The 69,303-nt window shown below is 56.4% G+C and overlaps 1 protein-coding gene and 2 long non-coding RNA genes across 3 annotated transcripts; 1 reads left to right on the top strand and 2 right to left on the bottom strand.

The window, feature by feature from the left end:
• Positions 1–4,013: 4,013 nt before the first annotated feature.
• On the bottom strand, positions 4,014–9,087 carry LOC139029939 (uncharacterized). The gene is made up of 2 exons (XR_011482270.1): positions 8,842–9,087; positions 4,014–4,251 (listed from the first exon to the last, which is right to left on the bottom strand). It is a non-coding gene; the product is annotated as an uncharacterized lncRNA (long non-coding RNA).
• A 54-nt stretch (positions 9,088–9,141) lies between these two features.
• Positions 9,142–38,103, top strand: SLC7A5 (solute carrier family 7 member 5). The gene is made up of 10 exons (XM_020905843.2): positions 9,142–9,784; positions 21,795–21,920; positions 30,155–30,260; positions 30,641–30,685; positions 31,034–31,157; positions 31,582–31,685; positions 32,093–32,189; positions 32,728–32,877; positions 34,399–34,576; positions 35,624–38,103. Exons 1-10 carry the CDS (start codon positions 9,253–9,255, stop codon positions 35,677–35,679), a joined length of 1,518 nt encoding a protein of 505 aa, XP_020761502.1. The 5' UTR covers positions 9,142–9,252; the 3' UTR covers positions 35,680–38,103.
• Positions 18,993–19,446, bottom strand: LOC139029938 (uncharacterized). Its single transcript, XR_011482269.1, has 2 exons — positions 19,363–19,446; positions 18,993–19,073 (listed from the first exon to the last, which is right to left on the bottom strand). It is a non-coding gene; the product is annotated as an uncharacterized lncRNA (long non-coding RNA).
• Positions 38,104–69,303: the final 31,200 nt, after the last annotated feature.

A 69,303-nucleotide genomic window follows, 5' to 3' on the forward strand; every position in this document is an offset into this window, starting at 1 on the left:
GGACAGCTACGGGGCACATGCATGTCTCACCCAGGTTCTCAAAGAGGGGAGACGCGGGGTGACGGACAGACCCCAGCTGGAAAGCCCCCTGAAGGTGGAGTGAGAAGTGTCAGGTGCGGGACACACTTGTGTCGTGATCTCCAGCCCTACCAGCTGGGGGTGCGAGAGAGCGGGGCATCAAAGATAAGGGGACTTCCCTGGTAGTTCAGTGGATGAGGAGCTGTCTGCTGATGAAAGGGACATGGGTTCTATCCCTGGTCTGGGGAGATCCCACGTGCCACAGGGCAACTAGGCCCGTGCACAACTACGGACCCCGCGCGCTATGGTCCGTGCCCCCAACAAGAGAAGCCACCACAATGAGAAGCCTGTGAGCAATTAAGATCCAGCACAATCAAAAATAAAAATAAAATAAACAAATAATCTCTTGGGGAAAAAAAAAAGGATAAGGCCAAGGGCCTTGGTGCAAACAGCTCGGAGGATGGAGTTGCCCCCAGCTAAACTGGGGAGGCCGGGCTGGAGAAGCTCTCGGGAGGTGATGGAGAAAGCTGATCAAGGCTGGAAATTTCCCACTCCCTGAAGCTCTTGAATTCTTGCTTGTTTTCTCTTTCTTTTTGCCACAACCACGTGGCATGCGGTATCTTACTTCTCTAACCAGTGATCTGCAGTGGAAACATGGAGTCTTAACCACTGGACCACCAGGGAAGTCCCTTTCTGGTCATTTTAAGTTTCGAGAGCTGTGCTTTTAGACTTAGCCATCTTGTTTTTCCATTACCCACACATTTCTAGAACCTAAAAGGGGCAAAACCTAAAGCAGGGGCGTACGCTGACTGGAGGAAGAGTCTCAGGCCCTCAGCCAGCAGGGCAGCCCCACGGGCCACATAGGAGCCCAAGCTGCTTTGGGGCGACATGGGTGATGCCCCCAAAATGGACTGCTTGGCAATCAGAAGCAGGGAGCAGGGTCACGTCCTGGGGCATCTGGGATCTCCCAAGGGAGCTGTCCAGCCACACGGATGTGAGCAACAAAGCAGAGGCCTTCCCATCGCCGTGTCCACTCGGGATGGAATCATGGATAGGCCAGGACAGATCATGCCGGAGTCCTTCCTGCCTGCCTGAGCTGGCCACAGGGAGCTGGCTTAGCACTCTAAGCTACCTCATTCTTCCTGCTTCAGTCCAGATGTCCCCGAGGCGGCCAGCCCGAGGAAGGAGGGGACGCTGGGTCCCGATGACCTGTAGGCTCACATCATCGTCTACAGGACCCTAGTAGGGGTCCCAGCAGGACAGCGACTCACCTGTTCTCCTTCCTTCCAGGCAGAAGCTGGTGCTCCAGGGCACTTTCCCCAGCTGCTGCGGCTCTGGGCCCTGTCCCCTCCCTCTCTCAGGAAAGGTTGGGCTGCCCACGGAGCTGGTGTTGGTGTTGAGGGAGAGGCTGGCGGGGGACACAGTGCACCAGCCACATGGACCTTCCCTATGCCTGCACAGACTAATGAAAGAGCGAGACCCCAGGGGGCCCCATGCAGAGGAGCCCCACCTTTTATAACATCTCACAGCGGTTTGGGGCCACTGAGACCGTGTGCCACAACCCAGAGGCTTTAAACACCTGAAGTTTGTCCTCTTGGGGTCTGGAGGCCTGCAGTCCGACATCAGGGCCAAGCCCCCTGCAGCCTGAAGGGGAGGGTCCTGCCTGCCTCTTCTGACTCCCGTGTCACCGGTGGCCTTGGCTTGTGGCCACATCCACCCAGCCTCTGCCTCCACCAGCACCTGGTGTCCGTTGTCACGTGGCTGTTTCTTATGAGGATACCAGTCCTACGGGGTTAGGGGTCACCCTGCTCTGAGATGACCTCCTCCTAACTAGTTCCACCTGCAGTGGCCCTACATCCCGAGGAGGTCAGGTTCTGAGGCTCTGGGGTTGGGACTGCAGTGCCCTGTTTGGCGGGGATACTCTTCAACTGTAACAGTGGGCAGGGCAACAGCACATCCCAGAGGAGCCCCCCACCCCAGGGCAGGGCAGGAGGGGGGCAGAAGTGTAGACTGCACTTTATCCACGTGAAGAAATCGGACTAAAGTCCAGCGGCCAGTCCTTCACTGGTCAAGCCAGGCACCTGGAGCAAAGCCCGGGAGGAGGACTCTGCATCACAAACCTAGACGTGCGGGGGTAGGACCCAGACAGGTGGCCAGGCTTGACCAGGGGCCCGCGCTTGTCACGGGGTGGCTGTGGGTGGGCCACATGTCTCCTCTGACACTGGGTTCAGCTGAGCTCTGCCTGGAAGGTCAAGGGCAGAATCGGGGCACCCAGCTGGCCAGTCCCCAGGCCCCGGAAGGTCACTGTCTGTCTCACCCTCACACCATCCATCAGCCACAGCTCTGTCAGGAATGGGGGCTTCACCCCGTTGCCTCACCTACTCCTCCCCCCGGGGGCCAGAGGTGATGCCGTACCTGCGTGGATGGGGACCCTGAATCCAAAGCCAAGTTGCGTTTCCCATTCCCCCATCCCGAAGCTCCATTAGCCTCTCTATTAGACACAGAGGCAGGGTTTGAACCCAGGGCTTCTGACTGTAGGCCTGCATGCTTTTTTGTTTTTTTAGGTACAAATCCACATAATAATAATAATCCTGGCTTCCCAGGTGGCATAGTGTTAAAGAATCTGCCTGCAATGCAGGAGATGCAAGAGACATGGGTTCGATCCTTGGATTGGGAAGATCCCCTGGAGAAGGAAATGGCTACCCAGTCCAGTATTGTTGCCCAGAGGATCCCATGGACAGAGGAGCCTAGTGGGCTACAGTCCCTGGGGTCTCAAAGAGTTGGACACGACTAAGCACATACACACACACACATCCCACATAATATGAAGTTAACCATTAACCATTTTAAAGTGAACAATTTGGTGGCATTTAGGGTGTTCACACTGTTGTGCAACCTTCACTATCATCTGGTTCCAAGAAGTTTCATCACCACAAACCTGCTGCCACTCACTCCCACGCCCCTCTCCTGCCCCAGGTACCACCAACGTACTTGGTATCTCTCCAGCCTCAATGTCTTTTGTCATGTAAATGATACCAGACACACCCAGGCATCCAGCCATTGCACTGAGCAGAGGGTTTTCCCAGTTCATCCTCATCATGGTAGGTCAGTGCCTCACTTCTTTTTATGGCTGAACTGGACAGTCTCTTGCGTGCATGGACTGCCTGCATTTACCCATTCATCCATCCATTCCCTGATGGCCAGTCCTGAACTCTCAAGCCCTGTTTGCCACCACAGTATTGCTTCTCTAGACCCCTCAACGAGCAGGGCCAGCCTTCTGAGCACATCAATCAGCCCCCACAGTGGCTGCCACAAGCCTGGAGCCTGGGTGCCAGGCAAACTCTGATTTTTCTTTTTTTAACTTAGTGGAGACCACCATGGAAAACCTAGCCTTGGTGTCTCCAGCTTTGCTTCCACTGTTACTCAAAATCCCCAGGCCTTGGTTCCACTCAGAATTATAGACAATCACCATGTCCACCCTGCGAACTTCAGAAAATTGGGTGACCTTGCTGAGCAACTGGAGGGCGCTGGAAAGCCTGTGTGGGGGAAGTCACAGAGCCTGCCCTCCACAAGAATGGGGGGTTTCCAATGAGAGAAATGAAACTTTCAGGAGCCCCCAGGAGAGCTAAAATAAAGCTACCTGTGGCCAGAAGAAGTCACACTCATCAATCTGGTCCGGAGGGCAGGTGGCCTGGCTGGCTGAGTGGGAGGTCACAGCACCATAGCTATGATCGAAGGCCCACGGTGGGTCTGAACTTGGCTGACCACTCAGTGAAATCCCTGCCTGTCTTTATTCCTCTGGCCACAATCGGAGGAATGATGCAATAATTAAATGACATAAAACATCTTCAAGTCCTGGTTTGGGCTCAACAGTCAATGTGATGGTGATGCCACACATGTGCTGGGGAAACAGAACTGAAGTTCTAAGACTGCTGAGGGCCGTCCCCTGTTTACACGTGCAGACAGGAAAAAACTAACAGCGGAGCACCACCAGAGCAGGGCTTTTAAGAACGAGTTTACTGAAGAGGAAAAGACACTTGCTACATGAAAAGGACACAAACTTGAGTCCCATACGATTGCGGCAGACACAGCAGGGCAGCCACACGAGGCAGGGTGGCTTCCACATCAGTGAAGGGCTTATCGGGTACATTTTTTTCCAGGAAAAAGAGTGAGTTGAGAAAACGATTCAGGTCCTGATAGGAGTATGCATACTCAGGCCATCACCCTTGGATTCTGCGGAGGAATTACAACCACAAATCTTGAGTGGCAAGAAGGCTGAGACTGTCACAGCAAGCAAAGAGCCATCCATTTACCAGTGTCCCAGCCGTCTGCCTCTTCTCTACCATCTGCGGTTGCTTCCAGCGAGACAGAGGGATGATATAGGTCAAGCTAGCCAGAGAGGGAGGCTGCTAACTCTCGCGCTCTCTGAGAGGCTGTACACAGCGTCTCACTGAAACTTGAAACAACGTGAGAAAGAAGCACCATTACTCCCCCCACCCTGGTGCAAATGTGGAAGGCGAGGCTCAAGCTGACCCCTCACCCCCACCCCCAGAGCACCCCCTGAAGCCTGGGCCACCAGCCCATCCACACATACAAAGAAGTGCAATTCTGGACCAGCTGTCGAAGCAGGAGCGCCCTGAGTACCACCCAGGGGCACGGGCACCTCTTAGACCTTGGGGATGCCCTGCCTGTCAGAGCCCAGGGTCTGTAGGTGACGCTGAAAGTCACTCGCTCTGTCTGTTTCATGGGCTGTATGTATGCATAGACACAACAGGCTTTGCTTCCACTGAAATGCACCTCCCGACGACTTTTGCTTGGAATGCCTGTAAAGAACATTGACTCCACTTCTGCTGATTAAAGATTTTTTCAGACCATTCAATTCTCCCCAACTGTTTCTTTCCCAAGGTGAAAAATTTCAGTTTGTCCCTCTCCACAAATAGGCAGAGACCAAGCCAGACAGGCAGAAAGGCGTCTTCATAGAGACTCGTATGTTCCCTGAAGAAGATCGTAAACCAGGGCAGGAGAGAAGGGTGCAGCTGGGTTTGGAAAGGGAGGCTGAACTACAGGCTGTTTCAGTGTTTGCGACTAAATTTTCTTTCAACGTTGGGAGTTTGTGAAACTGAGCTTTTAAACAAGATTCACCATGTAAAGAGAGTATGTTTCACTGTAGATAGTTTAGGAACAATAGAGAAATAGAAAGAAGAAAAGGTCATATAGCACGTGCATGCCCCCCCCCCACACACACATACACATCTGAAGGTGGCTGCTCTTACCATTTTGGTGTAAATTCCTTTGATTTTCCAGCCACTTTATAGGCACTACTACTACTACTACTGGGGGTTGGGTTGTTCTTTTGGGATAGACTCTGATCTGAGCACTCCCCACATATTAGTTCATTTGCAGTAGGTACTATTATTCTCATTTTACAGAAAGTGAAAATGAGGCCCTGAGTGGGGTAGGTCTGCCCAAGTTCCTTTAGCAGGTATGCAGCAGGCCCAGGTGGGGACTCGGGCGGTCTGACCTTCAAGCCCATGGTCTCTGCCGCTGCTGTGAAATCGTCTTCACATATACTTTGCCCCCAGTTTTATTGACATATAGCCTGGTGTGCATTTCAGACATACAACACAGTGATTTGATATGTGCTTATTTTGCAATGTGATGACCACATAAGTTCAGTTCGCATCCACCACCTCACATAGCTCCACCCTTTTTCTTGTCATGAGAAGTCTTCAGATCTACTCTCTGAGGAGTTTCCAAGTATGCTGTGCGGCATCATTAACTATGGTCATCAGGCTGTACATTAGATCGCCCCTGCCGGGACTTATCCATCTCATAACTGGAGCTTGTGCCTTTGTTCACCTTCACCCGCTTCCCCACCACCTCCCCGTTTTCTGCAGCCCACATTTTGCCATGAGGAATCTAAAAATTCACTGAAGGTTTGGAAATAACAGGAGAGAGTTCAGAGAGCCAGCAGAAAAGCTTCAAGGCAGCTCCTACACTGGCCCAATGTCCAGCCTACCCTTCCTGTGACGGGCTTTTCTCTCCCAAGGCTGGACCCAGAGCTGCCGAGACCCCAGACAGGAGAGACTTCCCCAAAGGGGTCATAGTGTGCAACCCCTGACCCAGAAACACAGGTCCTCCCACTGAAGTGTGTCGCCACTGGGCTCAGCTTCTCCAAGGCCAACACTCCCTGTTCCAAGAGGCCCTGGGAAAGGCTCCTCCACAGAAGAGGCAGTGACCTTGGGCCCAGATTGCATCCTGCAGCTGAAAATCAAACTGCTTGTTCCTCCAAATGTGGCAGCTCTCCCAGAGCTCAGCACATACCTGGGCTCCACCAGAGCACCCCCAGGGCCCACCAGATAGGACTCTGGAACACTTCGCTCCATTGCTTCACTCATCTGTATATCAAGAGCGCATTGTGCCTAGAGGTGTACCTCCAGGTTTTTAACGGCTATGCTGGATCCCACCACACGGATGTAGCAACATTTACCAAAGCAAGTCCCCAGGAAGTTTGGATTATTTCCAGAGTTGGCGACTCCGTCCTTGAAGCTACAATAAACAATCATGTAGCCAAAACTCAGCACACTCCTTACCACCTTAGATCTATTTCTGCAAGTGGAATTACAGGTCAGGTGAGACACATGGTTTTAAAGTTTTTGACTGAAACTCCCAAGTTCTCCCTGTAGAAATGCCCGAGTTATTCTCCACCAGTCCTTGTGAGAATAAATGACATAACTTTTAAGAAACTACTGGCTAGCACTGAAAAGAGTGGGCTTCTCTGGTTGACTCCGTGGTAAGGAACCCGCTTGCTAATACAGGAGACCCGGGTTTGATCCCTGGGTCCAGGAGATCCCTTGGAGAAGGAAATCGCAACACACTGCAGTATTCTTTCCTGGGAAATCCCACGGACAGAGGAGCCTGGAGGGCTTCAGTCCATGGGATTGCAAAGAGCTGGACACTGAGGGACTAAGACAACAACTGAAGGGTACTACAGAGTGAGCAGAACTGAATCTGCCTGGGATAAAAAGTTGCCTTGTTGTCCACCAGATGGTGCTGTTAGCTAAGGTTTTTGCATCCTGCATGCCAAGTCTCCTGTCTCCTGCGTCTCCTGCATTGGCAGGTGAGTTCTTTACCACCAGCTAAGGTTCTAGATTTCCAGTAAGGGAAGTCTGAGGTACACACACACACACATATAGACAAATCAAGTTTACCTTTGGAAATCTAGTACAGTCTCATATGAAAACCAGGTAGAAACTGACAATGGTGGCACAGCTGCCATGAGATGGTGGAAACACCACTGGAGGTTGTCACCATCCAGCTATTAAGTCTTCTGCAGTTTCCCAGGAGCCCCCACGGGAGACACCGACAGTCCACGTGCATATCCCGTCCCTCCCGTCTCCCTTGTTAATTCTCACTCAAGGTAAGCTGTAGTGGAGTGGCCTGGTTTCTTCCACCTGGCTCTCTGGCCCCTTAGAGCCCTGGGCTTATCATGGTTGTTAATTTTACACTCTGATGTGCAATTACTGATTGCCTGTCTATGTCTGGAGGAGGTGCTCCAGGAGCTGTCTGCTCTGGGGGGACAGGGTGGAGGAGCTCGGGACCTCTCCTTAGAGCATTGCCAAATAACTGCCATCCCTATGAAACAAATTTAGTGATAAATAAACCACAAGAAGAGAGGTGACAGAATGAGCACCATGTAGGTTCAGGGCACTGGTCAGACAAGTCCCGTTGTTCTGCTGAGACTGCTTCCTCATCTACAGTAACATCGGTAGCTCCTCTATTAAACAAGACTTTGTACACCGAGGACTCACGCCTGATAAAGGCTTGGAAAGTTTGCTTAGCTTTGGTTGTCTGGTCTTTGCCAAGCAGCACCCTCTAAAAGGACAGTGGGAAGAACAAGAGCTGAGAGGTTATTCCTGATTCCACCAAGTCACTGACTTAGACATCTTGCAAGCTAATATTTGTGCTGTGTGATCTTCCAGCTGCCAAGGCTTGTGGAAGTGTTTGGTCGGAATACTGCAGATGAAGGGCTTGCTTGTTGTGGACAGCGGGTGAGAGGGGGCGTTAATTTGGTGGGGGGGATGTGGAAGGTCCCAATAATATGCCTTGGTTAACCACCCCCTGAGAAGGGATTCTAAATTCTCTGTGCACATGTCAATTTCATCAGCAAGCATGTCTGACTCTTTCCTGCTTGCAGGCCTGCGGTGACTGGTCATCTTGCATTTTCTTCTGACTCTGAGCACTGGTTACCTGCTGCCCCTCCAACCCAGGTGCCTCTGGAGTCCTTCAAGGCTAAGGCCCTTTCACCCTGCGGACTGGTCTCCTTCAAGAAACCCTCATTTTGTCAGTGTAACCAAGCTTTCTGCAGAGTCCGCTTTTCCCAGATTCTATGTCGCTGCTCCTCCAAGCCATGAGCCCTTGAACGCTGCTTATTGGCAAAGCGGTTCCCCGAGACAGAATGAGAATTTCCGAGCCCAGGAATGAATGAGCTCAGAAAGGGCCTCAGCGCTCCCCTCTTCTCCGAGATCGTGCTCCCTCAGCCCTGGGATTTAGGGTCCCAGACCCAGCCTGGATCTCGAGAGCTCGCCACCCTCCCCCCCCCCCCCCCCCCCCCCCCCCACTCCCTAGAGGCGGCTCTGACTTCTTAATATACTCCCCAAGTCCCCGGGATGAGCGGACCAAGCGGGGTCCTACCACCTCGGGCCTTGGGCGCCCTCCAGGGCGGCAGGTATTGCCTCCTCTGACTGAGCCCCCAAGGCACCCCAAATCCCACCCATCCTCTGCGGTGGTCCTACTGAGGTCGTCGGCCCCGTTGTAACCCACCTGCTTCCGCTCGAGCAGCCGGGGTCCCCAGTGCCCGCGGGAGGGGGGCGGGGATGACCAGGGGGCTAGTGAGCGGGGCGAGGAGCCCAGCGCTCCGCGCCCGCGCGGCGGATCCGGGATTCCTGGGACCACTAGGGGCCGCGTGCTTCGCGAGAGCTGGGTGGGGGCGTCCAATGCTTCTCAACGGCTGCCTGGAGCAACCCCCCGGGGGAAGGCGTGTTAACGACGGCAGGCGGGCCGGGGGCGGGGCGGGGCCTTCCCGATGGGCGGGGCCAACGCCCGGATATAAATGGCAGAGGTTTCTTGGCTGACGCAGCGACCACGCTGGGAGAGCCGGTCCTCTCCGGTGGGCGGCGCGCGCCCGGTGTCCGGACTTTGCCGGCCCTGCCCGGCCCGGCCCTGCGCGGCAGCATGGCGGGCTCAGGCCCCAAGCGGCGCGCAGCGGCGGCCACCCTCCCGGCGAACGAGGAGGAGGAACGGCAGGCGCGGGAGCGGATGCTGGCGGCGCGGGGCGCGGACGGCGCGGAGGGCGAGGTGACCCTGCAGCGCAACATCACGCTGCTGAACGGCGTGGCCATCATCGTGGGCACCATCATCGGCTCGGGCATCTTCGTGACGCCCACCGGAGTGCTCAAAGAGGCGGGCTCGCCCGGGCTGGCGCTGGTGGTTTGGGCCGTGTGTGGCGTGTTCTCCATCGTGGGCGCGCTCTGCTACGCCGAACTGGGGACCACCATCACCAAGTCGGGCGGCGACTACGCCTACATGCTGGAGGTGTACGGCTCGCTGCCCGCCTTCCTCAAGCTGTGGATCGAGCTGCTCATCATCCGGCCCTCCTCGCAGTACATCGTGGCGCTCGTCTTCGCCACCTACCTGCTCAAGCCGGTCTTCCCCACCTGCCCTGTCCCCGAAGAGGCCGCCAAGCTCGTGGCCTGCCTCTGCGTGCGTGAGTACTAAGTATCGGGCCCCGGGACACCGGCGGGCGCGGGGCGGGGTGGGGGATGTGTGCCGAGCCGTGGTCGCCGCATTCTGGGCCTTCCCCGCACTCCTGGACCATCCCTACTGCCCGCGCCTCCCGCCCCCCGCCCCGGTCCGACCCCGCAGTTCTAGACTGAGGGCAATGGCCCCAATACCACGTGCGTTTCATTCATTCACTTCCACACCACCTAGGGAACTCCGCAGTGAGTCACACAGCAGGGTCCCCGCCCTGAGCCTGTGGCCGGTAGCGCCTTCCCACTTGGTCCATCTGGAGCCTGTTGAGCTGACCCTTACTTACTTCCTCAGAGGCACCCACGTGGAGTTCCTGAGAAGCCTGTCTGTTTTTTGTGTCCTTTGACTTTCCCAAGCCTTACTGTTTGTGGAGAGAGAGCCTAGTTTAAAAAAAAAAAACAAACGTCATTCAGACGTGCTCAGTCAGGAAAGGCTGACTCATACAAAACCAATAATAGTAAAATCGTGGGGCAGCAGTGAATGAGTTGCTCTTTTAGACAATGGAGGGTTGCATCCTCTAGCCAGTCTTAAAAGAGGGGTGCTTACCTGCAGCTTAAGTGTGTGCAGGGTGGGCTCTGGCTTTGGGATCCCCAGCTGTGCTGAAATACAGCCCCTGAGCACAGCCCAAATGTTGGTGGAGGAGGTCCCGGGATGTTGGTGGAGGAAGTCCTGGTATGTTGGGTGGGCTGCTTTCTGGTGGTATTTCAGGAAAAAAATTTTTGTACTGAAAGCCACACGTTTGTCTGTGTCTATGGCTGCAAATGTCTCGCTAGACGTGCAGGGTGGAAGTGTCCGGCCACCTGATTGGAGGCTCTGCCTAAACCTTGAGGTGCACAGAGGTGTGGGGCCAGCAGGGCTGGTTTCCCTCCAAGCCCCGAGACTCAGGGAGCCGTGCCATCGCTTGGAGTGGCTTTTGACCAGCAGTACGCACTGGCGCTGTTGGAATTCTGGAACCTGGGCACCAGCTCAGTGTGTGTGTGTTGTGAGGGGGGCTTTCAGAGGCATACTCTGGGAAGTGGTGTCCCTGGGAAACCTGAGACCCCCCCACAGAGCGGCCGTGCCCGGGGAAGGGGACCTCTTGCCTTTGAGGGGAATCTCAGCAATGAACATCTCAGCTTATAAAAACCTTTGGCCCAAATCTAGGAACAGTCACAGTGATAGTTGATCTGCCTGAGGGAGGGGGAACCTGTGGCTTCCAGTGGGCTTCTCAGATGATGCTTTGGGCCGAGTGAGAAAAAGCCCCTCTTTGTTGACTTTCTGTCAGTAGAATTTTCATTGTCCGATTTTCATTGTTGCTAGGTCTTGTTTAATGTTTGGGCCCAGGATGTGATGGCATAACACTGCCTTAAAGCGCCCCTCTGTGATCTTGGAAAGTGGATCCCTCACTTTCTCAACCTTTTGGGTTTAAGCAGGTGAAGCCACGGAATGGATTCTGGAGCGGCTGTGGCGGGTACGCCCTCACCAGGACTCCTGTGGGTGGCAAGGAGGGTCACATAAGTTCCACCCCTTCTCGTGCGAACTGGGATGACATTCTTCATGTGTCCATCAGCCGTTCTCTGCTTTTTTCCTCTGAACCACCCTTGCAAGTGTGTGTGTGTTGTATTTTCTGGTGAAAAGGAGATTTTCAGTAACACAGGGATATGCTGTCTGAAGGAGGGAGTGCTGGTCTAGAGCCTGCCACATCTAGAGGGGGATGGGGGCTTGTCCGAGGCTGGCAGGAAGGTCACAACCACCCAAGAAAGGGTCTGCTCTTGGGTGCATCTGAGATGGCAGTGAAAAGCCACAGTTTCTAATTGTTGTTTAATTATTGCACACAGGCCGAGTTCTAGAACTTCCCCGAGGAGAAAGGGCCCTCCACCACGCGCTCCCTGAGCCCCCCTTGTGGCAGCAAGTTCGTGCACCCCAGCCCAGCAGCCCATGGCCTGAACCAATGCCTGGTGAATGGCCCAGGGGCCCACCCTTTGAATAGCATGTTGTGGAGCCATAGTTTTGCCGGTCGTCTTTCCTGCCCTTGGGCATGCCCCAGGACAGCTGCTCTCTGTGTATGGTGGCCCGCATTGGCTCTGGTGCTTAGAATGATCCTGTGGACAAAATAAATGGGAGAAGGTCCCTTTTCTTGTAGGTCTGACATAGAAATGACAGTGTGGGGCCGTTTCATGGTGCGACCTTGGGGTTTCCGTCTTTCTGAGTCATGAAGGTAAATGACACAAGCTCCGTGACTCTGCCGACAGCCCGGGAGTCTGCTGTGTGTCTAGGTTTGCAGGGGTCATCTATCACTTACTGATAGCACCTGAGATTCAGGTTACCCTGGGTTTTATCAGGGCGGCAAATGTCACTCAGGTGAGTAACTGAGGATCTCTCCAGGCCAGACTCAGAACCTGTCTGAGTTGTGGACACAGAAGGTGACCTCGAGTCGCCCAACCTCCCCCTCTCCCTCTCCCACAGTCCCCTAGTTATCACCCATCTGGTGGAACCTGGCAGGTCTGCTGGTGGCTGAGAGCAGGACTCTGCATCCCCTTCCAGCTTGGTGGCCCTTGGTGGGCCTGGAGAGCACAGCCTCCCTCCTTTGCCTAGGGGTCGGATGGGGTTGCCAAGGCTCCCCTAGGGTGAGCTGGCCTGCCCACATCACCCTCAGTGGGGCAACCCGCGTGGAGTGGGGGTGGGGTCCTCAGCTGTTGTCCTCAGGGACCCATGACCTGGGATATCTTCTACTAATGTCAGGTGAAGAGCCTGCATTCTGCATGTGGACAGACTTGGGTTCTGTTTTAGAGGAATTCACGCGATCTCCCAGCCTGTTTCTTCATCTGTGACTCAGGTTCCTCGTGTTTGTGGGAACTCTGCCATGACGTGTCTAATGCGCGTGGCACCCACACAATGGGTCACACCATGGCTGTGATTGTTCTCGCCCTCCATGTCTTGAGCTGGAAGCCATTCCCCGCACCCCCTTTTAGCGTGGGGGGTGGCGGTGTTTTAGCCCACTCCACTGGTGGCCCCTTCCAGCACTGGGGCAGCCATCGCTAGCTGGCTCCAAGGCAGGATGGTCAGTTGAGGTCATGATCCGAAGAGGGTGCGTGTGGCAGCACACCCCTCCCCCAGGATTCCCACTGTGGTCTCCCCTTCCTGGCAGTGGGAGACCCTCCTGGCGCGTCCACCACTGTGTCCTTGGGCCTCAAACCAGGCCTGTCCCAGCAAGGCCGGCACACCATCCGCGCCCACTGCAAGCTGTCTGGATGTCTGCCAGCTGCCCGGCCTAAGCCCCTCGCCTCGTGAAGCAGAGGCTTCTGGGTGTTTCCAAGGAGCTGGCGACACTGGGATTGCAGGCTGTGAGCTGAGTGCAGACGACAGCCGGGTAATTAGCCCTGAAATCCGACTTTCCCGGCCAGACATGAAAGCGCTCTGGCCCAGTCACGGGGAGCGGCGGGCACTCGACAGAGCGCGTGACCTGAGGGAGGCGGGAGACACCACATGGGCGTTTCTGACCCTTTTCCCCTGGGTCATGGGCCCCTTGATGATCCCGCAGAGCATGCAGACTCTGCCCAGAGATGTCCACCCCAAACCCTCAATCGCAGGTTCCCAGCCCCCCAGGACTGCTGCCCCCATCTTGGCAGAAACACCCAGCCTTTGAGGTCTGCCACCCCCCCACCTTACAGCCAGGGACACAGGGTGTCCTTGTCCTGAGCCATCTCCGTCACCTGGCGTGTGGGGACACGGCCGTGTCTGTGGTGAGGGTGGAGGGTGCCGGGGTCTGGGACAGTGTCCGTCCACCACGTCTAAGTGCCTGGTCATCGGGGGCAAACACTAGTGGATCTGAGGTTTGTGTCCTGGACTCCCTGGGAAACACTTCCCCCATATTCCACCCCCTGCCCCGTACCTTCCCCCACTGGGGAGTCAGACTCCTTACAGGGAGCTGTCTAGGAAAACACCATATTCTTCTCAAAACCTTCCCTTTGCAAATGACCTTCCAGAGCAGGGTGGCCAACAGCTGCCCTGTGCCACGGGCCCTGTCCTGCGCCCACGCTGGCCTCCAGTTCCTGTCCTCTCCTTCTTTGAGAGGTGCCAGGGACTGGGTGTACGTGATTCCATCCCCCCAGTTGGTGTGACCTTCCTGGGTCTGCTGGGTCTGGATCATTGACCGGGGGAGCTCCCAGAGCACACCTGACCCCCCCCCCCCCGCCCCCCAGTTTTGCCCCTTCCCTTCCCCACAGTGGGACCACTGCCCCATCCAGCAGTGGTTTCTTGGCTTGTGGTTGGGGTCCTGTCTGCATCCTGGCGGGAGGCCCCCACCCCACTCTTCCCTTAGTCCTGGAGGAGTCCTGAATTCTTGCTTGGGAGGGTGGGCTGGGCGGGTGGCCTTGACAGCCTCCTATGCCGGAGGGAGTGGTGTCCATCCAGACCAGCCTCCAGGCAGAGGCAGTTCTCTGGGCCCCACCCACCCCACCCCCGGGGGATTTGCCTGCTCAGAAGCCTCCAGCATGCTGTAGGCAACCCAATCCGCCCTCTGAGTCACCCTGACCTTGGCTGCTGGCTGATGACCCAGAGGAGAGTCACCCCAAGTGTAGCCAGTACAGAACCAAGGCCTCTGCCCAAGGCAGGTACGCAATTCAGCCCTCAGCAGGGACACAGGCTACAGGGCTGGGTCTTCTTCACCTGGTCCTTGTCAAGGACACCCTGTCAGCTGAAAGGCTCGTGAGGGCTCTGGCTGTGTGACCCAGGGCTGGGTGTTGGGCCTCTCTGGTCCTGGGTTTCAGAACCTGGAGCAGAGCAGTGCGGGCAGGTTGTACCTGCGGAGGGTGTGTGAGTTCCTGACCCATCGCAGCAGGGGTCCAGTTTCAGAAGGACTGTCCAGGCAAGAAATGACAGAGCAGGTGTGCCTGGCATGGGGACCAGGAGCTCCGGCCCCGTTGGGTACAGGGAGGGGCCGTCCGCTCAGGGGGTCTGGGCAGGGAGGGAAGGTCACCAGAGTCTTTACGATCATGCATTTGTTCCCTGGGTTGTGGGGGTTGGGGGGCAGGGGGCGTCCCTCGAGAGTTGATGTGGCCCATCACAGGGGACCAAGGAGTGTCCTCGGGTCGTGTGGGCAGGGGGCTGTCTGCCTGCACTTTTGTGCGGGGTCCTTGGGCTCTGAAGTCAGCTTTGTGTAGTCCACATGAGGACTCGTGCTGGGTGTCAAGGCTGAGGCAAGGGAACAGGTTGGGGACTGGGGCAGCCCCTCTGGGAGGCAGACACACATGAATGGGGGTGCTCACAGCAGGGGGCAGGCTACTCCACCGTCACTGCTTCCGAACATCCTGCTCGGGACCCCTGCCCCAGGGCCCCACCAACATGACAGGCTGCTTCAGAGTCAGGTCAGAACCTGCTCGGGCCGTGTCCTCTCCCCTCCAGGGATGTCAGTAGTGTGTGTGTGGTGGGGCCCTAAGAACTTGGCCCGGTTGATGGGTCCCCACCCTGACTGCAGTTGGGACCACCTGGTTGGGAGGTGTGACGCCCAGGCCCCCCAGGCTGACCAGGTCTGCAGTAGCACAGTGTGGGAGCCTGTCAGAGGCACCAGGGCTGAAGACCCCAGGCCAGGGGCCACTGCACAGAAGTGGGACTCAGGAGGCCTGGATGTCCTCACCGCTCTCCCCTAACTAGCAAACTAGGTTGTGGAGTGGGGGCCGCGGGGTCCCGTCACTCTCAGGTGTAGCAGGTTTGCGGTGGGGTGGGGGTTTCCAGACCATAGCGGTGCAAGCCGGGGATAGATACTAACTGTGGAGACACCCGCACACACAGCCTTGGCTCCTTAGCACATCTTCACTCGGCCGTGACCGCTCGGTTAACTTGCAGGCGCGCCTGTCAGGGCCTGCAGCAATATTCCCAGTTAGCTGATGAGGAAATGCAGAGGCTCAGACCCGCTAAGTCACCAGCCCAAGATCACACAGCATGTGAGAAATCAGGACCAAGTTAGAAGGGACTCCTTCCTGTGGCTCCTGGGTGTTCTTGGGGTTTGGGGGGCCCCCTTTGGGAACCTCTGTTTATTCTGCAGGGCTCTGCTTTGGAAGAACGCAATAAAATGAGATGTGGCTATTTGTGGAGTTTCCTGCCAATTTCAGGGCTTGTGTGTCAGCAGATCTCAGACTGGACTGAACCTGCCTCTTTCTGGTGTGTTTGAAATGAAGTGTCAGTCCCGGTTTCAGACGCTGGCTGAGACTTCTGCCTCTGAGCAGGGGTGGGGGAGCTCTGACCGGGTGTCACCCAGCCCAGGTTAAAAATGGAAAACACGAAACACATGTTCCAGGGCTGGTCGCATTTGAAAATGTGACTCGGCCTATTAATAATGGTTTTCATAGAAAATCAGTGATCAACAAGGGCCCTGTCCTGACTGGATTGAGGTTTTGCATTTGCCTGCTCCTGTGTCCATGGCCTGTCTCTGCAGAGACTGGACATGGGAATTAGATGGAGCCTTGGGTCCCATCCGAGCAGCCCCTGCGCCTGGAATTCCCTCATTTTCGTTCAGTTCTCCAGACTCTGGACGCTCCGATCTTGAGTGGCCAGTGGCGGGGTTGTGGGTGGTCCTGGACCCGAGCTGTTGCCCTGCATAGGCTCTGCACTCCAGTGCCTCTGGAATTGAGGCTGGCCTCCTCAGATGTTTGGGGTATGGGTGGGTCCTGGGCATTCACTCTCTTGGAGCCAGGAAAGGGGAATTACACGTCATGAAGTCAGCTGCTGGTTCTCCATGTGGGCGCCCTGGACAGCACCCCTCAACTGTCAGAAATGTGGGTTCTTGGGCCTGCCCAGTCAGATGCTCTGGGAGGTGATACACTCAGTGGGACAGCAGTCTATTACTGGGTTGGGGGAGTTAGGGCAGGAAGGGAAGAAATGCTGGGTGCGGGGCACAGGCCACCATGGGGGCTGGGCCTGGGAGTGGGGGTCTCGCCCCAAGCCTAAAGGATGTTAGGGAGCCCAGGACCAGAGCCGAGGGCCTGGCTCACGGAGTACCCTCTGAGCCCCGGGTCCCTGCATGCCGAGCGGATTTGGACAGTAGGGTCAAGGCAGGACACACACCCCGGAGCGACTTGCTCTTTCAGCAGTCAGCCCCACCGCCAGCCACTTGGGCCACTCAAGCCCAGGGTCACTGGCCGCAGTCCAGGAGCCTTGGCCCACCTGCAGCCAGGGCTCCAGGTCCAGATGCCCAGTGAGTGACCCTGTTTGACGGATGGAGGCTCTGACAAGAGGCGGGCTGGCTGCCTGGGCCCGGGGCTCGTCCGGCCGCGGTTGCAGTGGTCAGCAACTGCTGCTCTCTGGCCCGGTACCAGCTGCTGCCCCAGGAGACCAGCTGGCCTGGCTTCCTGCAACCCATGCGGCCTGCCAGCCACTTCCTGTCCCATCCCAGGGCCCACCGAGGGCTGTCTTGGGGCACCGCTGGGGGCCTGCCAGCAAAGCTCTGATAAAACGGTGCTCATCTCCCTGGCATCTCAGCCCCTCCCACCTGTGTGGGGCCAGCAGTTACTCCTGGGCCTCAGACTGTCTTTTCCTCAAGCGTTGGCCCTTTTTTTATCAAGGACCCTAAAAAGAAAGCACCTCTTTCAAAGAGACTCACTGGCAGCTTCTTGATAGTGAGGTTCCAGGCTCTGGGGCTCTGGCCCGTGGGCCCTTCATCCTTTCATTCTGGGGAGAGGGGGATGGTCCCTGCAGACCTGGGGACAAGGGAGTGTCCATGGCTGCAGCCTCCTCACAGACATGGGGACAGTGGCTGATGAGTGGGGGCAGTCAGTCACCACATGCTGTGGTTCTGGATGGTTCTGTTGCCTGCCCACGACCTTGCTCTGGTGTGTTTGACCTCGATGCTCTGGTGTGTTTGACCTCGAGTCAGCAGAGGGGTTGAGAGTGAGGGACCCTGAGGACACTAAGTAGGGTGTAGACAGTGGATGCTCATACTTCACCCCAGCTGTTGAGGTTGTTATTTTGTTATTGGCATGCACAGAATCCAGGAGCAGCCCTGATAAGGCTCATCAGGGTTTTACTCTCAGTCAGAGAGGGAAATGGGTTTTGGTGTGTTTTGTTTTGGTGTTTTTGAGTGAAAACAGCCCCCACCCCACCCCCCGCTGTGTTTCAAGTCCAGCATCTGCTAGGGGATGGGAGGCTTGCCCCCAGTGGCTGACAGCTGACAGCCTGTGTGTGAAGAGTTATCAGAGGTGGACCCCAGGCCTGGAGAGGGAGATAACCGGTCAGGCCGGGGTGAGAGGTCAGGCTGGGCAAGGCTGGGCAGAGCCTTTGGGTGCTGCTCAGATAGATAAGTGCCCTGGTGCACACCTCCATCTGTATGCTCACCCCGCTCAGAGCCCCTTCTACCGGCAAGTCAGCATCGCGGGGAGTGGCTTGCATTCTGCAGACCAGACTCTGAACTCCAGCCACCTGGTTGGCCAGGTTGCAGCTGGAGTTGGCGCTCCTGGTCAGGCTCTAAGTGTGGCCAGCGGCCCAGGGGGCCGTGGATTGCGAGCTGCCCACCAGGCCTGCTGGGGGTTGTTCCTCACTGGGCATCATGTCCTGCCCTCCCAGACATAAGGATGGGTACAAGTGAGGGAACAAGAGTACAAGTGCAAGTCTGTGAGTTTCTTATGGGGGGATGGTGACTTTGCAGAAGGTGGCTGGCCCTCTAGCAAAAACCTGAGGCCCCGACCCCCTTGCAAGGTAGAACTGGGGCGCTCCTGCAGGGCAGCAAGATGCCATGTCACAGCCAGACAAGGCCAGGACGGGCCCAGCCCTGAAAGCCTGTGGGACCAGCCACCAGGCCCCGCCTGTCCTGCCATCTGCCCACAGCCGCTCCTCTCCTGAGCCCACCAGGCTCTATCTTCTGGTCCCAGCTGTTGCCTGGTGTTTATCTGGGGGGTGTCAGCACTGGGAACCCCTAGGGAGCCGGGTTCCAGCCAGTGCCTGCCTGCTGGTGCCCTGGGGCGGACTGTGCCCCCTGCCCTGAAGCACAGGTGGGGGCTGCCCCTAACCAGGGTGGTGGCCGCAGAGGTCCTGGCCCCACCCAGATGACCCCTCCACCCGGCGGTGTGGAAGCTGAGGCGCCTTGTTGGGGTGATGGCCTTAAAGCCAGGGCAGCCAGAGGCCGACCCAGCTTCCCAGACGGCCTCCTGGCCCTGCTGTCTAAGGCTGGGATGGGGCCCCATATAGAAAGGACATTATGGGGAATAGTCAAGCGTTTACTCTTGGGCCAAAGTCAATGAACATTAACGTCTCATTCTATGTTTTCATTCTTCTTTCTGTAAAAGAAAGGAATATTACAGAGTCCCCTTTGTCCTGAGATCCGGCCCATTTCCCTCTCTGTCTGAGACAGAGCTAAGCTCAGGGTCCCCTGGGGGCCCCGGGGCTGGGCTTGGCAGCCACACCCCCCTTCCTGGATCCATGGGAGCTAGGACACCTGCCGGGCAGGGCCCTAGTTCCCTGAAGGCGAGGCCCTGGGGGCCCTGGGGCTGGGCTTGGCCAGCCACACCCCCTTCCTGGATCCTCAGAGACCTCATCTGTGGGGTGGGGAGGGGAGCCCCCGCTCACCTTGGGTCGGAAACCCCAAACCCCCTGAGGCGTGCAGAGATGACAGCAACGAGGGCGGCTGGGCTGGGGCTGACTGCCGGCAGGAAGCCCCGTCTCCCCCTCCCCGCGCAGCCTCCCCCTCTCCGCTGCTCTGGCCACGCCCCTTCCCCCCACCCCTCCTCGCTTCCGGCCTGGAGCACGAATGGCGAAGTGATGCAATCCGCCAGCCTCTTGCTGCATGCGGAAACCGATGCCTCAGGGTTGTCACTTTCCAACTACGGAAATGTAGGACTGCCCGGAAAGGTTCCTCCTCCCCCCACCCACCCTTCCCCGCCCTCTAACTGTGCCCAGGCTCCTCTGCCCGCTGGTGGGAGCGCACCTGGGCTTGCTCTCCCAGGGCCCCTCATCCAGGGTCCCAGCCACGTGGTGGTTGCACCATCCTAGATGCTCAGGAGAAGGAATTCCCTGCTGCTCCACCTCTCCCCACCCACAGTGGGGGGGTGTGTCAGAAGGGCCCCAGAGTCCCGGGTCTGCCCCTGTCATGGAGGACAGGGGTCCTCTCAGCCTCCAGCTCTCCTCTTCTGTGCTGGGAGTGGCAGCGCTGATGTGCATGATGCAGGACAGCTGTCTTGGGGCTGATCTGGAAGGCCTGGACTGAGTGTGTGTCCACCCCCGAGCCACACGCTGAGGGTCACTGGTGCTGTTTGCCCCTTGCACATGTCGGCCCCTTCATCTGAGCCTCTCCCCGCCAGGGCTCAGCTCGTGCCGCTGGAGACGGCTTTGGTGCCCTGACAGGGACTCTGCCCCGACGTTTTCAAGGCCTTGCATGGGCCCCACTGCCCTGAGGCAGCTGTCCACCACCAGCCTCTGACAAGTGCAGGACCACCACCTGGGAGCCCAGGGGGCCCGGCTAGGGTCCCCACGAGTGAGGGCCACTCGGGGTCCATTTATCACAGCCCTCCACTGTCGTACCTGGCATGGGGAACGTCTGAGGGTTTCAGTTTAGGAGCAGGGGCCAAAGGCAACTGGTTTTAAGACAGATTTCGACCTCTACTTTCTGGGGCGTGGCAGTCCTGATCAGCCATTGCATCAGCCAGGCTTAGAGCAGCAAAGAGAAAAGGACAGGGAGGGTGGTATTCCGGTATCAGTTAATTTCCGAGAGAGAAGCTGTGGGCTGGGGCTGGTCCTAACCAGAGCTCGTGGGGCCATTTCCTGTTTTTCGCCCACCTGGACTGTCGTGTCTCATCTAGTTAATTAGCGTGGATTTATTTCTTTGGGGGCCTTTCCCTCACTTTGTAAAAGTACATGTAATTAATTTAGCTAGGGAGGGAGCCACGTGGCACCTGCCAGCCCGAGTTGGTTCTGTCTGGAGAAGCGCTGTGTGCGGGGCATGGTGGACAGATGTCCTTCCCTTGGGTCCAGGCTGTCCGGTTAATGTTTGACTGCCAACCCGCCCATCATAAAAGGCCCCATCTGCACCCTGGCCATTCCCCTGGGCAGCTGGTGTCAGCAGCGGCGTGAGGCAGAGCCACCCTAAGAACCGTCACGGCAGGCGTGTTTCCACGGGGGACACGGTGGAGGAGGAAGGCATGGGTGTTGGGGGCTGGTTTGTTCCTTTGTTTTCATCTCATCCACTAGGGACGCGGTGAAGGAGGGCATGGGTCGGGGCTGATTCCTTCCTTCCTTTTCATCTCATTCTTTTTGGTTGTGAGTTTCCAGAGTTGGCTGCCTTCCTCCCAGCTCGCCAGGCCCCTGAGCACTCAGCCCCTGCCCCCGCTCAGGTCTGGGGGTCTCCCCAGGTCCCAGGTGGGGCCTGCCTGTGTTGTTGAGTTTGTGGAGCCCGGCTTGCCTGCCCTGTGCCCCCACCCTGCGTCCCCACCCCGCTGTGGGGACTGCCTTGGGGTGGGGACTTCTGCAGCACTAGCAGCAGAGTTGGTGCTGGTTCTCTGGTCTAACCACTGGGACCCCCGGCTGTGCGTCTCCTTCAGCCCCCCCTGCACCCAACACCCCACCCCACCCCACCCCCGGCTTCTCAGGCTTAGGCTTCATCCGCTGTGTCCCTGGGGGAATCCTACGAGGACCCTCTGAAGAGAGTGATACCCCCTTGAGAGGTTAGGGTGTCGGGTAAATTGTGCCGAAGCGTCAAGTGGGAGCAGAAAGGTGATTGCGTGCACACACACCCCCACCGTAGCAGCTTGTGCTCCTCAAGGGCGCTCCCTGGAGGGACTCAGGTGCAGGTGGGGGTGTTTTGATTCCCCGTGGGAGGTTGAAATCTGTCCATCAGGAAACATTCCCTTATGGATGGCAGCCTGGGGGCACCTGGGTTCGCAGCCTGTGGCCTCGGGTCCGCTGCCTTCCAGAGTCCGGATAGTCAGACCCAGGGAAGGGGCTGGGGAGTGCCTGCCCCTCTGCCTGTGTTTGCACAGCACTCACCTGCTGCCCTGTCTCCACAGTGCTACTCACGGCCGTGAACTGTTACAGTGTGAAGGCCGCCACCCGCGTCCAGGACGCCTTTGCTGCTGCCAAGCTGCTGGCGCTGGCCTTGATCATCCTGCTCGGCTTCATCCAGATCGGGAAGGGTGAGTGTGCCTGGGGTGGGGGTGCTGTCTCTGGACACCAGGCCCTGGATCCACCACCTTGGCTAAGGGGATTCACTGGAGTCAGTGGGTTGGGTGGTCCCAGGGGATCGCTGATGCTGAGGTAGTCCGAGTGAATGTGGTCACCGGCAAGTTGTCAGTCCCGAAGCAGTGGGAGAAATGGGTCTACCACGCAGACCATAGTCCCTTGTCCACACAGGGTGGGCGTGGTGGTGACGGGGGATCGAGCGGCAAGCTTGGCAATGCACCTGCCGTGTCAGGAGTGTGGCCAAGAGGTGTTGTTGCCAGAACTGGTGGATCCTCCACTTGGGAACGTGCCCCCAGCCCTCTGCAAGGCCCAGGTGCTGTGTGGATGCCCGCCCGCCGTCCCCACCCCTCCCACGATGGCCACCCATGTGGCATGATGGGTGACCCGCAGAGTTTATCTGGGGGGTCACGGGCAGGTGGAGTCGACCCCGTTTCTGAAGGGGGTGTCTCGGTGAACAGAGGCACGGCTGGACAGCAGGCCAGGGTGGCCATCTGGTCAGCTGCCTCAGTTCAGTGGTCCTGCAGGGCTGAGGTCCCCATCCCAGCCCTGTGTGTAAGGAGGGACCCTGGAGCCTCACTCTGCATCTGGGTGCTGACAGAATCAGGGCCAGGAGGTGTCCCCTGGCTTCCTGGGATCTCACGCCCCAGCATTTTCCTGAAGACAGGACTGTGTCTAGAGCACGCTGGCCAGGCCAGGCTCCAGGTGTCAGGGGGGTGACAGCTCTGAGGGAGGTGGTCAGGGCGGAGGGGGACTCCCTGCCATCTGGAGCTTACGGTGGGAACCAACAGGTGGGAGAAGAAACCCCTCCTGTGCCACCAGCCTGTCCCACTGGGAGCTGGGTCGAGTCTCCCAAGGAGGAGGACTTGCTGAGGGAGGTTCGCTTGGCTGGTGTGATAAGATGCAGGGGGACTAGACTTCTGTGAAAACAGATTTCAGCAGGGATAGCAAAGAGCTTTTGTTCAGCTTGAATACATAATGTGTTTATAATTCTGTTGCTGTCGAAAACATCCTCCCCCGAAGCCATTCCTTTCTGAACCTGGGAGGCTGTGCAGCGTCTGCAGAATTCCTGTCTACGGGGTTTTCCTCCAGATGGTCCCCTCCCTTCTAGAGGACTTTGTGGAAACCACCCTTTCCCCATGACTGCCGCCTGATCTCCACTCCAGTGGCTGCCCCAGGGTCCCATGCTGAACCTCGGCAGGAGGGTCAAGACCCTTCAGGCGGGGCTTAGCACCGCAGTGCCTGAATGGCTGGAGCCACATTGCATCTGGAGGACATGACCTGTGTCTTACAGACTGGCCCACTCGTTGTCCCTGCTGTCCTTCACCCAGTGCCCGGCCCCACCGGCCTGCCTGGAGCCCAGGGGCCCTGAGGCTGCAGAAGGGCCTGGGCCGTGGGATCAGCAGGTCCAGTTCCAGGCCTCTGTGGCTTCGTCCTCGATGCCGTGAGACTCACAGGCAGTGCTGCCCTCCTTCCCGTCCTTCCCAGGACCAGACCCATGAATGGGAACCTCGGATTGGGGAGGGTCAGCCCCGACCCGGACGGCTTTTCTGAGGGCCGGAGGCGGGGCTGGTGTGACCAGGGACCCCTCTGCAGTCCTGGACTGAGACTGCAGGTGTGGGAGCGGCTCACTGGGGCTGGGAGTGGGGGAGTCGGGCGTGTGGGCCCTTGGGACCACTGCCAGCCTTTGCAGGAAGGGGGAGACTGAGATTATCTCAGATCCCAGTGGGCACGGCTCAGCCAGGGGAGGCCACAGAGAGCAGCAGGCCCAGCAGCAGGGTCAGGAGGTGGAGCCTTGAGGACCAGGGCTGAGCGAGAAGCCTGGGCAGCTTTTGTGTTTTTTGCTTTTGTCTGTCGGCCGTTTACCTATAGCACCTGCAAGGCCCTCAGCCCAAGGTCAGGCTGTTCCCGGATTGGAGGGTGGGAGAGGTACAGAGAAGGCGGGTCCCTGGAGCCCAGGCCCTGCCCAGAGGACACATGGTGGGACCTTGTGGGTGCATGGATGCAGTGGCTGGGGTCACCCAGCTGCAGATAAAGGGTGCCCCCTGCTGGAGGTCATGCGAGGGGACCAGGCAGCCCCCGCCCCCCCGCGCCCCCCCCCCCCCCAGCAGCTCACCTGGCCCTGGGCCCAGCAGGAGTCCTGGGTGTGGAGGCCACTGTGGATGGTCACCATGTGCGGGGACACGAGCTCCCTCAGGGCTCGGCCCACCCTGCATCCTGCCCCAGGGCTGTGTCAGCCGGTGGTGGGGAAGGCCCTGAGCAACTCTGCTGGTGGTCAGGGCGGTTGGGGGGGGGAGCTGTGGGGCTGGGAGGCGATCCTCATCCCAGGAGCATCTGGGGCTCGGACAGGTCTCTCCAGGCAGAGCCCTGCGCCTCCTGGAGCCTCGCGTCCTCATCTGATAAGTGCCCGCAGCAGCCCCAGGCCTGTCTTTGGGTCGTGGGCAGGTGCCTCGGGCAGCCTCTGAGCAGAGCTGCTCTCTTCAAAGTCGGGGGAAGACGTTTTGGGTGCTCCTCCTGGACCCAGCCACCCCAGTGCAGGACTCAGGGTGCCTGTGACAGAGGCCCTCTCAGAGGGATCAGGATCACACCAAGACTGCAGGACGCTGACTGGGGCCACAAGACTGGGTTTCCGTCCTCCCCCAGTCACCTGTGCCCCAGGAGACAGGGCTGGTACTTGGTGGGCCGTCTGCTCCTGGCCAGATGCCCGGAGCATTGGGTCACACGCAGATGGGGCGCCTCAGCCACGGTGGGAGGACTGATGCAGGCGACTCACCCCCTCGGGTACTCTTTGATGGTTTTTAATTGAGACCTTTCTGTCGGTCTGCGCAGCTCACATGCTTTGCTTGTGCGGCCTGCCTAGAAGAAATCAAAGGCCTGGCAGCTGGCTCTGTCTCCCTGCCGCCTCCACTCAGCCCCGCCCTGGGTAGTCAGCACACAGATAGGGCAGCAGCAGGGCAAAGCCCTGTGCTGGGCGCCATCAGTGCTCGGGAGTCTCCCAGCCTGTGCAGTGGGCACAGTTGGTGCTCACAGGTCTGCCTGCCTGTGCAGTGGGGAGAGGGTTCTTTGAATCTTCATGCTGATCTCGACGTCCAGCGACAGCTCCTCCGGGAATTTAAAAGACAGACGATACAGTAGAACCATGCTGTGGGGAACCAGCATGTCCTCCACATGGGGAACCATCCTGTCCTTGCCCCGCACCCCCTTAGGCAGAGCCAAAGAACAGGCACCGGACCCCAGGTGCCCAGCCCAGGGTGGGGAAACAGAAGAGAGGACCCTCAACAAGTCCACTGTAGATGTAACCCCCGCCGGGGTGCCTGGTCTGTGGATGGAGCAGGGGGGCAGAGCTGACTCTCAGCAGAGCTCAGCCCTGCGGCCAAGCTCCTGCTTACTCAGCCAGTGATGGAGACGTGGGGTCCGCGGCCAGGCTCTTTCACGTCCCAGCCGTGCCCGTGCGTTGCAGAGTGGAGACTGGGGCATCTGAGCCCTCAGTCTGCAGAGTGTCCTGGGGTGGCTGCAGCACAGGACACGGACAGGGCTTCAGACACTGCAGTTTTGGCCTCAGAGCCTGAGGCCGCTGGTCCACAGTCCAGGCTGAGCTCCCTCCGAAGCCCGCAGGGGGAGCCTTCCTGCCTAGTGGTCCCCAGGCTCATGGCCACATCACACAGTCTCATCCTCACGTGGCCCCCACATCTCTGTCCTATAAGGACAGGAATGGGGCCCAACCTAGTCCACAGCGTCTCACCTTGCGATCCTTGCCTTGATTACATCTGTAGAGACCTTTATCAGAGCATGTCACGTTCTGAGGTTCCAGGGGGATATGAACTGTCAGGGGTACTCTGTTCAGCACCTGGCACCACATACACGACCACTGTGTTACCAGTGGTCCAGGAGTTACAGAGGGACCAAGCGAAAGATTCCAATGCAGTGGACACCCCCCGCCCTGGTTGGGGGAGTGACTTTCTCACAGTCGGCCTCCCATCCGGGGAGGGGTTCTGGGGGCTGTGGCAGGGGCAGGTCCTGGTCACCCTGAGGCTCTGGGATTTTTCTGGCTTTCCGCCAGCCGCCATCTCCAGACTGGCTGCGGGTTCCCATGCCTGGGCCCAGGCCCAGCCGTGGTGAGGGTGACAGGCCAGGCCAGTCCCAGGGGGACCCAGAGACCTTGGTGAGCCTTTGTCCTCTGATTCAGAGGGGCTGGCGTGTCGCATTGTGCACACGGCCCCTCTGAGGGTGGGGTGCCTGCACCCCCGGGTTTTCTTGGCTGGTTCCCACGGCCCTGTCTGCATGACACAGGGATTGGGCTGCTTTCCCTGAAATGGGCTCTCTGGGGCCTTGTGAACACTCCCCTCTCAACCCCCTTGTTCTCAGAGGGATTCTGGCGGGCAGGCAGGGCTGCCTGGTGCCCAGAGCTGCCCGAGGGCCGGTGTGTGGCTGTCCACTAGCTTTCACCTTCCTGTGGCCCTGTGAGGCCTGCAGAGAAGCCCCAGAGAAGGGGGGTCCAGGGGACCCCACTGAACTGCTGGATTCGCACACCCCAGGCCCCGCAGGAGGGCCTGCATGCTCCCCGTCTGTCTGCCCCTGTCTCCCCATCTCCCCGTCTTTCCTGTCTGCCTCCTGTGAGCCCAGGGGCCCTGTAAGGACGGCTGGCATGGAGAGCTCCGTGGTCATGGGCGGGGGTGGGGGGTCGGCACAGTCATCTCTCTCGTGTCTGTCTGGTGTCTGGAGCTCTGTTTAAACAAGGCTCGCATTCCAGCTTGGGGTCCGTGGGAGCCCTTGCGCATGGCTCGGACACCTGTCATCGCTCTAGGGCAGGATTCCACCCGGCAGTATCTGCCGGGGGAGCCTCCTCGTGCAGTGTCCAGCAGCACCCGCCTCCACCAACCAGATGAACCCCCCACCAACCCGCCCCACGTGACAATCCCAGGTGTGTCCCTGGTCAGCACCATGTCCCCTGCTTGCCGAGGCCGGTGGGTGGCTGAGATCAGTGTGGAGTCTGGGGTCTGCCCTCCCAGAAGGCCTCTCCCGTGTGTCCCCTGTGCTGGCCGCTGGCACCGGGCAGCTGCCCACACGCATCACCCCGTGGGGCTCTGGTGGCCTCGTTCGGCTTTTTGCTGCTCTGGAGACAGGCAGGTGGCCCCCCTCAGCTCTCCAGACCTGCGTCGAGGGCTCCATTCCCAACAGGACGCATGGACGGCATGGGTGGAGCCACTGTCCCTTCGCAGTCACTCCTGAGCTGTGGCCGTCTTGGGGGGCCCGGCCAAGTGCTGTGTGGAGCCAGCAGAGCCGGCGCCTTCTCCGAGGCGCCCGTGGAGAGGAGGGCAGCGCTTGGACAGCATTTGGTTGGGTGCCCAGTGCAACTGCGGCCCTGATCTGGGAGGCCCTCCAGCAGACAGAGGCTAGACAGACCCAGAAGCTCCACTGGGGGAGCCTGTGTGCGTTCACTTGGGACAGTTCGGCAGGAGGGAGATGACAGGGTGGGGGCAGTCCAGAGGGGCTTTCAGTAGTGGGTCAGAGCCCAAAGCTGCCAGATTCCTGGCGGAGCTCCCCCAAACCCCCACGCTGTGCCAGGAGTGATGTGGGGGAATGTGGGGTCTGGGATGCAGGGATGTCCACTTGCCTCCGGGGGAGTCGGACACTTTATAGACAGGGAATGAGGCCCCAGACAACTCAGGAGCTCCCCGCAGGACAGCCCAGCCACTCCTGTCCTTCAGAGGCCCCTGGGCAGCCCAGTGAGATTGTTCAGTCTGAGTTCGGGCAGAGCCGCTGTGTTTTCTTGGGGTTTCAAGGCTACAAGTCACCCGGTGCATCTAGTAAATTCTGGGGACAGGAATTCCATCCACTGTCTCAGGGCGATGATGCTTTCATGTCAGGACACCAGGCTGGTTGGTGTCCACAGAGCTGAGTAAACCCTTGATGAAAACAGAAGCTTCCAGATGTCAGGGCTAAAAACCATGGTTCTTACTTGAAAACCCAGCTTGTATTTCAAGCCTCGAATTTCATACTCAGCAAAAAGAGCAGCTGTTCTGTGTAGCGGTGTCTCCAGCCCACTAATGCACTTGTGTGTATACATGGGTGCACACCCACGTGCACACACATGCAGGCAGTGTCACTACAGGGTTGTGCTTGAGGTGGGAGCCAGTTCTAGCCGATGCACTGAGGTCTATCTCAGCAGCCTGTGTGCAAGGAAGCTGCCTGTGAATCCGCAGGAGACGAGGCGTGTCCTGGTAGGGAAGTGGGGCAGGTTGAGGAGAAAGGCAGGTTCACTCCTTGGAAGGAGCCCTTGTTGGCAGAGACCTTTGATGCCCTAGAAGCAGTGACGAGAGCTTAAGCAGTGGCAGCGGCAGCAAAGCATGTGAGGATGCGGGATCTGTGCAGACCTGGGGTGGTGGAGCCGCGAGGGGCTCCCCTGGGCTCGGGAGCAGCTGCAGAATTCTGGGAGTGGTGGGCGTGTCGTGGTCCCAGAACCAGGCCGCTGGCAGGTGGCCTTGAGCCTCCGCATCCCTGATGGTGGGACAGCTGTAAAGGAATGTAAGTTCCAGAACATCGTGTGGGGACTGGCCAGGCTCTGGTGCTGTGCTGAGATGCACTGTCCAGCTCTCTGTGCCCTCCCCCCCAGCCCTGCTGACCACCCTGTGACTGGGCAGTCTCAGGCCCTGGGCGTCCTACTCAGATCACGTGTGGGCGGTGGGCTGGGTGAGGTGCCAGCCGCCTCGGAGCCCGTGCTCATCACGAGACCATGGCCTCATCTGGTGGGCAGAAGCGGCCTCACGCGTCCCCCGTCCGTCTCATAGCTTCGGCTGGAGGTGAAGGGCAGATAGCGCAGGCATGCTGACCCAGAAACAGGCACTCAGGGTCCGTCTCTCCCCCGAGGAGCTTACCGGAGGACATGGGTGCTGCCTGGAAGGAAGTGCAGGCTTCAGTTGGGTGGAAGGAGGGGTTCACGGGAGCCACCTGTCATGCCCCAGGGGTGGCGTGGCAGCCTCTGTCTCCCCATCCCCCGAGAGACCTGCAGACCCACTGGCCGTGGGCCACAGGGACCCATGTGGCAGCCCTGGGGTCCCGTCTCAGCCTGGCCCCTGGGGACCTGGGCCAGCTGTTCTCAGACCCTCACCTGCGGGTGAGAGACTGTCCCTGTCCCGATTGGACGCTCAGCTCCTCCAGCCCCATGTGCCAGGCACACTGGCTCTGCTTCTGTTGCAAGTCCCTCCCACGAAGGTGATGGTTGCTGAGGTGTGTATCAGTGCCGCCGCCACCCCCAGAGCTGGGGAGCCAGGAACTGACCCCCCACTGTGTCAGTTCCCACTGTCAGGCTGGCCCCTCATTATGGAAATCGTCTTTCCGGCCCTGGGTGTTAAGGGGCCATTTCACCAATGGTGTAACAGCCCAGAACAGGCAGGCCAGACATGGTGCTAGTAGCCAAGGACCCTTCTGAGGCCCCCATGTTTCATGTCTATTGTACCAGGTTGAGGGGGGCCCCTGTGACACGTCTAATGGAATCTGGATTTGGCCTTATTTAGAAAAAGAGAGGGCTGGAGCTGAGGCCACCCTGGTTTGCTGGGGCCCTGAATCCAGTGACACGTGTCCTTTCAGGACACAGGAGTCACAGCCAGAGGTGGCAGGTGATGGTGGGGCAAAGGTCGAGCCACGCGGCCACAAGCCCTGGACACCTGGGGCCTTTTGGGGTAGAAATGGTCAGCTGAGAAACCAGCCCCCTTGTGTCCAAGAGCCAGTATGTCCATCTGGGTTAAGGAGCAGCCCACCATCCTTCCCCAGCTCCAGCCCCTTGGGTCTGCTGTGTCCAGGGGCAGGGGTGAGAAGCCTGGGTTTACAGCTCTGGGCTCCTGGCACTAAGGGGGAGAGCGGGTCTCTGGCCCAGAGCCACGTCACGGGGTGTCCTATCCCCCAGGCACAGACAGACAGGGGTGCTCAGCATGGCTGGGGGTCTACAGAGCCACCAGTCCTATCTAGGGGGCCAGAGGAGGGCCCTGGGGGCTGTGTTCCTCGAGCTCAGGGCAGAGCCGAGCTCCCTCGGCCCCCGCACCCTCAGCCCCGGGTGGCTCACAGGTGCATTTAATCTGTTGCATTTTTGTCTGTTACCATGTTTTGCTCCAGGAACATTCCGGAACTTGTGGCTTGACCTCGATTCTGCACTGTCTAACCCAGAATTCCTTTCTGTCTGTTTGGCCTCTGCCAGGTGACGTAGCGAATCTGAATCCCAGGTCCTCCTTTGAAGGCACCAAGCTGGATGTGGGGAACATCGTGCTGGCGCTATACAGCGGCCTCTTTGCCTACGGGGGATGGTAAGTTCTAGAATGCCTGGGCTCCAGAGCGCCCAGAAAGCCACATGTCTCGGTCATCCATGGTGATTCTGGGGGCAGGAAACCCCTCATGTCCCAAGGAAGCACAGAGGGGCCCCCACAGCAGCCCTGGTGCTCTTCTTGGCCCCCAAGAAGGGTGCCCCCAGATAAACCTCTGCGGACACTGCTGACCCTTCGGAGACTGTGCTGCTGCCTGGGGGTGTGGGGAGGGGCAGGACCATCGCCATCTCAGTAGGGGCCTGGGGGTTATGGGGGTCCCCTCTCCCCGCCCAGGGCAGCCAGGAAGGGTCCCATGGAATCTACATTCTTTTGTTCCAATGACAAAAGGAATGTTTAGTAAGAGTCTGCTCTCTGAATTCTAGGAATTACTTGAATTTTGTCACAGAGGAGATGATTAATCCCTACAGGTACGTGTGTGAACAGAGGTGTGTGTTTTCATCATTTTCACCTGAGAGGAGGAAGAAGCCTGGCTGTATCCAAGAGCCCATCCTTGGGCCCAGCCCAGTGCAGTGCAGGGAGGGTCCCTGGGGTTGGGCTCACAGCGGCTGTGTGACCTTGAATAGCATACTCCCACAGAAAGGGTAGGAAGTCCACAGATACTGGCCTGGAGGCCAGAGGCCCATGTTTGCATGGCTGCCCCGCCCCATGCACCGCCTTCCAGCCACGTGCCGCTCCCTGTGCAGTGAGGTGTGGGCTCAGCCATTGAGGGGTCCACTGGGCCTTGTTTTGTTGACATGCCCGCCCGGTTCCCTCAGAAACCTGCCCCTGGCCATCATCATCTCGCTCCCGATCGTCACCCTGGTGTACGTGCTGACGAACCTGGCCTACTTCACCACGCTGACCCCCGAGCAGATGCTTACCTCAGAGGCCGTGGCCGTGGTAAGATGCCAGCCCTGCCCTCCGAGCTCAGACAGGAGCAGAGCGGGCCCCTCCTTTGCAAACCACCCTCCTCCTAGGAGGGGTTGAGCCAGTGCTTGGCCAGGCCCACCAGGCGTGCAGGGTACTGGCTGCACGTGGGGACCACAGGAGGCTTTAACGGCGCTGGTGCTCGGGCCACCCGGACGGTTTTAGATTGGCTCAGCGGCAGTGGTCCCGGCACCAGTTGTTTTTAGAGCTGAGGGGCTGAGTCCATTACAGACCTCCAGCCCCACCTCAGAGGCCGGTCCACCATCTGAATAAATACTGAGCTCCTCAGGGAGGGTTGTGTGGATGAGGAAGGGCACTCCGGGGCCGGAGGTGTCTTGGGAAGGGACTGCAGGGCGGGGGGTGTCTCGGGCAGGGCTCACGGTCCGTGTCCATCCAGGACTTTGGGAACTACCACTTGGGCGTCATGTCCTGGATCATCCCCGTCTTCGTAGGCCTGTCCTGCTTCGGCTCCGTCAACGGGTCCCTCTTCACGTCCTCCAGGTGAGCCCGGCCGGGGCGGCTCTGTCCCATAGGTCCCGTGGGGCCAGAGCAGGACGGGGTGTGGGTGGGGCTGCCCCGCGGGTCGCTACTGCACACAGCTTCCTCACGTGAGCTCTGAGGGTTCTCTTTCTTGTTACTTTGAGTAATAATGTAGCCGTCAGGCTGTCACATGACTTGGAAATAACCCACATCCCTGCCTAGAGGTGACACAGCTACCCTGTCCATCCAGACCCTCGTGGGTTCATCTGGACCTTGCAGGGCCGAGGCTGACAGGACTCCCCAGCAGCTGTCCACGAGGGACACCAAGGCTTACGGCAGGGAGTGCAGCCCTCGGCACAGGCCCCTCCACCCCCACCTGCCTGGATCCCTCGGCCGAGGCTGACAGCCCGCCGCCCCTCTGTCCGCAGGCTGTTCTTCGTGGGGGCCCGGGAGGGCCACCTGCCCTCCATCCTCTCCATGATCCACCCGCGGCTGCTGACGCCTGTGCCCTCGCTGGTGTTCACGGTGAGTCCCACAGTGAGGACCCCCCCCCCCAGTGGGGGGTTACTGGCAGGTGGAGGACAGGTATGTCCCTTGGGGATCACTGGGGGCTTTGAGATGGGGCGGCGGTGGTGGGGGGCACACCCTGTCTGGGAACCCCTGTTGTGGCTCCACCTGATGCCGGCCAGGCTGGGGATCAGAGGCTGAGATGAGATGTAAACAGGTTAGCACAAGTGTTGTACCCGTCACCAAGTGCGCCCCTGGATGCCAGGGAGCACAAGGTAGTTGTTTCTCCAAAATTAATACACGGTAGTTGTTTAAAAAACAAATCTGAAATCAGCGTAGAGGCACTTGAAGTCAAACCTCCCAACCAGGGTAGACGTGGCCTCTGCCACCTTCGTGAAGCCCAGGACCTCAGCCACCCTGCCATCAACACGTCCCTTTGCTCTGAGGGCCCGTGTGTGGTGCTGACCACTTCTTCTGCTAAGACGGGACAGGGTGCGTGCGGTCAGCCCTCCCCCCGGGCACATCCCGAGGCTCACGGCCTGCCCTCTGGTTGCAGTGCGTTATGACTCTGCTCTACGCCTTCTCCAAAGATATCTTCTCCGTCATCAACTTCTTCAGCTTCTTCAACTGGCTCTGCGTGGCCCTGGCCATCGCCGGCATGCTCTGGCTTCGCTACCAGAAGCCGGAGCTGGAGCGGCCCATCAAGGTGAGGGCTGGGCGTCCACGCTGTCCCTTCCACAGATGAGGGCTCAGGGCGCCTTCCCTAAGGGCACCCTAATCAGTGCATGAAGATGTTCTGATCTAGATGAGGGACTGAGCTTGGTTGATGACTATTGATGGCCAGGCATGTGAATCCAGGTGCTGGGGTTCGTCCAAGGTCACAAATGAGCCCCTAAAGCCCTGCTGTTCTAGAGCTTGTCTTGAGGCAGAAGAAGGCTGCCACGCCAGGCGGGTGTGCGGGGCAAGGGGACTGGGCTGTCTGGCCGGGGATGGGGAGAGTGAGGATTGCCACGCTGTCTGGGGAGGGGTGGGCGCTGGCGTGACCAGGGATGGGGGTGCTGTGACAGGCTGCAGCGCGGGGCATGTCCCCTGACTTTGCCCCTGCTTGGTCCATTCAGACTGTTTGCCCCCTGTCTGCCTGGTCTGAGAGGGCGTCTCCCTTTCCTCCACTTGGTACTGGGGGCCGCTCCCCAAGAGCAGCCGTTTTTTTGCACAGAGGGGGCCACATACCTCCCGGGTCCCTGGCGAGCACATTGGCTCTGCCCCCCAACAGTGGTGTCAGGTCGAGGGCGGAGCCCCTCTGCAGCTGACACAGGCCTCGCTTGCTTCCCCACCTCACAGTCCTGCAGAGGCCAGGCCCGGCCTTCCTGCCTTGGACAGGTTCCCTGGGCACCAGGGCGACCTCAGTGCCCTGGTCCACCTGGCTCCCAGCTTGTGGGCGATGCTGTCCCCGCGAGGCCAGGCGTGGGTCTGGCAGTCTGGGCTGACCTTAGGGGACCCTCGCTCTCCCCAGGTCTCTTGCCAGTGTGTAGACAGAGGGTGGAGTCTGTGCGTGGACAGGCCGCCTGGCGGGAGGCACAGTGTTTGCAGAGGGGGACTAGTGTCCCTGGGCCCCTGGCTGTGTATGGGTGGGGCTGTCTGCCCAGTGGCTGTGTACCTGTGGTCCAGCCTGTCTACAAGGGCCCTCTGAGAAGTCAGGCACACCTTGCTTGTTAGTGGTGGCCGCGGTCTTCCCAGAGGCGTCACCCCCCATCAGGCGACTGTGGTGGGGGGCAGGGTTCCCTCCTTGTGATGTGGGAACCTGGGAGTCCACCCTCCCCTGACCTTGAGAAGCCTGCTTGTTCCCAGTCACCCGCCGGCTCCCGCTGGTCTTTTGGTAATTACTGCCTGCTGCCCTTGCTGAGCTGGGTAAATGGAGAACGCGGCGGGGTCCCGCTTCTCAAGAGGCCGGCACAGCTCAGGGAGGCCAGCCCGGGGGAACCTCAGGCCCTGGCAGATAGCAGAGACACTGCTCAGGCAGCATGGTGACCCTGATCAGGAAGGCTTAGCCAGGCACAGGGCTGTCTGGTGGTCTGCGGGAGAGGCTGGGTGGGCCCCGAGGGAGGCCAGCTCCAGCAGGGGCGGAGGGAGGGTTCCAAGGGTGGCTGGGTCGTGGCAGGTGTGGACGGGAGGAGACACATGGAGGAGACTCCAGGCTCCCTGGCATCAGCTGCGGCCCCCCTGGCAGGTTCACCTGGCCCTCCCAGTGTTCTTCATCCTGGCCTGCCTCTTCCTGATCGCCGTCTCCTTCTGGAAGACCCCCGTGGAGTGTGGCATCGGCTTCACCATCATCCTCAGCGGCCTGCCCGTCTACTTCCTTGGGGTCTGGTGGAGAGACAAACCCAAGTGGCTGCTTCAGAGCATCTGTGAGTCCCTCCCTGCCTGCCAGGCCTCCTCCGTTCCCCGGGGATCTGTCCCGCCCACCTGGCTGTGCTCCCCTGACCTTAGTCCAGTGGCCAGGAGCAGCACAGTAGACAGTGCCCCCCGCCCTGGGTCACTGGCGGTGGGCGGGGGAGGGGGGTCAGCATCTGGATGTGCGAGGTCCTGGCTGAGGGGCCCTCAGTGGCCAAGCCAGGCCTGTCTGGCAGTGACCTGGCCCACGTATTTCAGGATAAGATGCTGAGCCTGGCACCAGCTAATCTCAAAACAAGGGATTCCAGAAAACCAGGCTGCTCTTGCCAAGTAACAAAATCCCCCCCCGTCTGCCGCCAGCTTAAAGCCAGCCGGCTGACCTAGAAAAGCAGGGGAGGAGAAAACGGGATCCCTCACAGCGGCCACGGGGCTTGTTGACAGGCCTGTTCAGGACTGCGCTGAGACCGCTGTTATCGTGACAGGCTCCTGGGTGGGCTTAAACACCCCGCAGGGAGCCGTCCCAGAATTCTGCTGGCCACCTGCCTGGGGCCCAGGGCGTTGTCCATCAGTGAAATGATGTGAGCGGTCACACACACTCAGGGCCCCTCCGTCCTGAAACGCCCTCCCCCAGTGATGCTCGTGGAGCGTCCGTGGGTTCACCCAGGCCATAGCACACACACCCGCCTGCTCCAGCCCCTCTGAGGCCTGTGGGCATGTGGGCAGCCGGGCCCATCATCCTGTTATGGGTTCTGGGGTCTGAACTGGGGTGAGGGGTGGAGGCAGCTCACTTGCTCCCTCCATTGCTAGGATCCTCCCTTACTAGGATCCTTGACCATCCCTGCCACCTTCCAGTAATAGTCCTAGCAGATAGCCAGGGGCACAGGCCATGCCCCCCCAGCAGGAGGCCTGGGGCCTGATGCCCACACGTGAATTCCTGACTTCTCTTAAGACCTCGGGACTCAGGACAACTGGGGCTGGGTGAGCCTACGTCCCAGGCACCAGGTCCCTGACCCCCAGGCACCAGGCCAGGGTACCCAAGTAATGCTCTCTCCTCCCGACAGTTTCCACAACGGTCCTGTGCCAGAAGCTCATGCACGTAGTTCCCCAGGAGACGTAAGCGACCAGAGCCAGGAGGCCGCCCTGAGAGAGCGACTCAGTCCCACCATCCAGGCAGCTCCTCCGGGGCCTCCGCTGTCCCTGCCCTGGGAGGCGGCCGGGCCACGGTGAATCCTGGTACGAATTTAGTCCCCGAAGGCGGACGTCCGCGGATACCTCTCGAGCGTGGAGGCAGGAACCTCGGACCAAGGAGGCCGTGGGCTTCCTCCCAAACTGGGCCTCCTCCCTTCTCACCTTTGTTTATTTGTATTTTTTTTTTAACTTAAGTCTTGGGTTGCGTTGACATTACCAAGACAATTATTTTTTAAAGAAACGGGGTGGAAAAGTTTTCTCCCCGAACGCTGTCTGCAGCACAGTGTTCCTCCGAGGGGCCAGGTCCTGTCACCAGTTTCTGGATGGTGGACTGGACCCATGTGCTCGGCTTCCCTGTTTCTCCGTTGTAGATGCAGTGACTTCGTAAAACTAACCTCCGGGCTTACGTCTCGTTGCCTTAAAGCTCTGCGCTAGCTTCCTCCCCTCCCCCGGAGAAGAGAAAGAACGCCTAGAGGCTTGTAGAAGCAGGGGCTTCGGGCTGGTGGACAGCGGTGCCCTGGCACCTGCTGTGGGCAGGGAGCTCCAAGCAGAGGTCAGGGGCGGCTGGGCGACCCCGGACCTCCCATCAGCACATGCAGTTGTTGGGGGGAGGTGCGGGGGGCTACACCCTGTCACACAGAACACCTCCAAGGTCCTGTCTGGACGCCAGCCTGAGCAGAGGCCCGAGGAGTCCGGTGGCTCCTGTGGTGGGTGATGGGCAGTGCAGCCTCGGGCCTGTTCTGCCTCAGTTTTGGAATCAGGCTCTGGTTCTTTGAAAGCCTCACACTTGGAATCTGTGAGCAGACGCCTCGACCCCTTAGGGGCTCCGAGGCTGTGCCCCCACACCCCAGGCCTCAGGGGCTGGGTGCAGCCCTGGCAGCTGTCTGGGGTGCTCCCAGCTCCCTGGCCGAGGCCCCGCCGGCCCCGCCCCCGTCACCTGTCCCTGGTGCCCGGCCTCAGCTGCACCTGCTCCGGAGACCGCCTGAGTCCTGCTGGGGCCAGCGCACACACCCAGCCTCCCCCTGCTCCCAAAAAGAGGCTGTGCTTTTGTTGTTGTGGTTCCCATAGCGTTCTCCCCGGGAGGCAGCCAAGGGCCAGAAGCTCGCCTGGCGTTTCTGGGTGGGCTCTCTGTCTTCCACGGAGGCCACTTGGGCATCAGTGTCATCCGCGGTCAGTCTCCCTCTAGGCCCTGCCTTGGCCTGTGACCCCTGACCTTCCCGTCAAGGTGGGGTTGAGCCAAGCCTTTGGGCCTCATTGCTCAGCTGCTGCCGGTTCCCAGGGGCCACGTGAATTCCGCGTGGCCATTCCAGCCGTCACCCGCCTAGACTCCAGGGCCCCACGTGGTCCGATGGGCCCAGAGAGACACAACAAGCAGCTTGGGGGACCCAGGATGGACGTGGAGGCAGCCAGATGTCCAGTCCTCCCAGCCCATGCTGGTCCGGAGACCCTGCCAGCTTGTGGCTCCCAACACAGCATCCACTGGCGTCTCCTCACCAACCGAATCCTCCCAGGCCACGGTCCACACGTCTGGGGCCCGGCTCAGCGTCTGGAGGCAGAATGTCACTGGGAAAGCCGGAGGCCTGACGTGAGACTCTGCTGGGGCCTCAGTTTTCTCGGGCGTACACGGGGCACTGCCCTCTGCCTCTCCACGGGCCTCCAGCAGCCTCATGGCAGATTTTGGCCTCCTCCTGTGGAGTCTGGGGCCGGCACTTGGGTTTCCTCATGGTCCACACCACCGGCCCTCCATGTGACCTGGCGGAGCACAGGGGACAGGTGACTGTGTCCAGAGCTCGGTGGCTTCTGGGGGTGGGGTACTGTCACCCCTGCAGGGGCAGGGGGCCCTGAGCTCCATTTATACTGAAAGACCAGGGGTGTGCCTCCCCAGCATCTGTGAAGGCAGGTTGGGGGCCCGGGCTGCAACCTTGGGGCTCGGGGCCCCGGGCACCCTGGTTCTGCCACGTCGGCCTTCTGGGCCGACTCCACTCCTGATCACACTACTGACAGGTGTCCTGAGCGTTCCTGCTTGTCGGTTAATTTTATTTTTAAGCCAGATTTTGGCATAACAGGCGAGTGTGTGTCCAGCCGTTGTGCTTCACTTCACCCTCACGTCTCCCTGATGGGAGGGCACCGTGTTTATTTATTGTGGGGCAATGTACAGCCGTGCTGCCCCTTGGGTTCCGGCCACATCAGCCGCCCACCACGATGTCGCGCGTGTGTGACTTTGCGCCTTTCTCTTCTGTTAACGCTGTTAATGCTAACGTGTTACGCTTAGCTGGTTTGGGATGGGGAGTTTTGTGTTTTGTTGGGGGAATTTGTTTTTTAAGAATTGGAATTACAAGCACTGCTGACGGTCTTTTTGTTTTTTCTTCCGCGCCAAGTTCTGGGTGAGGGAGGTTCCAGGAGGAGGGTGGTGATCATGCACAGCTCCTTGCCTGGCTCATTTAGTCACCCCACTCACTCATTCACTCATGAACAGATAGGTGAGCAAGGCCAGGGAGGAGCCAGAACTTGGAGCCACTTCTTGGGAGAGACATTGAAGCCAAGAAGAGAGCAGAATGGGCTTGGCCTAGCCGTACCTGCAATAATGCAGGCCTTGGGGTCACCAGGCCAGGGTCGTTGGGCGGGGTGGGGCAGCACATGTCAGCTTGGGCTCAGAGGAAAGGGCAGGCTTCCACAACACAGCCTCAGGATGGAGCAGGGCCGAGAGCCACGCCAGCCCTCACCACTTGTTGATGGCAAACTCCATTCCTCCCAAGGCCTTGCACAGCCAGGCATAGGTGTGCCAGAATGCACGGCCACAGCCTGTCCACGGCAGCTGCTGAGCCAGCCCCGCTGCTGGGACGTGGGGCCTTGGGGGGCCTCTGTGGAGGTATTCGCAGCAGCCCCTGGGCTTGGGTCCCGGTGCTGCCTTCAGCACGTCTGCTGCCCAGGCCCTTGTGCATCCTGCAGCCCCTCGATTGCTCCAGGGGCCCAGCTGGACAAAATCCCAGGTCAGCTCCATGAGACGTGGACACGCGCGTTAACCTCCCTTGTCCGTCCCAACAGCAGCAATAAGAGGAGGGCATGTACCTGCCCAGCCGCTGATGGAAATGGGTCTGGACACAAAAAGGACGGGTCTCAAACCAGCCCAAGCAAATTGCCCAACACATGTGGTCTGAGCAGAGCTGGCGGGTCTGGGTCCTCTGTGAGGGGAAAGAGAAATGTCCCTTGGGGGCTGGGAGAAGGACTAGGCATGTTCACCCAACAGCCTGTGTTACTCAAACCCCAGGCACCCGGGCACGGAGAGGATGTTTGGAGACGGAGAAGAGGGTGGAAGGGTACTGGCTCCTGCAGGAGGCCTCTCTCTTCTTGGTCCCCAGATTCTTGGGAAGGGGCTGGTAGGGTTGGGGTATGGGCAGTGAGGCAGGGGCCTCTAACATCAGGGGCTAGCCAAAACTACCACGAGGGCGTGGGATCTTGCCTGGCTGCGGGGGTGGGGGCCAAGCACACAGAACTGGATCCCAAGCAAAGTGGGAGGGACCCAGGGGGAGAGCTGAGAAACAGCCGTCACGAGCTCACGGGGAGGAAGCAGTGCCCACCTCGTGCTCCTGCTTCGGGACAAGACCGGTTCTGTGCGTCTTAAACACATGACCCTTCCCTGGTCTCCTAGATGGTGAAGGGAGGGCCAAAGACCTGGAGAGAATACCCCCACCCCCAAAGGGGCTCTCTGTTCTCAGGAGTCTGCCCCAGGCGAGCAGCTCCTTGTGGCCCCAAAACCTTCGCCCTCCTGCCAGAAACTGCTCCTAAATTCCTCCTTGTGCACGGTCACATCACACAGGTCCAAGCCGCAGGCCCTACTTCTAGGGGTCCAGCTCTGGCAAGACCCAGATCTTTGTCCTCCAGCCAAAGGGTGACTTAATCCTGCAAGTAGAAACTCAACTGTAATTAACTAAAACACTTAAGTTTAAATCACACCAGCGCCCCAGGTGATCAGATCACAGAACTCGTCTCTACCCGTTTTCCCAGAGAACATATCCTCTCTGGATCTAAGGCATGGAAGGTTCCCTCGTAGCCCTTTGTGCAGGCTGGCTGGAGGATGGCATGTGTCCCCCAGAAGGGCTCTTACCCACCTCCCCCAGAAGGAGGGCTCGGGGCCCAGAGTGGCGTGTGCCTGCCCCTGCCCACCTCTGGTCCCAGCCCTTCCAAGTCTGCGCAGGTAGTGGCCACCCAGGCACTCTGGGCCCTAACCAGGCCCCTGAACTTGGGAAAGGATATGTCCAGGGCAAGGTCTTCAGGGCCAACTGGGCCTCCCAGCTGAGACTGCAGGCTGGGCCGCCCCTCACCTCAGGGATGGTTCCACCTCATCTGCCTATACAGCCCCCGAGGCTGGTTCGTCCATTGTCAGGGCCACTCTGTCCTGGTAGCTGGGGAAGCAGGAGGCTGCCTGGACCTGATTGCTACCCCCGCCCATTCCTCTAGCTGCCATGATGTGTTCCAGCCTCTGACGGTGGTTCCATGGGACAGACTGCCTGGGTCTCAAGGAGCCCCGGGGGTGGGGGGCTGAGCCCCTACTGTTCCAGAAGAGCTGTTCCTGTTCTATTTCTGAGCTGTGGACCTCTCAGGGAGAGAGCTGACGCAGGGGCCAGATTTGGCCTGAGGGAGGAAGGATGTTGGATGGTCACTGCAGAGAGTGCCTGACTGAAGGATGGGCCTGCCTCTGGGCCAGGGTGGGGGAGAGGGGAGGAGGCCAAGGTTCTCCACAGGGAGGGAAGGGGTCAGAGAGGGCCAGGGTGCGTGTGGGGTGAGGGCAGTCAGGAGGGCCACGAGAAGCTTCCCCCCTCAAGGCGGCCTGTTCCAGGAGCGGCTGTCAGCTCGGGGGTGTGGGCAGGGAGGGGAGTCACCCAAGTCTGGTTATGAGCACGCCATCCCCTGGGTCAGAGGGCGAAGGACAAGCGGGTCTCTCCAGGGGCCACATGTGGCCTCATCAGAGGGGAACAGGAAGTGTCCTCTGGCCTTGGGGTGCAGTTCCGGAGCATGGGGAAGGGGCTGTCAGCCGGGGTTCTTCTCCAGGAAGTTCAGCCCCATGTTAACGAAGTCGGGCTGTTTTCTCCTGCGGTACCTGGTACAGTGCCCGCCACCCCTGCCGGCCCCCCTGCTTCCTGCTGCCCGACCCCCTTCTGAGGGCCGTGGACGTGAGCCTGGCCTTGCCCACCTCTGTTCACCCACGAGCCCCCGGGTTACCAGGGCCACTTGTGCAGCAGTAGACAGCCCCTCGGCCAGTAACCCGGGTGCTGCGTAGATTCCCAGGGTGGTGAGTATGCATGCAGTGTTGAAATCCGACTCGAACGCCCACCACAACGAAGCAGGAAACAGGTGCTGAGGCCGCCTGATCTCTTAAAACCACCGGCAGAGCAATAGGAAGCTGGCTAAAGAAACTGGCTCAAGGGAAGGGGGTTCAGGATGGAGGGGACACATGTGTACCCATGGCTGATTCCTACTGATGTGTGGCAAAAAACCATTGCAATATCGTAATTATCCTGCAATTAAAATAAATAGATTATAAATTAATAAAATTTTAAAATAAAAAACTTTTTTGAAAAAGAAACTGGGTCGCGCCCACGGTGGATGGAGACCGTGGAGGCCAGTGTGGTGATGAGACAGTTCTGTGGCGGCAGTTGCACAACCCTGGCAGATGCTCTGGAAACTGTCGGGGGACTTGTTTAGTGTGTGAACTATGTCTCAATAAGGAAGAAAGAGATGGAAAACTCGCCTTATAAACAGCGTGTGCCACTAAGCAGTGTGTGGAATGGTGGATGTGGTTGGTGTTCAGCTGCTCAGTCGTGTCTGACTCTTTTACAACCGCATGGACTGCAGCACACCGGGCTTCCCTGTCCTTCACTATCTCCTGGAGTTTGCTCTAATTCATGTCCATTGATTCGATATTGTTATCTAATCATCTCATCCTCTGCCACTCCCTTCTCCTCTGGTCCTCAATCTTTCCCAGCATCAGGGTCTTTTCCAATGAGTCAGCTCTTTGCATTAGGTGGCCAAAGTATTGGAGCTTCAGCTTCAGCATCAGTCCTTCCAATGAATATTCAGGGTTGATTTCCTTCAGGGTTGACTGGTTTGATCTCCTTGCTGTCCAAGGGACTCTCAAGAGTCTTCTCCAGCACCTACCATTTTTACAGAAAAAAAAAAGGAGAAAAGAATATCAAGTGTATTTCTCTGAATATGGAGGGTCCTTGCAGATGGGCTGCGGCGGGGGCGGGGAGGGGTTCCGTCGTTGCCCAAGTGCCTGTAGGAAGGAACTTGAGTGCCTGGGGAAGGACGCCCATCTTGCACCCTTTGCACCTCTGGAGTTTTCAATCACTTGGGTGATTTACACATTCACAAAAGCAATAATTTCAAATTAGGTTTTAAAAACTCAGCAGGCTCCCTGGGATGCTGGCACTGTTCTGTGTTTAGATCTAGTCGGGTGGAAATTTATCCTGCTGGGCACGAAACATTCACACGTTTCCCTGTACATGTGTTTAAATACTTTTAAATGTACAGTGGAGGCTCAGCTGCCTGGCCGTCACCTGGATCTCGCAGCAGGTGTTTGATGCACCCTGCAGACCCCAGGACCACACCCCTCAGCAGGATGTGACTCAGGGTCTATTGCATTTGAGACAAAGACCCACCTCCATTAACACCCCCAGAGCCTTGCACATCCACCCCTGCACCTGCCCTTCTGACTTTACTGACCCACTTCCCCTCCCTCTGTACCTCACCCAGCATAGTCTCATAGCAGCTGGAAGACCCCCAGGGCTTTGCGCCTGTTCCTCTTCCTCACCTGCAAACTCCTCTTGCCCCCCACCCCGGCCCCCACACACACAGAGCCCTCCTTCTCTGGGCCCTGGAATCATGGGGCCTCTCAGCACCTCAAGGTCCACAGAATATCATGAGCTGCCTGTTAGCATTTCTTTCCCTCACTTGTCACTAAGAAAACATGGGTGGCTGGGGGCTTTCGGAGACGCATGGGTGGAAGCCAAAGAAAGGGGATGAGCTGCCCTGTGAGCTTCACCAGGACATGAGCGCTGACCGTGTCCCTGTGGCGTCATGGCCCTCCACTCTCCAGCTACGACAGCCTGAGCAACACCACCGCGCTCCACCTGAGCCTCGGTTTTCCCACCTGGGAGGTGGGTGTGGCGGGGGGTAGGGCTAAGCGAAGAGGCCAGGTCAGTGCAGCATCCGCCTTCCCTCCAAGGCCCTGATCCCACCGCCCACTCCAGGAACAGACCTGCTCCAGGAGCAGCCAAAGTGGCTGGGGGAGCCCCTGGGAAATGTGTGGGGGCCCTCTGGGCACAGTGCCAGGAAGAGGCCGTTTTCTTCCCTGGGACGCAGTGAGTTCTGAAACTGCTACTGCTCTGGATGCAGCCTGAGAGAGAGGCCCACACTCACAGCGCACAGTGCCCGAGGAGGAGGGGAGAGGCTGCCACATGCACCCCCGATGGTGCTCCGGTAGCTGGGTGCCCAGGACCGCAGGTGTCCCACCTCACGGGGTGGCCGCTGATCACTCTCAGCTGGGCCTCCCCACTCGCCCTTAGCCTAGGGGACCACTCACCCAGAGCTAACCCCGGCATCCCGTGACAACTGGACATGTCCCCCGTTGTCCCCAGCTGTTACTGAAATTGCAGCCCCTCTGTACAGCACCAAATCAAACCTCAGAGACCGTATTTGGGGTGAAGTAGAAAATGATAGCTTTATTGCTTTGTCAGGCAAAGGGGGCCACAGCGGGGTCCTGCCCCAGAAAACTATGTGTGCTGACCCAAAAGGATTTGATGAGGGTTTTATAACAATGGATCAAAGGTAGGCTCCCTGACAAGCTTAGCGTGTGAGCAGGGCCTGCACGCCCTCGATCTCATCTCAGGTGGTGGTCTCCTCATCTCGACGGTTTCCTGGCTGCCTCTCCCCTGATTAGCCACTGTTGGAACCTGCCCTTTGGAACTCAGGAAAGGTCGAGGAGGCTGGAGTCTTGCCTACCAGAAGCAGGGGGCGAAAGGTCCTCTGTGCCTGGGAGCCCCAGGGGGCCCTGCTCAGCTTCAGGACAAGTCCAGAGCCTCCCCGGCCCTAGAGCTCCTGTGGGGTCAGCTGGAGTCTTGGCTATGACCAAATGCAGCTCAGTGGGATGTGGAGCTGATAGAGGAAACACACTGACTGAGACCGCCCACCCTGGCCAGACACCACAGTAACCATTTGCATGAGTTATTTACGCCAGTTATTTTACGAAGGAACAAGGAACTAACAAGCCACCACCAACCAGAAGAGTTAAGAAAAGTTCAAAAGGTGACACCACATGTCCAACCACCTCCCAGAATCCTCGTTGGCGTCCACCTTGGCCGAGCAATGCTTGCGCCACCAGGAAGGACCCTGAATTAGAACGACTGGCCAAAGACAACCCGGAAACTAATCGGTCACATCTCAGGCTTTAATCTGAGACTGTGAGCCACGTGGCAGAGCAGTTCTCCTGGGTTCCCAGCCCTACTGCTCTCTGCCCATGCGCCCCTTCCCAATAAGGTCTCTTGCTTTGTCAGCTCATGGGTCTCCTAGGACAATTCATTTCCCAGTGTTAGACAAGAACCTGCTCTCTGGCCCTAGAAGGGGTCCCCCTTCCTGCAACAGGGCCACGTCCATAAGCCTTACATCCCTGGGTCAGAGGTGCTCCTGGGAGCCCACCTAGAGGGGCCACACCAGGAGGGGAGGGTCTTTTCCACCTTTATGTTCCTCCCTTTGCAGTGGTCCACGTGGAACGTGGGGCTAGGGGCTGTGGGGGCCGGTGTGATGGGGCAGCCTGGACCAAACCCTGGACACCTGCCTACCGGAAAGGGGCAGGGCACAACCTTTGAAAGAATGACAGAACCCGAGGCCACGATGTAAACAGAGTAGAACCAAATGGGTCCAAGATGGCAGACAAGCCAAGCTGACTAGACCTGGATGCTCAGTAACACTCGTTGTGACACATCAACGAGTTAAATGACACACCCAGAGGGGCCATGACAGGTCAAATACCTGGAAATCTCCACCCCTTCCCCGAAATAGTTGGAATAATCCTCCCACTCTTTAGTCTATAAATTTACCCAGCCCTTAAAAGCTGAAAGGTTTACAAAAACAAAAAACACTATCCACACCACATTTTGAGGCCACACTCGCCCTCTTTGACAGCCCACAGTCTGTCTGTGAAGTGTTTCTCTTTGAATAAATCCACGTCTTAGTTATCAGTTTGTCTCTCGCTGAATCCTTTCTGAGGGGAGACACCAAGAACCGGAGTTTCAGTAGGTCCTGAAACCAGGTTTGTGATCTCAGTTGGAAGACGTAGGTTTTGGCTGGATCAAGTCCCAGCCACGTGAGTTAGAGCCCTAAGCAGGGTGTTGGCCGGGTTCGAGTCCCAACCTGAGGTGAACAGTTTCACTAGCATTCCCACCCATTTCTGGAGCTGGAAAGTCCGTCCTCCTGGTCTGGCCTCCTTCCAAAGGGAAAGCTCCGTCTCTCATCAACCAAGAGGCGCTGGAGACCTGGCCCGCGGCAGTGTGTTCCCACCTATGTCCTGCTGCTCGTCTCCCAGAGTGCAGGGCCCCATAGGCCAGGGCAAGGAGGGGAATCATTAACTCTGCCAAGACGAGCTAAACACCTCGGTCCCAGGGATCGGGACCGGTTTAGTCAAGCTCTCTACCTGGTTTTCAGGATCCTGCAGGCGGCACAAATTCCATTTGGCCAACTCTCCCTCGGATCACTCAATCCTCTTTCCTCTCCCTGGAAGGGGATATAAGTGAGTTCAATCCTTTGGAAACGGTGAGGCAGCACTTGCTGAGCCCATGACTCACAATCCACTTCTGGGTGTGTTTTCAAGTTGTGTACAGGGCATGTTTGAGAACGTTCCAGTCACTGCAGCTCACACTGGGGACTACCCGGGGCTCTGTGAACCATCAAGAGAGACACTATGGTGAGGTCACGTGTGGGTAGTAAACCGTGGTGAGGATGAGGGGCCAGCCACAGCCATGTGCAGCAGTTCCACAAACCCCATGTTGGACAAGAGATGCCTGGACTGCACACTGCCCTGTGTGACGGCGACCCAGAAAGTCCGTGCTGGGGACACACCTTTGAACCAGTCTCCTGGGGCTGTGTTCCGCTTAGTGAAACCCAGAGGCTTTGACAACCCGGAATCTATCCCATCGAGGTCCAGGGGTCTGAGGTCCACAGTCAAGGTGTGGGCAGGGCAGTGATCCCCTGAGATGCCAGGGAGGGTCCTTCCTGCCCCTCTTCATCCATCCAACCTCTGCCTCCATCCTCGCATGGCCTCTCCCTGTGTCTCTGAGGCTGTGTGCCTTTCTGCTTCTCTTACAAGGACTCTTTCATGGGATTTAGGGCCCATTCTAGTCCAGGATGAGTCATCGTGAGATCCCCACCATAATTCCATCTGCAATGTCCCTACTTCCAAACAGCGTCCCAGCCTGAGGCTCTGGGTGGACATGAGTGGGTAGAGCACCATCTTAACCCATAGGACGTTCCATGGGATTTGGCCAGCGTCAGGCTCTCCCTGCATCCTGATGTGAAGATCTCCAAGCTTGGTCTGTGCCAAAATCCACCTGGAAACTTGACCCAGATGGTTGTGGGGGTGCTGGTGAAGCTGGGGTCTCAGAAAACTTGACAACACCCCCATCCAGACTGGCGTCTTTACACTTTGGAGCAAACAATCCTCCCTGCAAACAACGGCAAATGGTGAAGCAGACAGACCAGCAGGGCCTCCTGTCTCTGCTTCCTGCCCTCACCCTTTTGGGTAACAGAGAGGGCAAGGAGGGGGCCAGGGGTGGGAGGGAGGGGATGCAGAGCTGGGCTACCGTGTGCTCCTGGCTAAGATGCCAGCCTCTCAGCCTCCATGTGCCCTCAACATGAGGGCTGCCTCCCAGGGCTGACCCTGCACACTGTGATAGCCCACACTTCATTTCTGGATTAGCATTGATTAAGTTAATTAATTAGCATTAAGTCAGAACCACAGACCCAGACAGAAATGGCCAGAGGGTGTGGGACGCCACAGCTAGGATGCCCATTCCACACTCTTCTCTCAGGACCAGAGCAACCACCCTAGGTGCCGCTTCCTGTCACACTTAACAGACCCCCAAATCCATAAGACCCTGGTGGTCCACCCCACCCCCTGCCTTCCCCTTGCTCACCAGGTCACCCCGCCCCACATCCTGGGTGCCCCCAGCCAGTGCAGGCAGAACAGGCTCAGTTGGGAGCCTCATTCGGCCCCAAATCTCCCTCGCCTGTCACCTCCCAGAGCCGGTCACGTGTCATGTGCTCAGCGAGGCCTTTTCAGACTGACTTCTAACTCCACTAGGTCACCTGCCATCCCAGAGCCCAGAGCCCTTCTCCAGGCATTTTCCTAGTTTTGTTTCTGGAATAAGCACTCGAATGCAGCAGACTTCCAAGAAAGAAGAATTTCTCTGTTTCCCAGTTTACACCCAGCACTGGAGCTGGGCCCCCAGGCATGCCAACCCCAGGGGTCCAGCCTTTTCCAGCAGCACCAGAGCTCTGCGGTGACCAGAAGCCAAGCCCTGGGTCTGAGGCTGGGGATTGTCCCCGGAGGACGAGGACCCCATCAGGTCACATCCATCACCCTGTCCTGTTTAGTCTGGATCTGCCCCGGGCCCAGGTGCCCCTCATTGAGGAGAATCTCTTTCTCCTTCAGGCAGCTTCGTCTCAAAGGACTCAGACCATCACGGAATATGGGCCCTTTGCTGTGGCCAGGCTGGGCAGAACTCCCGGCTCTGGCTCAGAGAAGACCCTCCAGGGACCCTTCAGGCAGCCAAGCTGCAGTGGGGTCACAGGTGTTCCGGCTGTTTCGAGGACCCAGAGTCAGAAGAGAGCGTTGACCACTTCTGGTTCCAGCAAGAGGTGAGAGCGAGTGGGTGCGACCGTCCCTCCCTCCACGGCTGCTGGGCTCCAGCCTGTGGCTCTGTTTGCCCATCCAGGCCCCCCAGGCTGCGCTTTGCCTGGGTTGGAAGGCGCCTCCCCAGACCCTGGTGCACACAGGGACCGGCACCCTAGCTGTCCTGTGGGACTGCTTTCGGGGCGAGGCGGGGTGGGTGGGGGCGGCCTGCCCTCAGCCCTGCCCGAGCTCTGGGCGGCCGTCACGGTGTGTGGATGCAGGTGAGCTCCGTTGGCCTCCGCGGCGCCCTCACGGTGAGCCGTGCTTCTCAGAACCAGCTCGTGAGTCACCGTGTGGCAGAGCTAGGTGGGTGCCGGGCTGGGGCCATGCAGTTCAGCAGCTGCCATGGGGATGTGAGAGGCCGCCTGGGGGAAGCTGTGGGTGAGGCCGGAGCCAGTCTCAGCATCAGCCCAGAGGCCTGTGAAGGGTTTGGGCCCTGAGACCACATATTTCTCCCAGCCGGGTATCCTGAGCTCAGATGACCTGGAGCTGGGGGGCTTTAAAACAACAGAAATCTCTTTCCTCTAGCCTGGAGACCAGGAGTCTGAAATCAAGGGGTCAAAGGGCTGGGCTCCCTCCACAGGCCTTTTGGAGAAGGTCCCTCCTGCCTCTTCCAACTCCTAGGGGCTCCAGGCATTCCTGGGGTGCTGGCTGCCTCCCCCCAGGTTCTGCCTCCATCATTACATGGCATCTCCTCTGTATGCACCTCAGATATAAGGACATTGCTCATCCGGCCACCCTAACCTCAGTTTGGACCTCATCTAAATTCAGCTGACTCTATCTGCAGAGACCCTGTTTCCAAATCAGATCACATCTGTGTTTCCGGGTGGAGGTGAATTAGGGGGTCACCGTCTCACTGACAAACAAGGAGTTTGTCACCAGCTCCTGGCATGTCTGGCATAGGTGGTCCCGGCCGCTCCCTCAAGGTGCCCCAGGTCAGGGTAGCCCTGCAAGCCTGACTGGACTCCAGCCCCCCACACCCCAACCTCATCAATTTCCACATGAGTAGATTTTTCCAAAGGGGAAGAATCTCCCGTCCGGCAGGAGGATTATGTGGGCGCCACCATTCAGATGAGCTGGCAGACGGCTGTCACCTCCCCGCGTCGGGCGTGTGTGTGGGTGTCCACGAGTAGAGACTCGTGGAGAGAGACGGTGACCTCGGGACGTCTCTGTCAGCCTGGACACTGGCCGCACTTCGTTTCTTCACTGTGGGCCACGTGGCCAGGCGAGGAGCCGCTGGTCAGAGGAGGACGGCAGTTGGGGGAGAAGCAGCAAAAATGTCCCCGGGGGGCCTGGGGGATGGAGGAGGGGTCACCACCAAACGCAGGCCTGGGCCTCAGGGTCCCCTATTCTCCCCGTTGTGTTTATTCCTTATGTCTTCTGGGAGCCAGAGCACTGGCTGAGCATAGTGGCCCTTGCCCTGGGGGGCTTGGGGGAGCCCACTGCACTGAGCTTCTCGTCAGTCTCAGGCCATAAGCCATCTCTGTCTCTTCTCTCCCCGAGCCTCTTTCTTTTTAAAAATTTGTCTTTAAAAAACTTTTAAATCGAGGTATAGAGAGTTCCCTGGTTGCCTAGTGGTTAGGGCTGAGTGCTTTCACTGCAGTGGCCTGGGTTCCATCCTTGGTTGAGAAACGGACGTTCTGCAAGCTGTGCAGTGCAGCAAAAAAAAAAAAAAAAAAGGAATAACTCATGTAATGTAAAATCAGTCATTTTAAAATTACAATTCAGTGGCATTCAGTACCTTCACAGTGTTGTACAACCAGCACCTCCATCTAGTCGCAGAACGTTTCCGTCATCCCAGAAGGAATCGCTGTAGCCACTGGTGGTCACCCCCATCCTCTGTCCCAGTCCCCACGCTGTCGCTCTGGACTTGACTCTTCTGGACATTTCACACATGCAGAACTGAGAGAGTCAATTCCTAGGCAGGTTGATAAGAAGTCCGGGGTCCCCGAGGAGGAAATAGGGGTCTGGAATTCTCAAGGAGGAGGAAAGGACAAACATCTTTTTTTTTTTCTCTATATTCCTTAGTCTTAGTCACATAAAACCTTTTTTTCTTTAAGCCATGAACTGATGATTACACAGCAAACAGCTCAGTTTAAACTCTGTACTAAGGATTTTATAAAAACAATGTATCCTACTTGAGGACAATTTCTCCTTCCTGAAAACATTCTGGCTAATCCTGTTATCTTAAAAAATATAAATTATGGGAGTAGGCCTGGTAAAATTTTTACAACCTTGAGACATTCTTTTGATTTACTGTAATAAATGTAACTCCCTTGCTAACACTAGCAAGGAGGGCACAGTCCATCCCCCTTCTGATGTCCATGTCAGAAGCTTTCTCTGTCCTTGCTTATACTTTAATAAAACTCTGCTATGCAAAAGCTCTTGAGTGATCAAGCCTGGTCCCTGGTCCCGAAGTTCAATCTTCGGAGATCACAAATCTGACACCTTTCACCATAAGCTATCAGAGCCACGCGATATGTGGGCTTTCGTGATGGTTTCCTTCACTCAGCATGATGTCAAGGGTCTGCCACACCGTAGCTGTATCAGTGTTTATTCCTTGTGATGGGTGAGTGGTATTCTGCTGTTTGGTTGGAGTATTATCATTTCAGTGGACAGACTTCTGGGTTGTTTCTGCTTTGCCGTGGTGATCAGTGATGATTCCGACACCCATTCTGATTTTTTGGTGCACATGCCTGGAGATGCAGGTGCTTGTCACCTGCTCCTCCTCTGCTCTGACTGGATGCTCTAGCCCAGCTCTCACCCCGCCTTCCCCGGCCTCAGGCTCCCAGTTAGGAGGGGGAGGGGGCCTGGTTCCCAGGCTCTGCCAGCCAGCTAAGCCAGGTAGCCAGAGGCATGGCAGCCCCACCGAAGGTGCCCTGCCCTCATCCGCCCCTTCACAGCCCCTCCAGTGGTATCGAGAAAGCCCCAGTTAGGACGCCTCTCAACACTTGTGAATCTCCTTTTTGGCAGACCTGGAGTTCCGATTCTTTGGCAAAACAGCCAGACCTGCTAGTGTCTGTGGTTGGAGGAAGATTTCCTCTATGTTTCTAGGTTCTTGTGAATGGTCTAGGAATTAAAACCGACAAGAAACTGACTAATAGGAGAAAATGCAAGTAAAAGTATAAGGGCCAAAACCCTCACCTTAAATGTTTTCAGCTAAAGACAAAAGAGGATGTTAAGTGTGGGGGAGAGCCAGGTGTGGGGATTAGAAGGGAAAAGCCCAGGGACCCAGAGTGAGACTGATGCAGATTTAGGTCATGACTTCCTCCTCAGTGACATTCTAAAGACACAGTTCTTTCCTTCTTGGTACAGAGGGGAAGGCCACCTTGCAGCTGGAGATTTCTCTTACAAATATCAGTGTTTCTGGCACAAAGTTAACTTTTACTTGCTTTTCAGAGTTTCCCCCCCATGTCTGCTGTTTCCCGGAAAATAACCAGCTTACAGTAATATTCCAAAAAGACACATTTGGGGGACAAATTCTGTTCCCCTGCAAATCTAAGGTGGTGCTTGGTTCATGTTGTTTTTACAGTTAGCTTCTGTTTATGTCTGGTTTTCCCTTTAAGTAAATAAAGTGAGTCAATTTATAGAAAAATATTGAGAGGACAAGCAGCTAGAGAGAAAGTGAGGGGGTTGATTGAGTCGTGGGATGACCAGGGTTTGGGAAACCCCAGGAAATCAGACAGCCGAGAAAGAAATATGAGCAGTTCTTGCTCAGAAGACCTGGCCTCCCTCTGGCTCTCAGGGAAGGGAAACCTCAGAGTGCTGGTGGGTGTGTCACCTAGCTCATCCTGATGTGTTTCAATGAGTGTAGGATGAGGCTTAAAGTGAAAGTGAAGATGCTCAGTCCTGTCCGACGCTTTGCGACCCCATGGACTATGGCCTACCAGGCTCCTCCATCCATGGGATTTTCCAGGCAAGAATACTGGAGTGGGTTGCCATTTCCTTCTCCAGGGGATCTTCCTGACCCAGGGTTTGAACCCAGGTCTCCTGCATAGTAGGCAGCCACTTTACCTTCTGAGCCACCAGCAAAGTCTGGATGACTCAAGGTCCCATGAAAGTCAAATCTTGTACCATCTTGGTCCTAGTGGATTTTAATCAGTTTATGTCCTGTCCTACAGCTATGTCATTCTTTTAAAGGTTGTGCCCTATCCTCTTCCCTCCTGTTTCACAACCATAGACCAGATCCTGGGTCGCCGCCTCCTGCCTCACACCCCCTTTTCACATGTTCTCAGCCTCGAGCCTGGAGTGAGTGTCCTTCAGCAGGTGAGTGATACAGTCCATCACAGCTTGTTGCCTGGACCATGTGGGAACAGCTCTCAGTTGAGCAGGTGGAGTCACGGTCACTTTGGGCACTGGGACCTGCCTGACCAGCACAGGGTCAGCTGATAGGGGACCAGGGGCTGCTTCCCCCTGCATATAGTATTTTCAAATGATACTCATTAATATTTAAAAATTGGTGAAAAAGGAAATGACAACCCACTCCAGTATTCTTGCCTGGGAAATCTCAAGGACAGACAAACATGACAGACTACAGTCCAGTTCAGTTCAGTCACTCAGTCATGTCCAACTCTTTGCAACCCCATGGACTGCAGCATGCCAGGCTTCCCTGTCCATCACCAACTCCCAGAGCTTGCTCAAACTCATGTCCTTCACCAATTGGTGATGCTATCCAACCATCTCATCCTCTGTTGTCCCCTTCTACTCCTGCCTTCAATCTTTCCCAGCATCAGGGTTTTTCCAATGGGTTAGTTCTTCCTATCAGGTGGCCAAAGTATTGGAGTTTCAGCTTCAGCACTAGTCCTTCCAATGAATATTCAGGACTGATATCCTTTACGATGGACTGGTTGGATCTCCTTGCAGTCCAAGGGACTCTCGAGAGTCTTCTCCAACACCACAGTCCAAAAGTATCAGTTCTTCAGTACTCAGCTTCCTTTATAGTCCAACTCTCACATCCATACATGACTACTGGAAAAACCATAGCTTTGACTAGATGGACCTTTGTTGGCAAAGTAAGGTCTCTGCTTTTTAATATGCTATGTAGGTTGGTCATTGCTTTTCTTCCAAGGAGCAAGCGTCTTTTAATATCATGCTTGCAGTCACCATCTGCAGTGATTTTGGAGTCCAAGAAAATAATCTCTCACTGTTTCCATTCTTTTCCTATCTATTTGCCATGAAGTGATGGGACCAGATGCCATGATCTTAGTTTTCTGAATGTTGAGTTTTAAGCCAACTTTTTCATTCTCCTCTTTCACTTTCATCAAAAGGCTCTTAAATTCTTCTTCGCTTTCTGCCATAAGGGTGGTGTCATCTGCGTATTATTGATATTCCTCCCGGCAATCTTGATTCCAGCTTGTGCTTCATCTAGCCCGGCATTTCTCATGATGTTAAATAAGTTATTTAAACTGAATATAATTAAATAAGCAGGGTAACAATATACAGCCTTGATGTACTCCTTTGGAACCAGTCTTTTGTTCCATGTCCAGTTCTAACTGTTGCTTCTTAACCCATATACAGATTTCTCAGGAGGCAGGTAAGGTGGTCTGGTATTCCCATCTCTTTAAGAATTTTCCACAGTTTTTGTGATCCACATGGTCAAAGGCTTCAGCGTAGTCAATAAAGCAGTAGTAGACATTTTTCTGAAACTCTCTTGCTTTTTTGGTGATCCAATAGATATTGGTAATTTGATCTGTGGTTCCTCTGCCTTTTCTAAATCCAGCTTGAACATCTGGAAGTTCATGGTTCACATTGTTGAAGCCTGGCTTGGAGAATTTTGAGCGTTACTTTACTAGCATGTGAGATGAGTGCAATTGTGCAGTAGTTTGGACATTCTTTGGCATTGCCTTTTTTTGGGATTGGAATGAAAACTGATCTTTTCCAGTCCTATGGCCACTGCTGAGTTTTCCAAATTTGCTGGCATATTGAGTGCAGCACTTTCACAGCATCATCTTTTAGGATTTTTAATAACTCACCTGAAATTCCCTCACCTCCACTAGCTTTGTTTGTAGTGATGCTTCCTAAGACCCACTTGACTTCACAATCCAGGATGTCTGGCTCTAGGTGAGTGATCACACCATTGTGGTTATCTGGGTCATGAAGATCTTTTTTGTACTGTTCTTCCGTGTATTCTTGCCATCTCTTCTTAATATTGTCTACTTCTGTTAGATCCATACCATTTCTGTCTTTTATTGTGCCCATCTTTGCATGAAATGTTCCCTTGGTATCTCTAATTTTCTTGAAGAGATCTCTAGTCATTCCCATTCTGTTGTTTTCCTCAATTTCTTTGCATTGATCACTGACGAAGGCTTTCTTATCTCTCCTTGTTATTCTTTCAGTTCAGTTCAGTTGCTCATTCAAGTCTCACCCTTTGTGAGCACGCCAGGCTTCCCTGTCCATCACCAACTCCCAGAGCTTGCTCAAACTCATGTCCATTGAGTTGGTGATGCCATCCAACTATCTCATCTTCTGTCATCCCCTTCTCCTTCTGCCTTCAATCTTTCCCAGCATCAGGGCCTTTTCCAATGAGTCAGCTCTTCACATCAGGTAGCCAAAATATTGGAGTTTCAGCTTCAGCATCAGTCATCCCAATGAATATTCAGGACTGATTTCCTTTAGGATGGGCTGGTTTGATCTCCTTGCTGTCCAAGGGACTCTCAAGAGTCTTCTCCAACACCACAGTCCAAAGCATCAATTCTTTGGCACTTGGCTTTCTTTATAGTTATACTCTCAACTCTGCTATTCTTTGGAACTCTGCATTCAAATGGGTATATCTTTCTTTTTCTCCTTTGCCTTTAGCTTCTCTTCTTTTCTCAGCTATTTGTAAGGCCTCCTCAGACAACCATTTTGCCTTTCTGCATTTCTTTTTTGGGGGGATGGTCTTCCTCCCTGCCTCCTATACAATGTCATGAACCTCTGTCCATGGTTCTTCAGGCACTCTGTCTATCAGATCTAATCCCTTGAATCTATTTGTCACGTCCACTGTATAATTGTAAGGGATTTGATTTAGGTCATACCTGAATAGTCTAGTGGTTTCCCCTGCTTTCTTCAATTTGAGTGTGAATTTGACAACAAGGAGTTCATGATCTAAGCCCCAGTTAGCTCCTGGTCTTGTTTTTGCTGACTGTATAGAACTTGTCCATCTTTGGCTGCAAAAAATAGAATCAGCCTGATTTCTGTATTTACCATCTAGTGATGTTCATGTGTAGAGTCTCCTTGTGTTGTTGGGAGAGGGTGTTTGCTATGACCAGCACATTCTCTTGGCAAAACTCTGTTAGTCTTTGCCTTGCTTCATTTTGTATTCCAAGGCCAAATTTGCCTGTTACTCCAGGTATTTTTTGACTTCCTACTTCAGCATTCCAGTCCCCTATAATGAAAAGGACATCCACCCATCCAACACCCAAAAACACCATTTTTGGGTGTTAGTTCTAGAAGGTCTTATAGGTCTTCATAGAACCATTCAACTTCAGCTTCTTCAGCATTACTGGTTGGGGCATAGACTTGGATTACTGTGATATTGAATGGTTTGGAAGTGAACAGAGATCATTCTGTCATTTTTGAGATTGCACCCAAGCACTGCAATTTGGACTTTTTGTTGTCTATGAGGGCTACTCCATTTCTTCTAAGGGATTCTTGCCCACAGTAGTAGACACAATGGTCATCTGAGTTAAATTTGCCCATTCCAGTCCATTTCAGTTCACTGATTCCTAAAATGTCAATGTTCACTCTTGCCATCTCCTGTTTGACCACTTCCAATTTGCCTTGATTCATGGACCTAACATTCCAGGTTCCTATGCAATATTGCTCTTTACAGCATCGGACTTTACTTTTGTCACCAGTCACATCCACAGATGTGTGTTGTTTTTGCTTTGATTCTGTCTCTTCATTCTTTCTGGAGTTATTTCTCCACTCTCCTCCAGTAGCATATTGGGCACCTACTGACCTGGGGAGTTCATCTTTCAGTGTCATATCTTTTTGTCTTTTCATACTGTTCATGGGGTTCTCAAGGCAAGAATACTGAAGTGATTTGCCATCCCCTTCTTCAGTGGACCACATTTTGTCAGAACTCTCCACCATGACGCCTCTGTCTTGGGTGGCCCTACATGGCATGGCTCACAGTTTCATTGAGCTAGACAAGGCTGTGGTCCATGTGATCAGTTTGATTAGTTTTCTGTGATTGTGGTTTTCATTCTGTATGCCTTCTGATGGATAAGGATAAGAAGCTTATGGAAGCTTCCTGATGGGAGAGACTGACTGTGGGAGAAACTGGGTCTTGTTCTAATGGGCGGGGACATTCTCAGTAAATCTTTAATCCAATTTTCTGTTGATGGGTGGGGCTGTGTTCCCTCCCCATTGTTTGACCTGAGACCAAACTATGGCGGAGGTAATGAAGATAATGGTGACCTCCTTTAAAAGGTCCTGTGCATGCACTCCCACACTAGGTACCCCTGACCCTGCAGCAGGCCACCACCGACCCACACCTCCGCCAGAGACTCCTGGACACTCACAGGCAAGTCCAGGTCAGTCTCTTGTGGGGTCACTGCTCCTTGCTCCTGGGCCCGGTGACTACAGTCCCTGGGGTCACAAAGAATTGGATATGACATAGCAACTAAACAACAACATGGATTTGTCAGTTTCTGTTATGTGAGTACTGTAAGAAGCTAAATAATAAAAGCTTTATTTGTGATTTTTTTAAAAAATCAGTAAGTGTTACATTAAAAAATAATAAACATTCTAATTGTTTTTCTTAAAATTAAAAAAAAAAAACAAACCCATCCAAGGATCTAGCAATGTCAGAGTCTCCATCCCCAGGGACTGAATTGGCTGGTGAGCCCAGCAGCTACCTAGGCATGTAGATGTCAGGCGAGTGTATACTCCTTGGTTTTTGTCTCATCACAACAAAGATTTGGAGTGATGGACATTAAAGCCCCCTTTGTGTGTTATAGCTCTTCGGTTTTGGGCAGACCGTGTTATAGCTCTTAGACCGTGTTATAGCTCTTAGACAAATCAGTGTTACAGCCCAGTGTTACAGATCTATTTTTTTTAGAAGATAGCAGGAAAATCCATCTTCGAGGCGTGAGAGCACGTCGATCCAAAGATGTGAAGGGAAGAGCGCCCCATCGTGCGCGAGAGGGAGAAAGGGCATGAACGCGTGGGGGGGCGGGTGGGGGGGGAGAGAGAGAGAGAGAGCCCTTTTGTTTTTTTCTTCCCCCGGGGCCTGCCCTATGCAAATTGGGTTTAGGCAGGAGCGCTGTTCTACCTGAAGTCCTCACTCCGGTCCTCAGACCTTCCTTTGTTCTATTTTCGAGGGCTTTTCCCTTCCTTGTCTTTTAGCTACCGCCATTTTGGACTCCTTTTCCCTATTCTAACTACCTAACATAACCATCACCTCCACCTACACAGTCAACTCCTTTCTCTTCCGGCTCCAGCTCCTGGAGACCTGAGATTTCAACTCCTGGCCGGTACGCAGACCATCCCTGAGAACAAGGTAACCCACATAAAGCCACCGCATCAAAGAACCCCTAGAATAGGGTGACACGTGCCCTGGTCCAAACACCTGTGCTCCCTAGGGTCTGCCTGCAGCTGGCATCACAAAGGGGCCCTATAGGTGTAAAGGCCCCAGAAAGAGACAGGGGGAAGGGGGAATGAATGGATCGCTGTCATCTAGGTAGGCCTGAGATGGAGACTAAGCTACGTGGGCACCACCACTTTCCTGTTCTGTGCCAGGGACAGACGTAAACAATGGCTGTAATAAAGCTGTCTTCCTCTGAGCCAGTATTTCCGTCTTGGCTATGGACATCTGGGGCCGAATCACTCTGTGGTTGGTGGGGCGTGGGGGAGGGTGCCATATGCACTGTAGGATAATGAGCAGCATCTCCGAGCTGCTCTCACCGGATGCCAGTAACAACTCCCCTGCCCCCCCCCCCCCCCCCCCCCCCCGCAAGCTGTGACAACCAGAAGTATCTCCAGGCACTGCCAAGCATCGCCCCCCCGCCCCGTGCCTTTCAGGGGTTGATCAGAACTGCTCCCCAGGAGAGGCCTCTTCTTCATCCCTGCGGTGCCTGCGTCCTGATTTGCACATCCGCGTTCTCACACAGTTGCCTGCTCCCAAGACCTCATTGCATCAGACCGAGTTGCAGACACCAGGCTTGGCTCCCGGGTCCTGTCCGCCCTGCCCTGCTCTCCCCTGCCCTTCCCTGCCCTTCTGTGCAAGGAGGTGACTCAGAGCCAGGTGGAGGTGGGCACCTGTTGGAGCTGCTCCAAGCTGCAGCGCTGGCCCATCGCAGCATGGTCTCCGGTTACACAAGGGCTGGACCGGGCAGAAAAGATGGAGCGCGTTCTGTAGAGAAAGAAGCCCTCAGGGACGCCGTGGTCTCCTGGCATCAGTGAATCCGGGGGCAGGTTCCCCGCCCCTCCCCGTCTTGCAGAGGCTGGCGGCTGATGCAAGACGCTCTCGGATTGCGCCGCCTCCCACAACAGCAGTTCAAGTGGGAAGTGCCAGTGAACAGGCGGCCGCAACGGTCGCGGAAAGAGCCGGCGGGAAGTGGCGCCGCCCAGCGCTCGGCTCGGAGGGGAGCCGGCGGGCGGGCTGGAATTCTGCGGGAGGGGGAGGGGGACCCTCCTGGAGCCCTGAGCAACGCTAAGGGCCCAGAGGGCCAGGGGAGACCCCAGTGACCACGGGAGCATCTTCCCAGATGCCTCCTGTCAGGGAGGGGGCAGGTTCCCAGGAGGGACGGAAGCCCCGCTTCAGCATCGCCGGGGACTCTGGGAGGGGCTCCAAGGCCCTGGGATTGGCCAGGCTTCCGAGATGTGGGAGCAGAATGACTGCAGAGCCAGGGCGCCTTTGCCTAGCTGTGCCCAGGGTGGGGGCGCTGACCACACGAATGTCTGGTGTCACAGTTGCCTGCGTGAAGAGTACGCGGCAATGGCAGGGGTTCCTGACCCCCACATGAACTTGGGGGTCTGAGAGGGGCATCTTGTGCACTGTAGGCTGTCTAGTAGCATGCCTGGTCTCCACCTCCCAGATGCCACGGCACTGCCCTCCACAGGTGTAGATAGTCAAAACTGCCACCTGCCTTCACCCTGCATCCTGAGGGTGCTGGCCTGGAGACCCCTAGCTCTCCTCCCCCGCTCTGCCCAGCGGACCTCCCGTCTCGTCCCGTCTGGTCTGGTCCTGCCGCTCTGGGGTCCAGTGCCACGTCCAAACACCCCGGCCCTCGGGCTTCTCTGCTGTGGCCTCTTTGGAGGCTGACCGCCCTCGGCCTGGGCTCTGCTGCTCTCCTCGGGGTTGGGCTGCAGGGAGGGGGCTCCCCAGGAGTGGAAGCTGCTCCTCACCGCCCGACGTGAATACATATTCCCTGGCCAGGTGGGCTCATATGGGTCCTCTTGGAGGTCTCCCAAGGGGCCCCCAGCAGCTGCTCTGGCGTCCCGAGCACAGAAGTCTCCTTCTCAGAAGTCAGAGTTTCCCAGGAAGGTGGGGAGAGAGGCTGCTGCCTCCAGCTCGAGGCACCCGGGACTCTGACTCCCTTCCTTCCCTCCGAAGTGAACCACAGTCAGTCAGTCGGTCGTCAAGGAGAGCATGACTAATTACACATGCTAAAGTTGTGGGGGATACCCTTCCAGACAGCGGGTGTAGGGAGGGATTTGCAGGAGGGAGAGACACTAGGCTCAGCCCAGAAAACAGTGTCGGGAAGGGAAGGTCACGGCTGAGGGGCAGGTGGGGTCACTGGGTGGAAAAGTCATGGGAGGGGACAAGGGGGAGGGGAGGGGACTCTGGCCACCAGACCTCCTGCTGGAGGCAGCCCAGGGGGTCAGAGACCTCCAGGAAGGGTAGGGAGGAGGGACAAGGGGGCAGGTTTCCTCTTTCTGCCCCGCATCCCCTATCAGGCCGAGGACGTGGACTACAGAGGACAACCCTCTCCTGGTGGAGGCCCCTTACTCCACATCTCTTGCGGGTTTTCTGGAGTCAGAGTGAGGTCGAGGCTTTTCTCACCTGTGCTCAAAGCTGTTGTTCTCCCTTCAGTTCCCCACCAGCAAGGGCTTGGTGGAGCCGGCGGTGCCCACAGAGGGGCCACCCTCCGAGATGAGGGCCAGCAAGGGCAGAAGCCAGGATCGCCCAAGGCAAGGGCACCCTGGGATGTCTGCAGAGGGAGGGGGAGCGGGGTTGGGGTCTGGAGGGGCGGAGAGAGGCGCCAGCACCCAGCTTCTCAGGCCCAGACAACAGACTGGATTGTGACACCAGAGGCCAGGGAGGCCAGGAAGAGGGCAGCGGGAGGCACACCCCCCTGCAGCAGAGGGGTGCAGGGTGGGGGAGTGCTACTGGGTCCTGGATCGGGGCTCCTGTTAATCGTCCCCAGCAACAGACTTCAAAAGGGCTCACCTTGGGCTAGACGAAGCTGGGACAAGCAGAGACTACAGACCTGTGCCCGAGAGGAGGGGTCAAGTCCTGGCCCACGGGCCCCAGGGCCTTGCTGGCACCTTCCCTACACCTCCTCCACCCTCTCCTGGCACTCAGGCCTGTCTCTGCTGGCACCTTCCCCTGGCTCCACGTTTGGCTAAGCTCCCTGGCAGCCAAAACAGGCCAGGATGAGGGAGGGGCCCCGTGATGAGTGAGTGATGGACGCAGTGGAGGGGTGGTGGGGACACTTCTGGAGACATTTTCCACCTCCTTCTGTGTGTGGTGAGGCCTCCACTCGGGGATGCCATGTACAGTGCCACGGTTCGTGCACTGCACAAAGGCACCCTGGCCTGGACTTCCTCCAGCAGAGGATGGGGTATCCATCAGAGTGGCCGTCCACGAACCAAGCCTCCCTGTGGGGTTGTCCCTGCCCAGAGCATCTCCCCAGTGGGGAAGACTTCAAGTTCTCACCAAGCCACTTACTTGCTCTAGCTGTAGCCATGGAGCAAATTGTTAGCACAAGTTCCTGTGCCCTATGTACAGAGAGGCCACATACGCCAAGGCCAAACCTACTGAAATGTGGGAGTTTAAAGCAGAGGAAGTTTTATGGCAGAGCCAAGCAAGGAGACAGGTGGCTTGGGCCTTAAAGGAAGAAAGTGAAGTCGCTCAGTCGTGTCCAACTCTGCGATACTGTGGACTGTATGGAGCCCACCAGGCTCCTCCGTTCATGGGATTCTCCGGGTAAGAATACTGGAGCGAACTTCCATTTCCTTCTCCAGGGGATCTTCCTGACCCAGGGATCAAACCCAGGTCTCCCACGTTGCAGGCAGGCGCTTTAACCTCTAAGCCACCAGGGAAGCAACAAATTCTCTGAAGGGTTTTTGGCAAAGCATTTTTCAAAGCCAGGAGGCAGGTCACAGGGTCTGTGATCAGCTTGTGCACAATTCTCTGCTTGGCTGGTGGTGAGGTAATTAGGGTAGTGTCACGGAAGTTAACATTATCAGTCCTTAGGCTCCAGGAGGCCTAGGGCTGTGTGCTCATGGTCATCAAATTGTTACATCTTCCATTTGGTGGGGGGTTTTCATGTCTGCAAAACAACTCAGGAAATATGCATCAGATATTGTTATCTATTCAACAGGTACTTCAGAGAGGAGCTAAAGCAGAGGATAAAGGGGAAGGCCTGTCCCCGGAGGGCCCCCAGAGGGTCCTCCTGCTTGGTTACAAAATCAGCCCCAAGGTTAACAGCTTAAAACAATTTATTATGAGGGCTCCTGGCTCCAGGCAGTTGGGCTCAGCAGGCATTTCTTGCCTAGGGTCTCACATAGCTGCAATCATGGGGCAGGTAGACCTAGAGTCTAGAGTCATCTCCTGCTTCTTGGTCCTAGGCTGGTGTGGCTAGAGTTTTGGGGGCTGAATGGGCATCTTTCTCTCCACGCAGCCTTTCCACGGGGCTTCCCAGACCCTGAGGGTCTCCCTGTGGCCAGAGAACTTACAGGGAAATTCTGGGGTCCAGGAGTGACTATTCCAGGACAGGAAATGGAAGCTACCAACCTCCTATGGTCTGGTCACCACAGGCACCAGGTCACTTCCTCCAGGTTCCCTGGAAAACTGTCGTCCCAGTTCCAAGGCCACTGAGCAGGAAGAACTCTCTCTTACTCAGAAGAGGTTGGCCTTTTTGTTCTATTCAGGCCGTTGACAGATTAGATGAGGTACACTCACACTAGAGAAGGCAATCTGCATACTCAGTCCACAAATTTACATGTTGCTTTCATCCAAAGACATCCTCAGAGAAATACTTAGAATTGTGTTGGAACACAGAGCTCTGGCCCAGTCAAGCTGACATAATAAGATTAATCCTCGAACTTTTCCTGCTTCTTCCAGCTTCACCCTGGTGGCTCAGATGGTAAAGAATCTGTCTGCAATGCAGGACACCCAGGTTCGATCCCTGGGTTGGGAAGATCCTGTCGAGAAGGACATGGCAACCCACTCCAGTGTTCTTGCCTGGAGAATTCCAGGGACAGAGGAGCCTGGCAGGCTACAGTCCATGGGGCCGCAAAGAGTCGGACACAACTAAGCGACCAACACTTGCAGTTTCTTCAAGCTCCTGAGGCTCCTGGTGTTTCCTGGCTTATGGTGATGGTGTATCTTGCCAATATCTGCTTCTGCGCTCACATGGTCACTGGAAGAGTCAGCATCTGTGCGTCTCAGATCTGCCTCTTTTGCCTCTTTTGATGATACCCATCATTGGAGTGCGTAACTTAATTAGATCTGCAAAGACCCTGTTTTCAAATAAGGTCACATTCCCAGGTCTCCAGATCAGGACTTGGACATGTTTTTTTGGCGGGGGAACACTATTCTGCCTCATGCTGGGTGAGGGTGGGCCCTAAATCCAGTGACTGGTGACTTTATGTGAAGATATGGAGACACAGAGAGGAAAAGACCATGTGAAGTTGGACAGAGGTTGGAATAGTGCAGTTACAAGCCCAGATGCCAAGGCCTGCTGGCCACCAGAAGCTGGAGGGTTAAGAATGGACCCTCCCCTCGAGATTTTAGAGGCCCCATGTCTGACCTCTGACCTCTGACCTCTGTCGTCGCCTCTCCTCCTCTGACCCTGACCTCCCATCTCCCTGATAAAGATCCATGTGAAGACCTTGGGACCCTCAGACGATCCAGGACCATTTCTCACCTCAGGGACCTCACTTTAACCCCCCTGGAGAGCCTCTTTTGCCACGTAAAGCTGCACATCCACAGGTCCCCCCCGGGTCAGGTCGTGGTCACTCTACCCACCTCCCCAGACTCCTGTCACCCTTCAGTGGCCAGAGTGCCCTTTCTCTATGTGGCAGGTCCCTGTGTATCACAGCCTGGCGTACTGCCCTGGTGTTTAGAACAAAGTCCGAACCCTGCCTCATACCCACTGCCCTGTGGGAAGCTGTCCTGCCAAGCCCTCAGCGCCCTTTCAGGGCACAGCAGTGTCTGATGCCAGGTCACCCCAGCAGGTCCCCTCTGGCCTCTGCCCCACAGGAGACCCCATCCTGCCTACTGGGCTGACCTGTTTACTTCATTCACACACTTATTGCCCCAGGTTACCTGTGGATCCGTGCACCTGCTCCTGTCCGTCCCCCCCTGAGGACCAGCTGTGAGTTCTGTGAACGCCTCGGCCTCTGAGTGCCCAGGGCCTGCTGACCACACTCACCACATGTTTGTGAAGTGCCGAGGGATTCCAACAGAAGCCGCCGAGCTCAAGCCGGCCCGTCGCCGGTCTTGGCACAGCGTGCCGTCCGGTCCTCAGCCAGTTATTCAGACACACAAAGGGCTCTTGGCCTCGGCTGGGGACAACAGAAGGGGCAGTGTTGGCGCCGGGGCCCAAGTCTTGGCCCCTGGACCTTCATTCTGCCACTTCAGCAGAAGCCGTTCCCGCCAACTCTCACCAGTGACCAGGGAGGGAGACGCCTGCTTCTCCCTTGTCCCCCCACCCCCAACCCTGTGCCATCTGGGAACCTTGCTCCTCTGACCTCCACTCCCAGATCCCAACTTGGCCTTGGCTACCAGCAGCGGACGATAATATTTATTGGTGGGGAGCCATGGCCTGGCTGAGCTCTGTGACCACGAGACAAATGACACCCACATCTTGGCAGTAGAGTTTGGCCAGCTCCTCCTGGATGGGAGAGCCTTGGGGAGCCAGAGGGTGTGATGCTCGGAGACCAGTGGCAGCCAAGCCCAGGAAGCAGCCACGGCCAGGTCCCAGCACATTCGCTGTGCCTGCCCCGAGGCCCAGGGACCTTCACACAGTCTGGCATGCTTGTTAATTATAGCGAGTTAGAAGATTATCTCCGGAGAATGCAATGTTGCAGGATTTTTGCCTACAGCTGAAGAGATGTGCTCACCAGCCAAGCAGATGGAAGGCCAGTGAGGCGAGTCTTCTCTGTGTTCTGCAGAGAAATGGAAAACAACGTGAAGACCTGGAGACCCCAGTGTGCCCAGCAAAGAGGCCAAAAGCAAACTTCCACGGGAGAGGATCCAAAGCGCCCAGAATGATCACATGTAGCATCTGAGAGGCTAGGGGCTGCTGTGGGTGTCTGCCATCAGAAGCCCCTCACCCACACCCCTCACTCACAGCGAGCACGTGACAGGTTTCACACAGTGGATTTCTGCCTCCTTGTTAAGCCTCCTTTCTGGCATGGGGTGCACATTTGAATCTGACCCGTGACTGCCTCGTGGACACAGGGACCTCATGTTCCATCAGGGACCACGGCCTCAGATGCTCGGGGCATGACCTGCTCCCCTCTTCTGGCCTCGTTTGTTGAAACTTGCAGGATCCTATGTGCTAATTCCCAAAGAATGAAACAGCCGGAGGGACCCAAGAATGCTGGGCTCTCATTCCAGTGGATTAACAGCCCACTCAACCCGACCGGACAAGTCTGGGAGGCTGCTTCTTTCCAGCTTCATGCCCCTGCTGGTCTTGGTTCCTCTTGCCTCCCAGGCCTGAGTCCCGGGTTGGAATCAAGGAAAGCGCTGAATGCAGACTTGTGGGCCATGCAGGACAGAAGAAGAAAGCGTGAGCAGCTCCTGACACTGCACTCTGGTCCACAGATCCATCTGGCTTTTAGAATGAAGTTGAGGAACCATAGCTAGTTAGGGGTGATGGAGACAAATGAGGGAGCGGGGAGGGTGTGGATGAGAGGGGGTTGTTACCCTTACCATGTGTGCGTGTGTGTGTGTGTGTGTGTGTGTGTGTGCGCGTTTTGTGTGTTACAAGCTCATGAGGCCAACAGCAGGAGGGCGTCTGTGAAACAGGAAAAGCCTTTGTACCAGGCCTCCTGCTAAAAGCTCATAAACATTAAATTCACATAAGAAGCAACAGAAAAGTATCAAGGTCAAATTCCATACACAAGTTACTATAAGAAAAATGAGAACAAGTAGCAGAGTGACACTCCTTAGAAAGGAGGAAGGAGAAGATTTAGAAGGAGGCATGTGAAAGGAGTAAACCCGAAACGCTGTCTCAAAGTGAGCTAAAAAGTTTCAGACAATGATACAAAGCCTGAGAAAAACACCATTGTAAGTCAACTTTTAAAACTCAGAAATGATAGACTCAAGAAAAGAATGTAAAACAGGAAAGAAACTTCCCTGACAGGCAGTACAGTGGATAGGACTCCTTGCTTCCAAGGCAGGGGCCGAGGTTCTACCCCTGGTTGGAAAATGAAAATGCTGCATGGCCAAAAGAAGATAAAAAATCATTTCCTACATGAAGACTAAATTACAAGGAATGCAAGAGTAAATAAACACAATAAATAATGCTCTAAGAGAAGTAGAAGGTAAAGAGAAGTATTTTTAAACTGAAAAGGAAACAAAAATTGTGGGACCAATTAATTAAGGGACATTCTAATTTTGTCATCCCACGGGTCCTTGAGACCCCTGGTGAGCTCCCAGAGGAAATGATGTCACCCAAGCCACAGAGGCTGGCTTTTTAGAATATATATATTCTTTTTCAGATTCTTTTCCCCTGGAGGGTATTACAGAATACTGAGTACAAAACTCCCTGTGCTATAGAGTAGGTCCCTGTTAGTTATCTATTTTATCTACGGTAGTGTATTGACTTTTACTCTGCATTCCCAGTGCAGGGGGCCTGGATTTGATCCCTGAGCAGAGAACTAAGATCCCACATGCTGCAAATGCAGCCAAAGAAAAGAAAACTAGCCTTTGTTTTTTAAGCAGTTAGAGGTTCCCAGAGGCCCCATCCAGCCTGCCCCACGGGGGACTTTGGGTCCCACAGCCCTGCACCTATCACCATCAGGAGCCCACACGGACATGTGACTGTCCTCCAGTCCTCTTACCACCAGGTTTGGGGGTAACTTCTGCTTCACTGCCACGTGGTAGGAAAGGGTTTGTGGGGTCTCATTGTCCTGAGTGAATGGAGGTGGGAGTGGATGTGGGGTGGCCACAGGAAACCAGGAGCAGGGACAGTCCCTGAGCCAGGGGACAGCTGAGCAGGAGCTGGCAGCTGCTGCAGGTGTCACTGTGCTCCCGACCTCTGCCTGGTTAGGAAACCGCCCGGGTTAGGACCCTGCAGCCCAGGACTTGGGACCCCAGGTCCCGGCTGCAGACTCAGCGGTTCTTTGTGCTGTTTCCGGATGTTCCCAGATTTACAAAGTAAAGCCAGGGGTATTCTGCGGGGCCAGCACAGGGGAAGGGAAATGGAAAGATGACTGCGGGGGCAGCCGTGTGGAATGAGCTGTCTGGGGCCTGGGGAGGAGCAGGGAGGAGAGGGACAGCCGTGGGCATGGAGTTCACAGGTGGAGCCTCTGCCCCCGGGTGGGCACGGGACACAGCCCCTCAGCCTCGATGCCTCCCCAAGTCCCGCCCTCCCTGGTGTGCAGGGGTCTCAGCTTTCCCACCCCAATACTGTTCAGAGGCCACCACAGAAAGACTAGAAAGGAGACGGTCCAGTCTGTCCAAGTGTAAGCCACCCAAGAGGCCCCGAGCCAGGCACTTGGTTAGTGACACAGCCCTGCGAGGTCATCAAGGTTTCCACCACGGTCACTGATTCAGAAAAGCAGTGCTCCTCTCATCCCTGGCTTTGGCCTCATTTCACAATCACAATGAAGTCGGGATTGAATGGATGCAATAGCTAACTAACGTTCCTGGCTCCCTGTGGCTGGTGGCCCCCCAGCAAGCAGGAGAGACAAATCACTTTGGTGCCTGGTGGGGATGTTTTGGTTTCTGCATCTCTTACCCCGGGGGTTGTTCTGACCTTTGAGTGGAACCCCCCTGGCCAAGGCATTGAGGTTACCCGGAGACTCAGCCTCAGCAAGACTTAGAGATTCCCTCCCGTTTTCTAGAGTAAAGACCTGTCTTGCTGCATGGAAGTGAGTCTCAAATGATGCCGTATGAGTGCTCCAGTTGCGGGGTTCAGGGGAGACTCTGGAGGGGTGGGCAGGGTAGAAAGTGCCAGAGTCACAGGAGTGACCTCTAAGCATCAGGACTCTCAGAAAAACTTTAATCCCTAATGCCACCCAAGACTCGAGACTATTCCCGTTCTGGAAAACTGCATTTTTGCATCTCCGGGAGCTGAGAGGAGGCCAAGGGGACCCCAGAGAGATGGATGAAGGAAGGCCAGTGTGGGGACTGCTGGGAGCAGGCAAAGCAAGGCCCAGCTGACTCCATCTGGCGCCCTGAGGCATTTCAGAGACGATCTGGACTTCCACTCAAGGGCATGTTTCTCCCCAGAGCAGCAGTAGGGGGATCTGGTGATGGTGGTGGGGGGGGGGGGGGGCGGTGCGGGGCGGTGCAGTGCACTCTTGGCACGCACAGAGTGCTTTAGAGACCACATCCTGAGAAGTGGGTGGCCTCTAAATGCAACATCGTGACCTGCGTGGGATCCTGAGCAGGACCAGGCAGTCATGGGGAAGCCAGCTGAATCCAAACAGCGTCTGTAGTTGAGTTGATGGTCACATCCCCATGTCCCCATGTTGGTTTCTCCATTTCTACCGATTTACCGATGTCCTGGAAGATGAACATGCAAAAACTCAGAACTATCTTTGCAACTTTTTTGTAAATCTAAAAGTATTCCAAAAGGAAAAAAAAAAAAATGTATCTGATTAAAAAAAAAAAAAGGGGGACCAAAGGTGAAAGCAATAGGTGTGGGGAGGGGAGAGCACAGGTGCAGGGAGGAGGGCAGGAGGGCAGGAGGCAGGGCCAGGAGCCCATTTTAGACCCCGTGGGTAGAGCTGCGTGGGTGGAGCGCCAGAAGCAGAGAGGCCTGTCGGCTCTCGTTCTCCAGGCTTTGATGGCAGAGATGAAGGTTAAGATTTTAAGAACGAGCAGTTGGCCTCCATCCAGCCCTGGTTGGGCTCTCCTTACCTGGCAGGCAGGAAGGAGGACTATTCCGGTGCCCATCCGTTTTCAGAACAATTGAGCAAACAGTCTTTTACAGGTTTCCATGGACGCCTGAGGACACTGGGTGGCTGATGCTAGGGATCACAAACAATCTTTTCCCACCGTCTTTCCACTCACTACCCTGGGGCCCCAGGGCTCGGGCTGGGCTTTCCCCTGTGTCCTATATGTGTGAAGGCCGGCAGGCCCGTCTGACCTCGGTTCACGCTGTAAAATTACCCCAAAGCTGGCATGGAAGTCCCTCTTAAAAACACAACTTCTGGGAATTCCAGGCAGTCCAATGGTTAAGACCCTGAGCTGCCAAAGCTGATGCTGGGGGTCCAGGTTTGACCCCTGGTCCAGGAACTAAGATCCCACAAGCCACACAAGGCAGTAAAAAAAAAAAAAAACCACCTACGCTGCTCCTAACACATTGGGGAGGTGAAAGTGAGTTCTAAAGAGCCACTTTTCCGAGCCACTTTTCCCAGCCACCTCCGGTCCAGCCCCTCCTGTCCTGGTCCCTCTTGGCCACCTGCCTGGGGACTGGCCATCTTCAGTGTGACAGCCACGGGGGGGCACAGTTCCAGCCACGGAAAGATGTGGGTGCTTCTGTTTCCGGTGCCGGGAGCTTTCGAGCAGGCTCTTTCCTGACGCCACGTGGGGACCATGCAAGGCCATTGTCACATGGCCGGAGGGGAAGGTCTGACCTCTGGTGGCAGATTCCTGTATTGCATCACTTCATGGCAAATAGATCGGGAAACAACAGAAGCAGAGACAGGCTTTATTATTTTGGGCTCCAAAATCACTGAAGATGGTGACTGCAGCCGGTGACTGCAGCCATGAAATTAAAAGACGCTTGCTCCTGGGGAAAAAAGTTATGACCAAAATAGACAGAATATTAAAAAACAGAGATATTACTTTGCCAAGAAAGGTCCATCTAGTCAAAGCTATGGTTTTTCCAGTAGTCATGTATGGATGTGAGAGTTGGACTATAAAGAAAGCTGAGCACTGAAGAATTGATGCTTTTGTTTTTTTTTTTTTTTTGAATTGATGCTTTTGAACTGTGGTGTTGGAGAAGACTCTTGAGAGTCCCTTGGACTGCAAGGAGATCAAACCAGTCAATCCTAAAGGAAATCAGTCCTGAATATTCATTAGAAGGACTGATGCTGAAGCTCCAATACTTTGGCCACCTGATGAGAAGAACTGACTCATTGGAAAAGACCCTGATGCTGGGAAAGATTGAAAGCAGGAGGAGAAGGGGACGACAGAGGATGAGATGGTTGGATGGCATCACTGACTCGATGGACATGAGTTTGAGGAAGCTCTGGGACTTGGTGATGGAGAGG

Source organism: Odocoileus virginianus, chromosome 20, assembly GCF_023699985.2.
Source record: "Odocoileus virginianus isolate 20LAN1187 ecotype Illinois chromosome 20, Ovbor_1.2, whole genome shotgun sequence".
Lineage (NCBI taxonomy): Eukaryota > Metazoa > Chordata > Mammalia > Artiodactyla > Cervidae > Odocoileus > Odocoileus virginianus.

What these genes read in the sequence shown, in the direction of transcription:
- SLC7A5 (XM_020905843.2), top strand. Translation starts at nt 9,253, where the DNA reads ATGGCGGGCTCAGGCCCCAAGCGGCGCGCAGCGGCGGCCACCCTCCCG. An exon ending in CGTGGCCTGCCTCTGCGTGC is followed by an intron (nt 9,785 to 21,794) that starts GTGAGTACTAAG and finishes CTGTCTCCACAG; the next exon opens with TGCTACTCACGGCCGTGAAC. An exon ending in CCTCAGAGGCCGTGGCCGTG is followed by an intron (nt 31,158 to 31,581) that starts GTAAGATGCCAG and finishes GTGTCCATCCAG; the next exon opens with GACTTTGGGAACTACCACTT.